Source organism: Zootoca vivipara, chromosome 8 (assembly GCF_963506605.1).
Source record: "Zootoca vivipara chromosome 8, rZooViv1.1, whole genome shotgun sequence".
Classification (NCBI taxonomy): domain Eukaryota; kingdom Metazoa; phylum Chordata; class Lepidosauria; order Squamata; family Lacertidae; genus Zootoca; species Zootoca vivipara.
The window spans coordinates 85,073,156-85,123,671 of NC_083283.1; the positions used below are offsets into that span (position 1 = coordinate 85,073,156).

Genomic DNA, 50,516 nt, shown 5'->3' on the forward strand with positions numbered 1-50,516 from the left:
ACAGGCGAAGTTTCACGCTGCCATCGCGAGAAGAGATTTGTCGGAAGAGGTTGCCGGAAGTGGACGGCCGGAAGGACGTGGAGGAGGAGGGGGAAGAGCTTCCGGTGCCGCCGCCTGGAACGTCCTTCCTCTCTCGGTTTGGTGACGCTTGTGGGACTCCGACCCTACCTAACTTAAATAAATCACTTAGTCTTAGGGAAAACCTTTGTTTAAAAATAAAAGGAGCGGGGCGGACAGTGAACCGGATTAACTACACACAATTGTAGAATGAGCTATGTGCATGCACGAAATATCTGAAGAAGTGTGCATGCACACGAAATAACAAACTTTGTTGGTCTCTAAGGTGCTACTGGAAGGAAGTTTTCTATTTTATTTTGTTTCGGCGGCAGACCAACACGGCAACCTACCTGTAACTAGAATGATCAGAGGTGATATGCCTCTGAAGTTGAACAGCAGTTGTTTTTGTCATATGAACACAATAGCCCCACTGTTGGCCACTGTAGAAAATAGGATGCTGAGCTGTTGTTGTTTAGTCGTTTAGTCGTGTCCGACTCTTCGTGACCCCATGGACCATAGCACGCCAGGCACTCCTGTCTTGCACTGCCTCCCGCAGTTTGGTCAAACTCATGTTCGTAGCTTTGAGAACACTGTCCAACCATCTCTTCCTCTGTCGTCCCCTTCTCCTAGTGCCCTCAATCTTTCCCAACATCAGGGTCTTTTCCAAGGATTCTTCTCTTCTCATGAGGTGGCCAAAATATTGGAGCCTCAGCTTCACGATCTGTCCTTCCAGTGAGCACTCAGGGCTGATTTCCTTAAGAATGGATAGGTTTGATCTTGCAGTCCATGGGACTCTCAAGAGTCTCCACCAGCACCATAATTCAAAAGCATCAATTCTTCGGCGATCAGCCTTCTTTATGGTCCATACAATGAAAACATAAAATGAGTCATGCAGGATTAGTCCAAAAGCTTATCTAGCTCAGCATCCATAAAGACCATAAGGATGCTGAGCTAGATAAGCTTTTGGACTAATCCTGCATGACTCATTTTATGTTTTCATTGTATGTTCAGTTAGAAGCAACACAGGTAGATCTGGTAGATGGTGGACACAAGCAACAGATGCTCAATCTTGGAATGTCAGAATCTTTCAGAGGTGCTCTAAGAGTACTTTATTAGTATACTATAACATATAGATCATCCTTGATGCAAAGCTGGCATCTAAAGCAGATACAAATTGGCTCTCAACCAGGCTTAGTAATCATTGACCTATACACAAAGGACTTGAGACTGGTACACAGATGGAAAAATTATCTGGCACATCTTGATGGGAGGGTTGGGTCTTCTAATATCCCAGGTCATTTCAAGTTCTTGAGTAGTTGAAGATGTACCTGTTGCTGAGAGAATCAACGTTGATTCAACTGCTGCTTACATAGCAATGTGGATCCTACCATGTCAATATTTTACCTCCTACAAAAATTTATCTTTTTATGGTGAGCATTTTGGGCTAATGGTAGGGGGACTGTTATGATTATTTTTATTATTTTGCTGTCTATTACTATGCTTTGTTTTATGTTCTTATTATTATGCTCCATAAAATGTTTTTAATGTTGTACACCTCCCTAAGATCTTTTGATAAAGGGTTGTACAGTGGTAACTCGGTTTAAGAACAGTCCGATTTAAGAACGATTTGGTTTACAAACTCCGCAAAACCAGAAATAGTGTCCTGGTTTGAAAACTTTACCTCGGTCTAAGAATGGAATCTGAACGGTGGAAGGGCGGCGGGAGGCCTCATTAGGGAAAGCGTGCCTCAGTTTAAGTTTAAGAACCGACTTCTGGAATGGATTAGGTTCATAAACCGAGGTACCACTGTATATAAATAATAATAGAATTAATAATAGAATATTTCATGATGAAAGAATATATGTAGAGGTGCTTTCATCACTGTATGAAGCCAACCAGTGGTATGGCAGCATAAAATGTCACATCCAAGAATACCTTATTATGACATCCTACTTTAGTGACTGGCTGCAAGGCTGGGTATTCCTAGAATCCCTAATACAGGTTTACAATCATTAATTCCCTCCTTTGCAAGTTTGTGAAGCTAGAGTTCTTCTGGTTCTAGCCTGGGTAAGTTGGGCAGCCGCTCCAGACAGTCTGGGCTAAACCCAGCTGTCCCATCCTCCACTGTACAGCACTGAACGCTTGACAGTGATAATATTAGAAGGAGTGGTTTGCAGTGGCCAGAATTCAGGATTCCTAAAGGATTAACATTTCTGTAAGCCGTCATGGATCTAATTCCATGGTAGAAATTAATAATAAATAATACTCTCGTAAGGTGGACATTTGTGGAGGGAAGGCAAAATGTCCCTGTGGTCGGCAGGTACTGCATAGGTTGGCAGGTCAGAGCTCCAGGTGTCACGGGCTGTCTAATGTGTTGATAGACTACACATATCTTTACTAGATGTGTCCTGGGTGGTTGTACTGTTCTTCTCTCATCTGCCCATCATGGCCTTTCAGGGTCAAGGCACCTGACTGCCTACATGGAAAAATGAGTGGACGTTGGGGCACTGCTATCTGCCCTAGGAAGCAAAGTGTTGTGTCCACAGTGGCAGATGCAGCCAGCTGCTGCCATTTTAATTTAATTTACTTTGGAATTATATACACATTTTCTCAAAATCCATGAGATGGCAGTATAAACTAATAAAAGGTTGTTCTGCTTTTTTCATTTTCAGCTATATATCACCAGCAAGAAAGGCAGCAATAGCTGAAAGGGGGCTAAGTGTTACCCTTCAGTATCTTTAAAATTTTAACAGTTGGCTAGATTTGCCTCGGCAAGGTGATGTCGGCAAGGTGACATCACCTTGCCGACAAAGGTCCATATAGTTAAAGCTATGGTTTTCCCAGTAGTGATGTATGGAAGTGAGAGCTGGACCATAAAGAAGGCTGATCGCCGAAGAATTGATGCTTTTGAATTATGGTGCTGGAGGAGCCTCTTGAGAGTCCCATGGACTGCAAGAAGATGAAACCTATCCATTCTGAAGGAAATCAGCCCTGAGTGCTCACTGGAAGGACAGGTCCTGAAGCTGAGGCTCCAGTACTTTGGCCACCTCATGAGAAGAGAAGACTCCCTGGAAAAGACCCTGATGTTGGGAAAGATTGAGGGCACTAGGAGAAGGGGACGACAGAGGACGAGATGGTTGGACAGTGTTCTCGAAGCTCATAGCTGCCAAGTTATCCCTTATTTTAAGGGATTTTCCCTTATGCTGAATAGGCTTCCTCGCGAGAAAAGGGAAAACTTGGCAGCTATGGAAGCTACGAACATGAGTTTGACCAAACTGCGGGAGGCAGTGCAAGACAGGAGCGCCTGGCGTGCTCTGGTCCATGGGGTCACGAAGAGTCGGACACGACTAAACAACAACAACAACAAAAGATTTGCCTCAGCTGTTGAAAGAAAGCACACACCAAAGGAGTAGGCAATGAAAGTGTAGGAGGACAAGATAGTCAAACAGGCCAAAGGGCCATAAGGAAAAAGAACTCATCAGAGACCTTTGGAGAGACAATCTTCTTCTTTTTATGTGTTAATCCCAAAAGACTGTGCCAAGCTGGGTGAGCAGGTGTGCTTGTTTTTTAAGAAAAAGAGAGTACTGTAATATTGTGGACTTAACCAACACCTGGTGGGGAGCACCATTTTTGGATATAAGCTCTATATAAACCTGGGGCTCCACTGATTCCAATTCCCATCTTCCCTGATCATTGGCTATTCTTCCTGAAGCTGGTGGAAGTTGGAGTCAAACAACTGGAGGACCACCGGTTCTCATCCCTGCTCTATAGGAAGGGCATTGTCAGGGACTGGCCAGATGATGAGGTGTCGTGGAGACCTCCATCCTAGGAGGCTTCTGGGTAGGAGGCAAATGGAGATAGCATGGATCCAGGATTGTGGTGGTTTGAGACGGAACACACCCTAGAGGAGGAAGAGAAGAGCTGGGAAATAATGGAGGGTGAGGAACAGGAAGAAGCCAGCAGATGCCCTAGTCCGGAAAAGAGAGAAGAGTCAAATGTTAGAAACAGCACAGCAGACAGGTGACACTATGTCACCTGAAAGCCTGGTAGACTGAAAAGTAGCTCTCTCTGTGTGTCTGGCTTTACTCAGCAGTTAACTCCGTTAGCTGTGTACCGGCTCCCTCATGACAGGAAGGAGCAGTCGCTCTGTATGGCAAGAGGATAATGAGCTAGAATCAAATAAGCTAGTGGGAGCCAGTGCCACAAGTCCAGCTAGCATAATCTGACTCTCCCCCCTCTGCATCCCCCACCTCCAAAATTGGCTCTGGGGTTGGGAGAACCACAGTGTCCAAGATGCTATAAATGCCCGAAGGGTCAGACTCCTCCCCAGAATCACTGTGGGTAGTGACAGTAATATTAGCATTGCAGTTGTCCTACTGTCCCCCTGACCAAAATGTCCATGTTGACCCTGAGTTGGAGAATGGAATCAAGGAAGGATTGTACTAATGCACACTTTTCATTACCTTCACATGGATTGGGTTTTGCTTTCATTTATTTATTTCAAAAAATTTACACACCACTCCATTGTATAAAGCCTCAAAGTGGCTTACAAAAACAAGAAAATCAAGAAAAATTTAAAATCGTACTTTAAAAAATTTGAAAGGCTTAGGGTGCATAAAAGAATGTGTCTGTTATGACAGAGGAAACATTTATAGATACCCTAAATGACTGTGCCCTCGTGGAAATGAAGAAAGGATGGTGACACCTCTCACACAAATAAATAAAAATATTCCTACTGCTCAGGCATGCCACCTTGGCTTGCCTGTGGTGTGCTGACATCACACATGCACGTTGTGGGGGCGTGCCAACATGAAACACGCATGACCCAGGGCGTGTGCACGCTGCAGAGTGGAACCTTGGGGGAGCCCGGCCCCTTCCTTTAAAATTTGTGGGTGCTTGGCAGGGCCGGATTTAGATGAAGAGAGGCCCTAGACTACGCCACTAGTGAGGCCCCTCCCAAGTCCCCACCCTCACGACTAGAAGAAAATGGAAGAGAGTTACAAACAAAATTGAGTGAAGCCAAGGATGATGATGGGTATTTTAAATTTTGCAATTCACAATTTCTCCTCTAAAGGACATCAGAAAACTTCATCAAAATTTGTCATTTTCAATGTACAGAATGCTAAGTGAGGACAACCTCTCTTGAGAGATTGTGGCCCTTAATTCATTTTTAATTCTTTTGAGTCTTGAAAAACTCCTCTCTCCCGAGCAGTTAGTGACCATAAAGCTAAGAAATAGCCGCAAGATTGCTTCCACATTAGGAAAGGCCACCTGAATTTTTTCCTTGTATATAATTTGATAAAGGTCTGTATGAGACAGAGAGTGCTCTGCTGTAAGCCTATGGCTTTGTATCATGTACAGGTGAAAGTGCAAAGTTCTTCTGGGTATGCTTCCATCAACAGTTGAACACCTTGCTGAATTTCTTGCTTAGATGCTATCAGAATAGCAAGAATGGAAAACAATTGTGAAACATCACTGTACACAGTCCAGTACTTCTTTTTAAATTGACTTCAAGTGCATCTAATAAAGGATTTTATCCTAAACTTATCTCTTGAAGAAAGTGCATCTAAGGCCCTAGGCTTCAGCCTACTTAGCCTATACATAAATTCGGCACTGGTGCTCGGGGGGCCCTGGGCCCCCCATAGTTGGCGTCTATGCTACTGCTACAAGGCTGGCTGGCTTGCCCCTTCTACAGAGTGTTCTGTGGGAGAAATTTCTCTCTGCAGGCTCTGAAAGATGAACACCCACAGGGAGAATACATAGTTCTGATTGGCTTAGTGTGGGATGATTGGTTTACATTAGGTGGCTGGGATCCCACCCCTCCCCCACCTCCTTATAGAATCAGAACTGTAGAGTTGGGACCCTGAGTATCATCCAGTCCCACCCCCTGCAATGCAGGAATCTCAGCTAAAGCATCCATGACCGATGGTCATCCAACCTCCAAGGCAGGAGAGACCACCATCTCCTGAGGGAGTCCATTCCACAGTTGAACAGTTCTTACTGTCAGAAAGTTCTAAACTTTATCTTGGCTTGGAGGGAAGCCAGACTTTAAATTCAAGGCATTGCATAAATATATATAATATCCTTACAGGAAAGAGAACATTCCGAAATGCCTTATGCAGATAGAAACTCATTTTATTTTTCAATTTAAAACTTTGGAGCCTACAGGTCTCAACACGGAATTTGATCTAGCACAATTTCTGTAAAGAATCAATGTTTAGAATGTGAGGGGTTAATCACCCTGAGCTTGTGAAGTATTTAAGTGTAAGAGACCACCCATGGCTGTTTTCATCTAGAAGCTTGCCTGAATGCAGGAAACCCCCCACAAAGAGCATAATTCTCTGTCAGTAAGTAATTTATATGTGCAATCATTTGATGGAAATATATGATTATACTTTTGGAAAGCCTCGTGGTAGTTTAAACAGTATGCGATTTCATTTGTAGAATTACAAAAGCCATTATTGAAGCTGCGAGCCGGAAAGGGACAGGATAAAGAGATAGAACAAATGAACACTTTAAGGTATTTTGAACTTTATTTAAAGCATTTAAATACATGCAACTCATAACAAGACAAGATAGGGGTGTGTGGGTGTAATTGTTATAGACAACTGTCTGTGAAGAAGGATCGAAACAAGATATAAGTCTGGGGAACTTGTGACATCAAGGGGAACTGCATTTAACCCTTTTTGTATACAGTGGTACCTCTGGTTACGAACATTTCAGGTTACGAGATCCGCTAACCCGGATGTAGGTGCTCCTGGTTGCAAACTTTGCCCCAGGATGCGAATGGAAATTGCACGCCAGAGGCCCCAGTAGCAAAAGCGCATCTCAGGATAAGAACAGTTTCAGCTTCAGAACGGACCTCCGGAACGAATTAAGTTCGTAACCAGAGGTACCACTGCAACTGCGTTCTTACAGAGAGAACACAAAGGGAATAAGCAGAATAGTCCACCGCCCCAACAAAGCCATTTCTATGGAAGAGAGATGCTGGAGGCAGAAGTGGGATCTACTGCTAATGATTATTTTGATTGGCTAATCAGATGAGATGGGCAGAAGCATCGAGGAGCCACTCAGTTAAAAGAAAGGTAAAGGGACCCCTGACCATTAGGTCCAGTCGTGACCGACTCTGGGGTTGCACGCTCATCTCGCATTATTGGGCGAGGGAGCCGGCGTACAGCTTCGGGGTCATGTGGCCAGCATGACAAAGCCGCTTCTGGCGAACCAGAGCAGCACACGGAAACGCCGTTTACCTTCCCGCTGTAGCGGTTCCTATTTATCTACTTGCATTTTTGACGTGCTTTCGAACTGCTAGGTTGGCAGGAGCTGGGACCAAGCAACGGGAGCTCACCCCGTCACAGGGATTTGAACCGCTGACCTTCTGATCAGCAAGCCCTAGGCTCAGTGGTTTAGCCCACAGCGCCACCTGGGTTCCTAAAAGAAAGGTAGTGTTCGTTTTTGGGTAGTGTGGTTCGTCTGAATGCCTGTGCCCCCTTCTAATTCTTGGAATTGGCAAACTAGCTCCTAGGTGAGATGATGGGCTATTAAGGGGAACGAAGGAAGTGGATTTGAGTGGGATGGCAAAGGGATGGGACCCCTTCCTCAGCCCACTGGTAGTTAAAAAGACAAAAGGCCAGAGTTGAGGGGTGGGTGGGTGGGTAAGCTAGAAACTGGAAGAAGCAAGCAGAAGCCGGGGGGGGGCTTTATTTTTGTTTGAATCCAAGGGTGTGACCATGGGCCTGGCCAGGGGACAGCGGGACAACTGCCCCCTCTAAATCAAGTAAATAAATAAAAAATACTTAACTAACTGACCAATTGCATCACAGTATGCCCTCCCAAAAATTGCCCCCCCCCACCGATAAATCCTGGCTACACCCATGACTGTGGCTATGGGAAGAGGAGCCCCTCTTGGGGTCTTAATGTAGTGGATGCCTCCATCATAGCGTTAGGATGTATATATTGTAAATAAACCATATATCATAAAGACACGAGAGTCTCAATTGTGCCTCATTCCAAAAGGAAACACGAACCGTGGGTAAGTGCCGGGAACCTTCAGCATTTCACACTGCTCAGAGATTGGGGTGGCAGGCAACAATACTGATAATGACAATTGGTGACAGGAGAAAGACTTTGGAGGTTTGTGGGGGCTCAGAATCTTGGGAGTGCTACCCTTGACATTGCCCAAGAATGGAACCTGCACTAATTCAGCAGCAGCCCTAATGCAACTTTACATGAATGAACAGATTAAGTTTGATCTAAACCATTTTAAGGAACCGAATCTTTCCTCGTCAGCATGTGCCTTGGTCAGCATGTTGCTTCTGTGCAAAAAGTGAGATTATGTTCTAAAGCCCTGTTTTGGTTCTCTACGTTTTGTTAGTTGCTCAATCCATACAGCATCTACAGAAATTAGTAATGGGTTTTATCATGGAAAGAAGAAAAGCAAGGGTAAACTTGCAAAATGTGTTCAAAACACACTATGTACATTCTCTTCTTGTAAGCTTTGCAAAAACTCTGTAAGGTGAGACTTATTACTGCAGAAGAATGAGGCTGAGCAGTACCAAATACTTTATTCAATTACTGTATATTGTCACACCAGTCAAGAATACCACACACAGGGAACAATCCTATGTCCAAGAGGTTGGCCATAAACCAAGCCCAAGCCCATGTAAATTAAGCTGGTGTAAAGTTACACCCAATCCAAACCCTGATCAGCAGTGGGGCAGCTGCTCTGTCTAAGCCCAGCAGAGGGGAAGCAACCCTTTAAAATAAGGTAGTGTTCTATGCCAGGCTGCCGGGCTACATTCCTGAGCTGAACAAGCTTACTTAGGATCCAGCCAAAGTCCCTCCTCTCTGGTCCCACGGCCAGAACACCAGGGAGGGAGGCAAGGAGCAGGGTGAGCGGGAGGGCGGCCAGGTTGTCTGGAGGGGCTGCAGCGTGGCGCCCCCTGGTGGCCTGGCAGCCTGGCGCATTGCGCCACCCAGCCTTGCCTTAGGGCCGGCATTGTGCCTTTATAGGTTCTTGTATTATTGTGCTGACAGATGTTATTTTTAAATTATTGTACCGATGGACATTATTTTCAAATTGAGGTATTGTAACGCACCCTGGGATCCCTTGCCATGAAGGTTGGGTTAACTTCTCCAGAAGCTGGGAAGGAGAGGAGACTAGACTTGAGTACACACTGTACAATGAAAGCACGATATTCGCCTCAAATCCTATGAACTATAGTTTGCCCTCACAAAGCTACAATTTTCAGCACCTTTAACAAACCTCTTCCCAGGATTCTTTGGTGAAATACTCTGCTTTCAATGTGCTTTACATGCATAGTGTACATGTAACCTAGGCAACATATACCTGCCTCAGAATTTCTTTTTTACTACTTTAAAGTTGGCCTATCAATTGAATAAACATTTAAAAAAATAGCTATGAACTAGTCATAGAATCATAGAATCATAGAGTTGGAAGAGACCACAAGGGCCATCCAGTCCAACCCCCTGCCGAGCAGGAAACACCATCAAAGCATTCTTGACATATGCCTGTCAAGCCTCTGCTTAAAGACCTCCAAAGAAGGAGACTCCACCACACTCCTTGGTAGCAAATTCCACTGCCGAACAGCTCTTACTGTCAGGAAGTTCTTCCTAATGTTTAGGTGGAATCTTCTTTCTTGTAGTTTGAATCCATTGTTCCATGTCCGCTTCTCTGGAGCAGCAGAAAACAACCTTTCTCCCTCCTCTATATGACATCCTTTTATATATTTGAACATGGCTATCATATCACCCCTTAACCTTCTCTTCTCCAGGCTAAACATACTCAGCTCCCTAAGCCGTTCCTCATAAGGCATCGTTTCCAGGCCTTTGACCATTTTGGTTGCCCTCTTCTGGACACGTTCCAGCTTGTCAGTATCCTTCTTGAACTGCGGTGCCCAGAACTGGACACAGTATTCCAGGTGAGGTCTGACCAGAGCAGAATACAGTGGTACTATTACTTCCCTTGATCTAGATGCTATACTCCTATTGATGCAGCCCAGAATTGCATTGGCTTTTTTAGCTGCTGCATCACACTGTTGACTCATGTCAAGTTTGTGGTCTACCAAGACTCCTAGATCCTTTTAACATGTACTGCTCTCGAGCCAGGTGTCACCCATCCTGTATTTGTGCCTTTCATTTTTGTTGCCCAAGTGTAGTACTTTACATTTCTCCCTGTTAAAATTCATCTTGTTTGCTTTGGCCCAGTTGTCTAATCTGTTAAGGTCATTTTGAAGTGTGATCCTGTCCTCTGGGGTATTAGCCACCCCTCCCAATTTGGTGTCATTTGCAAACTTACTCGGGGTGTCCTCAAGCCCATCATCCAAGTCTTCATAGGCTTGGTCAGGATTCTTCCATGTGCTGTCCCTTCCAAGGTTACCTGCATATTCCCGGAGGACTGACTTTGCTGCTCAATAGCCAATAGTGGTTGGTTTCTGCACTAAGTATACTGGAGAACTCATGGTACAGTAGAATGTAACTTATGACTCCATTGACAACAAAGTATTTTCCCAAGGGAACCCTGCTTTACAATTCTAGGCACTCCAAGATGGCAGACTGGCCTTCCAGGTGGTTGGGCTCCAGCTGCACTTCCCCACACTCCTGCAGGTCTAAAAGAGCACAGGGTGTTGGGATCTTGCTCTGTTTCCATTTTGGGGCTAACAAAACACGGGCCGCAGTTGTTGCATACATAAATACAGTATGCAATCCTCCCAGCAAAAGAGGATTGACAACTGAAGTTAACAGAATATGCAGAACTTGCGGGTTTAATACATAGAATATGGGAGCAAGAAGAACATATATTTAAAGAAGAGTAGAAAACATTTCTTATGGTCTGAAGCTCAACATCAAAAAAAACCAAGATCATGGCCACTGGTCCCATCACCTCCTGGCAAATAGAAGGGGAAGAAATGGAGGCAGTGAGAGATTTTACTTTCTTGGGCTCCTTGATCACTGCAGATCGTGACAGCAGTCACGAAATTAAAAGACGCCTGCTTCTTGGGAGAAAAGCAATGACAAACCTAGACAGCATCTTAAAAAGCAGAGACATCACCTTGCCGACAAAGGTCCGTATAGTTAAAGCTATGGTTTTCCCAGTAGTGATGTATGGAAGTGAGAGCTGGACCATGAAGAAGGCTGATCGCCAAAGAATTGATGCTTTTGAATTATGGTGCTGGAGGAGACTCTTGAGAGTCCCATGGACTGCAAGAAGATCAAACCTATCCATTCTGAAGGAAATCAGCCCTGAGTGCTCCCTGGAAGGACAGATCGTGAAGCTGAGGCTCCAATACTTTGGCCACCTCATGAGAAGAGAAGAATCCTTGGAAAAGACCCAGATGTTGGGAAAGATTGAGGGCACTAGGAGAAGGGGACGACAGAGGACGAGATGGTTGGACAGTGTTCTCGAAGCTATGAACATGAGTTTGACCAAACTGCGGGAAGCAGTGCAAGACAGGAGTGCCTGGTGTGCTATGGTCCATGGGGTCACGAAGAGTCGGACACGACTAAACGACTAAACAACAACATACAGCTGAAAACGCTAGCAGCACTAAGATAAATTCAGAGTAAATGTTTGATTAATGTAAAAGTGGAAAACTGATTTGAATGGTTATATTGAAAAATTAAATAAATAAGCAAGCAAGCAAGCACAGTGTAGGGCAGGGGTGCAAACTAAGGCCCGCAGATGGTCTGGGAATCAGCGTGTTTTTGCATGAGTAGAATGTGTCCTTTTATTTAAAATGCATCTCTGGGTTATTTGTGGGGCCTGCCTGGTGTTTTTATAAGAGCAGAATGTGTGCTTTTATTTAAAATGCACCTCTGGGTTATTTGTGGGGCATAGGAATTTGGTCATATTCCCCCCCCCAAAAAAAAATATAGTCCGGCCCACCACATGTTCTGAGGGACAGTGGACCGGCCCACAGCTGAAAAAGGTTGCTGTCCCCTGGTGTATTGAACAGGCCTTGCTGTGTTGTACAGCTCCCTATGGGGAAATCTTTGTTCCCTAGCTAGTGCATCTACAGTGGTACTTCGTGTTACAGACGCTTCAGGTTACAGACTCCGCTAACGCAAAAATAGTCCCTTGGGTTAAGAACTTTGCTTCAGGATGAGAACAGAAATCGTGCAGCAGGAGCGGGAGGCCCTATTAGCTAAAGTGGTATCTCAGGTTAAGAACAGTTTCAGGTTAAGAACAGACCTCCAGAATGAATTAAGTTCTTAACCCGAGGTACCACTGTAGTCTTTTTAAAGAGTGGTGAGGGAGCACAACGGAGTTAGCTAATCCTCTTGATTCATGGAGTTCTTATGATGAGGCGCTGGAATTGGACAGGTTCCATTTCCTAGTTTTACTTTCATTATTGTCGAAACCATCCTTTTCAGTTACAAATTATTCATTACAAAAAAAACCACCACCCTTCCTCATTTTTGTGTCTTACTGATTCGTACGTTTCTCAGCTGACGAATCAGAGATCTTTTCTACTTCAAATTGCCTAAGCTGCAATTTTGTAATAAAAAAAACCCGCTGCCCAGGAACCACCCACAGCCACAGAACAGAAGCAGGCTGAAAACATCAGGAAGCGAGACCTTCCTCGCAACACTGCTTCAACAGACAGGTGAGTGTTGCTGAATGGAGTTCCCCCATCCACCTCTTCTGGGCAGGGTAGAATGGCTACTGATTATTTGCCAGTGTTGGTTCTGGGCTGCAAAATGAGCTGAACATTTCTCCTGCTTCCAGGCATCTGGTTGTTTGGAAGGGTTCCAGCCTAGAAGCATGGGCTGATGGAGCCCAGCCTTTCAAGGAGATCTGCTTGCAGGGAGGCTGCCGATTAACTTGCTGCTGAAATGGCAATCTGGACGAGTTATTTGTGAGGGGATCGATTTAGGAGTAGCTGGGTTTGGAGAAAGGCCAATGCCACCAATATTATTCAGTTGTACTAGATGCTGCAGGGATGGATTTCTGCTTGTGCTGCAAGACTTCCGCTTCTTTTCCTCATCATCTGTGTTCCCAAAATCTGCTCTGGAGGGTCCCCCAACCACCTAGAGCAGATTTTGAGGTTGGGGCTGTGGAGGAGAGGAAGGTTCCAGTGTGAAAGTGAAAGTGAAAGTCTGTTGTGTGAATGAAATAGCAGTGAAGGAGGCAAGCCATTATTATTATTATTATTATTATTATTATTATTATTATTATTATTATTATTGTTATTATGCTAAAAACATTCCTGTTTAGACCAACCTATCCAGATGCTTAGGGACGCGGGTGCCGCTGTGGGTTAAACCACTGAGCCTAGGGCTTGCCGATCATAAGGTTGGCGGTTCAAATCCCTGTGACGGGGTGAGCTCCCGTTGTTCGGTCCCTGCTCCTGCCAACCTAGCAGTTCGAAAGCACCTCGAAGTGCAAGTAGATAAATAGGTACCGCTACAGCGGGAAGGTAAACGGTGTTTCCGTGCGCTGCTCTGGTTCGCCAGAAGCGGCTTTGTCATGCTGGCCACATGACCTGGAAGCTGTACGCCGGTTCCCTCGGCCAATAACGCGAGATGAGCACCGCAACCTCAGAGTCCCAAAGAGAGGTGCCTCCTCACACTGCCCCACAGGGCCTGGGAAGCAACCCCTGGCCAGCCCCGGAGGCACCATTCAGCTGCTGAGCTTTAAGCCAGGGCAGCTGCTGCAACAAACTGTCGTGCAAGTCTTTGGGAGGAGGAGAAGTGAGAGGGCACCAGAGAAGGGAGGGAAGGAAAGAGGGACAAGGCCAGTGTTGCCTATGGCACCCCTGACCATCATTCAAGGACCACAGGGTGCCCTGGCACACTGGTTGAGAACCTCTGCTCTAAGCTATTGTCTGAGGATTTACATTTACTTGGTTATCTCACTTTGAGGAGCTAGAGATGGGAGCTGTCTGCTGAGCACCCACTTGATAAGAAGGCTAATTTGTGATTTTGTATGTGTTGCAGGTGTGATGCCTTATAAGGAGGAACAACCTAGCAACGTATCTCCCTCTCTTATCCCCAGACCTCGGGGAAATCGAGCTCGGCATGTGAGCTACCTCTTCCTTGCCCTGTGTGTATGTTTCCTGTGCCTCACGGAGCAAAGCCTAGACCTTGTCTTCCATCACATTGTCATCCATTTCACAGCCCTGCAGGTTGGAGCACTGTGTCAGGGGGCCTGCAACTTCGCAGAAGAGCTGCGTCATGTGACATCCAGGTGATAAAGCTGCTGAAATAATGGGACATACTGAGGGATGTTTGCAGGATGGCGTGGTGATGACAGTGGTCGTTCAAGCACACCAAAAGCCAGCTGATTGGCAGTAGTAGGACCAGACAAGAGAAATGGAGGGATGATAAGCCTTGAGGTGAACACTCACCCAACGAGGCTTGGTCCTTGCTTGGTAGCAGCAAAGATCTGAGAAGGAAGAAAGGCAGGGGGAAGCTGAATATAAAAAGAGGATGGGTAGTGAGATATATATTGTTATTAGTTTTAGGATGCTGAATTTGGCCTCGCTCCCCATGTTAATGTCCGGGAAGTTTAGTGCTAAAAGCTCTGGATGGAATTCAGCGCCACGCTGTAGTGAAAATCTCTTCAGCACAAGCGTTGCAGCTTACCAGATTCCTCCTCCCCTCCCCTTGTGTGCTTGTTTGGGGGTCCACCTGATTTTAGAGGCACCAGGCGGCCCAGGGGAGGAGGGGAGAGCCCAGTTGTGCAAGTGGAAGTTCTCATTGCACTGATGGTACTCCTAAGGTGAATCCTTCTAAAATATTTTCTCTCTGGTAGTTTGAACCACATCAGACCCAGGAGAACTTGGATACCTAGTAGACTAAGGTGTGGGATTACCAGCCTCATATAACCAACATGCTTAATGAAGGGGTTAAGGCCATTGAAATATACTCGGAGTCGAGAGTGAATTTCATGCTCTTTATTCAGCTCGTAGTCATCAAGGAGAAGAAGAGAAGAATGCCCTTTTCCCAAAACCATCTGCTTATATACATTATTTACACAATGGGCTTTGTGTGATTGGCTACTTCAGGGCTACACCTGTGGGCCAATCAGTTTGTGGATTGACTTCTGCCAGCAGCCTGATTGGCTGCTCCTACAGGCCAATCAGGTTGCGGATTCATTTCTGCCAGCCGCCTGATTGGCTGCTCCTGCAGGCCAATCAGGTTGCAGATTCACTTCCACCTGGAGTTGGATTGGGTGGCTCCTGCGGACCAATCAGACTGCTGATTCTGGATCCTATTGTTCTATGATTCAGCTCAGTACATAACAGCCATAGAGTAAGCTTTCTTGCCAGGCTTAGCTATGTCCACTTCCCATAACTTGGGAGGATATAGGTTACTAAGCCTATTGTTCACCTCCCAGTCTACATGAGAAGCTCAGCCCCAAACCAGCATGGCCCAGGGCTCAACTCCCAGCGCACTGGGCAGCTGCATTTCTCAGCCTCCAGCTGCCAGAGGGTGGCTGGAAGGGATGCAACTACCCCGCCGGCAGCACACCCAAGCCTCGGATCTCTCCTGGGAGTGATGCGGTGGCTCGGGCACCTGAGAAGGCAGCATGGGGCTGACATCTGCCCGCCGCCGCCTTCTCAGCCGCCAACTGCAAGGCGCCCTGCAGGAACATGGCGGTTCAGGCCCTGGCCCCTGCGCTGCTTTTGTGAACAGCGCTGAGCCAGCCAAGCACACTGCGTCCTGCTCAGCAGCCCTCCAGGTGGAGGGTGCTGGGAGGGACAGTTCCAGCAGTGCGCCCTGCCCCATGCCTTCCCCAGGTGCCTGAGCTGCTTGCTACGGCTGCTGCATCCCTCCCTCCCTCGCTCTGGCTCTGTCCAACTGCAGCAGATGCAGGAGAGGAGGAAGCCTTGCAAGAGTAAATCGGGCAGGGCAGGCACAGGGCAGAGATGAAGTGTTGGAAGGCAGCGAGGAGACATTTCCCCTGCTGCACCCACAGTGCCAGGCAGCTGACCCGTGCAGCGATGCCAGCTGCAGCAGTTCACTCAGGCACCAGGCAGCCATTTCAATCTCGGGCAAAAGGAGCACTGGGCAGGAAGGAAGAGTGGGTGGGATTTCCTTCATAGAACCACAGGAAAGGGACTCCAATGGTGATTCGGTGGATCAATCAGTCAGGGGACTTCCTTTACTGGGTAAGCAGAAGGGGGAAAATAATTAATTTTAAAAGGTGCTGGAACGACGTCCCCCCCATTTTCCAGTTGAAACCTCCCCCCCCCGACTTTCACCACTTTGCAACTAAGCCAAGTTTTCTTTGAAGCCCATGAACCTGGCCTTTGAAGAGTTTGTAAGTAAGCCATTTTTTTAACTTACCAAATGTGTGGTCTTTTCCTATGCTGGGGAAAGAGGGAAACTTTTTAAGGAACTTTAAAGGGGACATTTTGGAACTCACTTGGAAGGGCACATATTTTAAAAAGTCTAATAGCCTATATTTCCACACTTTACTTTTTGCATCTTTTGTGACTTTAAATCTCTGCTGGGGTTCTCTCACCAGATAATACTTATCCCAAACTTGGCATCCAATAATTCTGCTCTCTCTCTCACTCTCTTCTATATATGCACCAATACCTGGAGTGATAAAACTGGGTTGGAACAGAGTTCCAAGGAAGAGACCATTTTCATCACTCAAGCACAGCTCTGACAGATCATCGCTTTCACCCCTGAAGCCACATTTTTTTCACTTCAGTGCTGCCCTCTAGGTCTACATCTCCATGGATGAGCACTGGTTTTCTGGTCCATGACATTAGGTTCCCCACACTCTGACACTAGAGTGTCAGTGACACTCACCAGTGACAACATGCCTGCCTGCTGTTTGCAAGGATTTGTAGACCTTTTCAGATGTGTGGAGAGTAAGCACACAGAATACTGAGATACTTGGGGTCAAAGGAGGTTGTAATAGGATGTTTGGCTCATCCCCGCAAAACACAGTGGTCTCAGAGAGGAGGGTACTTTGTGTTGTTCTGTCACATTATATCATCTCATCCATTTCTTTCCTGTAGGTATCATGGGAGCTACTTAAGGGCCCTAAATGCTTGCCTAGAGCTACGCAAACGCTCTTTCCTATTTCTCCTGCTGTGTGGAGTAGCCTACCTGCATCTCCTCAAAGAAACTGGCCTTCCAGTGTGTCGGAACCTGATCATTGTGTGCTTCTGCCAACTTTTAAACTTTGTCTTTGACCTCCAGGTAGCAATCATGGGTCATTAAGCAATCTTTTAATTCATTTGCCACCAATAGCAATTTAATAGTTGATTCCTTGCTGTTTCATGTAAATTGCTTTGAGCTTTGTGGAAGAGCTGTATTAAATGTATCTAAATACTGTAAATGAATCAAGTTACACTTTTCAGGAACCCTATAATATGTGGGCCCTGTCCTAGGTGCAAGTCTTAACCCAGGCATCCCCAAACTGCGGCCCTCCAGATGTTTTGGCCTACAACTCCCATGATCCCTAACTAACAGGACCAGTGGTAAGGGACGGTGGGAATTGAAGTCCAAAACATCTGGAGGGCCGAAGTTTGGGGGTGCCTGTTTAACCTATCAATCTTTGCAAGGCCCTCCGAACCTTAAAGGTGGTCCATCTAAATATGAGTCCATTCTACAACTGAGTAGTCATGTGACTAGAGTGGCAGAGTGTTGGGAAGTGGCTTTTTAACATGTATTTGTATGATTCTTGTGCAGTAAGTTGCTGTCCCAGATCTAGGTTCTGCTTTCCCCTGAGCTTTATAACAAAGTTAATTGAGGTGGGATGAGAGCTGTGCTTTGCACATGGTAACATATGATCACAGCTTTTTCCTTTCCATCTGCAGCATCCATCAGCTGCCGAGGTTTCTGAAATGTATGAAAGAAACAACTGCAATGTAGCACAAGGACTTGCCTGGTCATATTACGTTGGGTATTTAAAACTCATTTTGCCTGGTAAGTATCCATTGTGAGTGGTCTTATCCATTAGCCAGGGATATAAAATGAATTATAATATCCAGAATTCTGTACCAAAGAAATTCAGATTCAACATGTATACACTAGTAAGTTATAGCATGAATTTTTTATTTTGGTATTGTGGTGGATTCCCACCACAGAAGCAGTCAGAGGTGTTTGCGGCTACTCTTGAGTAAAGACGCTCCACTCCGTCTTGTCTTTCAGAGTTTTATTGTGCATATTATTTACAGTGCAAAGATCTCAGCAAACATGACTGCCTAGTCCGTGTCAGAATCCCGCAATGGCTTCTTCCGGGGTCTCGCCCAGCATAAAAGCCTGGGCACCCCAAAGCACCGCCCCTTGGCCTTACGGGTGGGCGTGTGCCTCAATTTGGGCATCGGAGGGAACGGTCAGGGCTGGCTCTAGGTATAGTCCTGGTGACGCGGGGTGCTAGGGTGCCGGGCCGGCAGGTGGGCGAGGGTGGGGGCGCCAGAGCGATCTCTGCGCCTCAGCGCCAGGGCGCCTGACCTGCTCGAGACTGCCCTGGGAACGATCTCCTTTCTGGCGGCCCTGTGTCTGACATCTCTCCAGACTCCTCCTCCCCTGGCCCTCTCTGCTCCGATACCTGACAGAGCCCTCTCTCCTCCCCGCTCACTTCCTCATTCCTTTCTCCTGACTTGCTGCTTGTGCTGACGCTGGGTGAGGAGCTTGTCCGGATGACAGGGAGCGGCTCTCTGTAGGGCGTCCCCCTGACAGTTACATTAGATACTAAGTCTAAGGCAGCAGTCATTATATTTCCAAATCTCCATACAATGTCCTGTTCTGATCCGATGGAAGAGCAAAAAATAGAAAAAATGCCAAAAAGGTTCAGTAGAATAAAATCCACTCAGCAGTTACTGTGGTGCTTTGTCACTGGGATCAAATTACTTCATCAGCTGGGGCTCCCCTCTTGTACACAAAGAAGAGTGGAATATGAGGACAGATATGGGTAAATGGTGTGCATCATTGTCTTTTGGGAAAGTGATATATGTTTCGGAAGAAAGGGCATGTAGTCATACGGAGCGCAGAAGCTTCATGCCATTGGCACTAAAGCCTTTTGCAGATAATCAGTGTAAAGGTAAAGGTAAAGGTAAAGAGACCCCTGACCATTAGGTCCAGTCGTGACCGACTCTGGGGTTGCGGCGCTCATCTCACGTTATTGGCCAACGGCGTACAGCTTCCAGGTCATGTGACCAGCATGATAAAGCCACTTCTGGCGAACCAGAGCAGCGCATGGAAATGCCGTTTACCTTCCCACCGGAGCGGTACCTATTTATCTACTTGCACTTTAACGTGCTTTCGAACTGCTAGGTTGGCAGGAGCTGGGACCGGGCAAACGGGAGCTCACCCCGTCGCGGGGATTCGAACTGCCGACCTTCTGATCAGCAAGCCCTAGACTCTGTGGTTTAACCCACAGCGCCACTGTAATCAGTGCAATACACATGATTTATTTATTTATTTATTTATTTATTTATTTATTTATTTATTTATTTATGCATTTATAAACAGAAATTCGGAGGACTCCAAACACATAAAACATGGTGCAATCTTATGGGTGAAGGGAAGCTTTCCCAAGACAAACAACTGGTGGTGGTTGCTTCGCATAGGGCAGAGGGTAGAGGCCTCCACAGCACAGGGGCAACAGCAGAAAATGCCTGTTTTCTGTAGACTGCAGTGTCTTGAGCAGTGCTTTTTTTCTGGGGGTACACATACCCCTAAACATTTTGTGAATCTAAGTTAGGCCACATTGAGGGGCAGTATTTCAATATGAGTAGGGAAATCAGAGTACCCGTAAACATTTTTTTTAAAAGAAAAAAAGCACTTGTCATGAGTATAGTTGTACCTCTGGTTAAGAACTTAATTCATTCTGGAGGTCCGTTCTTAACCTGAAACTGTTCTTAACCTGAAGCACCACTTTAGCTAATGGGGCCTCCCACTGCCACTGCGCCACAATTTCTGTTCTCATCCTGAAGCAAAGTTCTTAACCCGAGGTACTATTTCTGGGTTAGCGGAGTCTGTAACCTGAAGCGTCTGTAACCTGAGGTACCACTGTATATGCTTAGGCAGATAGAACTCGTGCAAGGAACTTCTGCATACAGTATTTGTGTTTTCCCATTTACATCAGTGTAGGAATTCTGTACCATTTGTCAGATTCTCCTATTTTGGGGTTTGTAGCCATGAGTGGGAGAATGTGACAAACGGTACAGAATTCCATTCCATATGTACAGGTGCTCTGCAGATTCCCATCCCTGGCTATAGAGAAAGTGAGGAGCTTCTTAAAGAACTAATGTAATGTTACTGTCTCCACCCCAACTGTCTTTCCTTAATGCGGTTTTGTTTTGAAGGCCTCAAAGATCGGATTAGAGAGTTCAACCAAAGCAATACCCATTTGCTGAATTGCAAGAAGACTTGGAAATTGCACATCTTGATTCCCCTGAGCTGTGATGTGTGCGATGACCTGCAGAAGGTTGACAGTCATATTCATTTCATAAAGAATCTCCCAGAAATGAACGTGGATATTGCTGGCATTAAAAAAAGAAGCTACAAAAATAGTGTCTATGGGATATTGGGTGAAAACAAAGAGGTATGCTTCTGTAATAAAAAATGTCTTAGAGTGACAACAGCTGTTGAATTTATTACAATTTCTCAGTTCCAGACATCATATTTTAAAAAGGAAGTTTGCCTGAAACTCAACAACTTCTGCCATTAGTTATATGCGGATTATGAATATCATGGGAGACAAGATGAAACTTTTCAGGAACCCGTCAGAATAATTCTCTCCAGACATCACTGTCGACCTCCAGCACCACCTTCTGGAGACATCAAGTCAGATAGGAGTAGGATTCCCCAAACAGAATCTTCACTCTCAAGCCCACTAATCAGTTCAGAAGCAAAGCATAGTTGCTAAGTATCAAAAACTACAAAGAAGTCTAGGAGAACTGACATGATCACACTCCCTATAGTTATCTTCCAGGGAAGGTTGACTAGGGCATCTTCACCTCCTATGCAGGTTTTTAGGTTCTGGTACAGATTAGGGACCCAGGTGGCGCTGTGGGTTAAACCACAGAGCCTAGGGCTTGCTGATCAGAAGGTCGGCGGTTCGAATCCCTGCAACGGGGTGAGCTCCCGTTGTTCGGTCCCAGCTCCTGCCCACCTAGCAGTTCGAAAGCACATCAAAGTGCAAGTAGATAAATAGGGACCGCTCTGGTGGGAAGGTAAACGGCGTTTTCGTGTGCTGCTCTGGTTCGCCAGAAGCAGCTTTGTCATGCTGGCCACATGACCCGGAAGCTGTCTGCGGACAAATGCCGGCTCCCTCGGCCTATAGAGCGAGATGAGCGCCGCAACCCCAGAGTCGGACACGACTGGACCTGATGGTCAGGGGCCCCTTTACCCTCACCTTTTACAGATTATGAAGTAACACTTCTGAAAATTGTTACAGGTAGGTAGCCGTGTTGGTCTGACGTAGTCGAAACAAAAAACAAACAAAAAATTCCTTCCAGTAGCACCTTAGAGACCAACTAAGCTTGTCATAGGCTCAGATGAAGAAGTGTGCATGCACACGAAAGCTCATATCTATGACAAACTTAGTTGGTCTCTAAGGTGCTACTGGAAGGATTTTTTTATTTATTTTTTGTTTCGACTTCTGAAAATGTTAGTGCTGATGTGAAAGCAACCAGCCATTCCTCAAGCAATAGTCTAAATGCCACCCTGATAACACTGGGATTGTCTTTCTCCCCATTCCTCTAGGAACATTTTTGTGTTCTGGAGTATGCCACCCCTCTGCGGTCCCTCTTTGCCATGTCCCAAGATGAAAGTGCTGCCTTTAGCCGTCAAGACCGTTTGGAACAAGTCAAGCTTTTCTGCAGAGCACTGGAAGAAATCTTACAGAGATCTAAATATTCTGACTGCTGCCGGCTCATTGTATATGATGGTAAGAAATGGGATGACAGTCTGGCTATTTGTTTTGGAGTGGTGGGGGCAAGGAGGAGGCTACAAACTTAGTTCTATGATGGGATCCTGCGGCAGGTAGAGCCTTTCTTTCTACAGCAGAAAAGACCTGTCAGTGTGCTTTGGGAACTCAGAAAGAGCTTCCTCTCTGTTCTTCTGTTTTCTGTCTGTGGTTTTAGAAAGTCATAGATTTATTATTCTCTTCTCATCTCAGGCTGGATTTCTGCAGCAGCAAGGCTATAGGAATACAAATGCACATAAAGATCTAGGAAAGCATCTTAATCTAATTACAGTATATTCCTGCGTATAAGACTACCTTTTAACCCAGGAAAATCTTCTCAAAAGTCAGGGGTCGTCTTATACGCCGGGTCGTATTTCTTATACAGTGAGTATATCCCAAACTCTATATTTTAACTGGAAAAGTTGGGGGTCGTCTTATACGCCCAGTCGTCTTATACACCGGAATATACGGCAATGTTTTTAGTGAAGTATGGCCATAAGGATCTTTGTCCTGGGTACCTGTAGTCACTTGACCTCCCTCTATCTTGCCTCACCTAATAAGGAAGATATGCGGGGGTGGCTTGCACTCAGAATGGATTCACCTTTGTTTTCTCAGCTGAATTCTGCAAAACATTTTTGTAATCAAACATTTGATTATTGAGTGAGAAAGCCCACTTTCTGAAAAGAGAATGTATAGTTTTTACCTTTGGAATTGGAGTGGCATTTGTTATGTGGTTTTGGTTTTAAATTAAGATTTTGTGTGCCACATAGATACATTTTCATACAAGCTTGTGCTTTACTGAGATACATGAATACTTTTTGCAAATAAATGTACATTCGCTTTGAGCAGTTAATGAGTCATAAACAGTGCTGAAATCACTACTCAATGCTACTGCTTTCCATGAATCTAGGGAGCGGGTGGCATTGTGGTCTAAACCACTGAGCCTCATGGGCTTGCTGGTTGGAAGGTTGGCAGTTCGAATCCCCGCAACAGGGTGAGCTCCCATTGCTCTGTCCCAGCTCCTACCAACCTAGCAGTTCGAAAGCACACCAAAAAGTCCAAGTAGATACATAGGTACTGCTATAGCAGGGAGGTAAACGGTGTTTCCATGCGCTCTGGCTTCCGTCACGGTGTTCCGTTGTGCCAGAAGTGGTTTGGTCATGTTGGCCACATGACCCGGAAAGCTGACTGTGGACAAACGCCGGCTCCCTTGTCCTCAAAAGCGAGATGAGTGCCGCAACCCCATCGTCACCTTTGACTGGACTTAACCGCCCAGGGGTCTTTTACCTTTACCTTCCCCCCCCCTTGACTGTATCTACTGTATTTGATGAAAATTCAACTGTATATTCTGGCATGGGACCCAGGTGGCGCTGTGGGTTACACCACTGAGCCTAGGGCTTGCTGATCAGAAGGTTGGCGGTTCGAATCCCTGTGACGGGGTGAGCTCCCGTTGCTCGGTCCCAGCTCCTGCCAACCTAGCAGTTCAAAAGCACGTCAAAGTGCAAGTAGATAAATAGGAACCGCTACAGCGGAAAGGTAAACAGCATTTCCGTGTGCTGCTCTGGTTTGCCAGAAGCGGCTTTGTCATGCTGGCCACATGACCTGGAAGCTGTACGCCGGCTCCCTCGGCCAATAATGCAAGATGAGCGCCGCAATTCCAGAGTTGGTCACGACTGGACCTAATGGTCAGGGGTCTCTTTACCTTTACCTTAACCCTGATTATCTGCAAAAGGCTTCAGTGCCCTTTACCTTTTTATATTCTGGCATATTTCATTTTTGCCTTTGGAATTTCCCTTGATAAGAACAAGGCAACTTTTTTAATGAGATAACATACTGTATATGAAAAACTCAGGCTTCCGGCCGACCACACAAAGTGATCCCAGCTCATTGCGCTTGCTCTGAGTGAGATCGGGCTACTGCAGAGGGAGAGGGGAGTAAAGTGTGGCCTCCACATCTCCCCAAAAGCTCTGGAGATAAACTGGAGCCTCTAAAAGCCCCCCCCCCCAGGGCTGATCGGTCTCCCTACCAAACCACTGACAGAGCCAAAGACTTTGGAAAGGGTGTGGAGAGGGTAGAGACAGAGCACAAGGGGCCCAAACTCCTCCTGAGACAGAAAGCCGGGTCATGACTCGAGTAGCGACAGCACCCCTGGAAACAGATCAAGACTGGAGGGGGGGGGGCTAGAGAAACCTGAGAAAAAGACTTGACAATTAAAGAAAAGAATTTGATAAGAAAGGAAAGGTAATCTGAAGTGGCACAAAGCTGCATGGGGAGAATCTGCGAGTGATTTCCAAAGAAAACTAAGTGGAAGGATGGCAGACATACCTATATTATGACAAAACAAAAGTGCACAAGGGATTTCTCAACCATGTGATAAGATATAGGTTATTACCTATACAGTGGAACCTCGGTTTATGAACACCTCGGTTTACGAACTTTCGGTTTACGAACGCTGCGGACCCATCTGGAACGGATTAATTCACTTTCCATTACTTTCAATGGGAAAGTTTGCTTCAGTTTATGAACGCTTCAGTTTAAGTACTCCGCGGACCGTCTGGAACAGATTAATCCACTTTCCATTACTTTCAATGGGAAAGTTCACTTCAGTTTATGAACGCTTCAGTTTATGAACAGACTTCCGGAACCAATTGTGTTCATAAACCGAGGTACCACTGTACAGTGTTTGGGTAAGACAGAAAAACCTTCTAGAAAGGAAGACCCCTTGCTGGATATCCTCCATTGAGGCAGTGGCAGTAAAAAAAAATTAGCATGAATATAATGTACGATTAAAGCATTTTGGTTTTTAACTTTGTAAATGAGTGGAAAAGATTGCCCTTGAAACACATAGACGGAAGTCAACATCATTGTTTTTTTAGTTTAGGGATTGCTTGCTGTGACAAAATTTTGAGACCACCTGCTGCAGAGTGAATGAGGCTTTTCTGACATGCGAGTTCTATACTCGGGCTTCCTGCAAGCATATTGTGAGATCTTCATCATGCTATAGATCCACCTTAGAGATCTAGGCAGCTTCTGGGAATGATTGTTGGTGCGGTTGGCAATTCAAGGGCTGCAGCTCCACCAGGATGGTGGTGTTGATATATAGATCTTTACCGCATACGCTACCTAAAGTTTCTGAGGCAAAAGCAAATCAAATCAGGGGAGTGATAGATAGACTTGAAAAGATAACACTGTCTTGATGCAACTGAGAGTGCTCTTCTAGCAGTTAGCTGCAAGGCTTCACATTCTCCTATGGTTTTGTTTTTCCAGATTCAGAAGAAAATGACAAGCACTTTCTGTCCAAGACTATCCTAAGACACATGGAGCAGGAGCTCCAAGAGGAGTATACCATGGATGAAAAGCATGAAGGCAGCACACAGAATGCTGAATCAAATGGGATTCAGCTCCTGATTAGTGGCTCTGATCATCCCATGTCTTTGCATAGTTATGGCTACTGAAATATATTGGCCCTCATCTCAAAGCTCCATGTCCTTTCTTGTAGAAATCATCAGGATTGCTTCCAGATGAAACCTAATAGTACCAAATTTTAACACATGCACACTGACCCCAACAAGACCTAAAAACCCTTCTAGAGAGCATGAAGATGTTGGCAAAAATTGAGGCAGGGCCACCTCTGAGACTTTGTGGGCATGGAGATGTGTTGGAATAAGACAAACATTTATGGATTTTTCCTTCAAATGAATCTGTGGCTTCCTTTGATGCCTTTCTCTCTTCTGCCTCTTCTTCTGTTTCTTCAAAGTTGTTCCAAACATTATGGACAAAGGTGATGAGAGAAGAAAACAGCTTTCCCCCTGACTTAAGATCAAGGCCTATTTTTCTAAGATACTATGAAATCTGTGAGGACTTCATACCTAAAAGCGCTAAAAAGATGATATAATTATTATTATTATTATTATTATTTATCGCCCATCTGTCCGGGATCCAACAAAACATTAAAATACAGAAATCCATCAAACATTAAAAGCTTCCCTAAACAGGGCTGCCTTAAGATGCCTTCTAAAGGTCTGTTAATTGTTGTTCTCTTTGACCTCTGGTGGGAGGGCATTCCACAGGGCGGGTGCCACTACCGAGAAGGCCCTCTGCCTGGTTACCTGTAACTTGGCTTCTCGTAGCGAGGGAACCGCCAGAAGGCCCTCGGCGCTGGACCTCTGTGTCCGGGCAGAACGATGGGGGTGGAGACGCTCCTTCAAGTATACTCAGATTTTGTTTGTTTGTTTGTTTAACCGAAGAGTTTGTTTCTCTCCTAGCAACCAATTTTTGTTTTGAATCATTAAGGTTGCCAAAATAGTAATCCAGAGGATGAGAGTCTGTGTGGCTTTGCCTCTACGTGGACCATGCTCTTTGTGAAAGTACCATTGATCAATGCTGTCTTCTCTTCTCTCTACTGGTAGAACACAGTGAGAGCCTTTCTAGCTGAACACTACCAGCATAGAGAAGAGAAGGGAACGCTCTCTTCTTCTGTTGGTAGTATCCATTAGAACAGTTCCCTCTCTCCTCTCTGTTTGCTAGCTAATCAGAAGCTAGTAGCTGGGGGGGGGACGACAAATAAAAGCCTACCCTGGCTTCCTGCTATTTCCAGTTGAGGAATGAGTGATGAATAGCCTCTTAATTACCCCTTGAATATTTTCTCAGATTGCCCCAATGTCAGTTTCTCTTCCTGTTTTTGTTCCCCCACTTGACACGTTTAGAGCTTTCTTGTAAAATTTGCTAGAGAAAATTCTGTGAGGTCACTTCCTTTGTCTTCATTGGCAGGAAGCTGTAATACTACATACTTCCTTCCTGTCTGGGTAGCCCAGACACCATTTTTGAAACTTGTGTTTTGTACTTTTGTAACTTACTTAGTAGTTCTAAACCTGCCTTCATTTCGCTGCTGTAGCTGCTGCTTCAAGACTAGATTATGTAAGTAAATACTACTTTTATTTCTCCACAAAACAATGTCTGTGTGATTGTTGTTTTTAAGAGGAAAAAATGGAGTAATACCAAGAAAAATCCAGTCTGCCTTAAAGCACCCTGGATTATTGTTTCTAGAAGGTTAAACCCACCTTGTCTTAGCTTCCAAGTTAAGCTGCAAAGGATGGTGCCCTGCTGATCTCACTAACATGAGCAAGGAAGGATAAAAACTAGACTATATATCCTCTCTTAGTGTCTAAATCCATTCCTACAAGAAGATAATGTAAGCCTTGGGTTGAAAACACCCTGAACGAAAGCAGGGATGTACTTTGAGATGCTTCAGAGAATTGTATGTTAAAAGCCACTGCAGACAGTGAACTTGCAAAATTTTATCACAAATCCAGTCTGGAAAACATAGAACATAGAAACTCTGGCAATTTGACAGCAATATTTCTCTATGCTGCATGACAAGTGAGTGAAGAAAGGATGACAATTCCAGAGGTAACGTGGCTAGTGAGAAAACATCTGTACATAAAGGGGGAAAGGGGGGGGTGGAAAGGGGATGGTGTTTCCTGCTTGGCAGGGGGTTGGACTGGATGGCCCTTGTGGTCTCTTCCAACTCTATGATTCTATGAAAGAAAGTGTAAACCAGGGGAAGTCTCTTTCCCCACCTCCTCCCCTTTCTCAATGCTTAAGAAATAGACTATATATTTGTGAATAATTTACCAATAACTGCAAGGCTGTTTTTGGTTGGAAACTAGTGAAAAGAATGTCTCCAGGTACCTCTGGTAAGAATGTTAGGAGTCATTCTGCAAAGAAACGGAAAAGAGGATTGTAACTTTAAGAACCTTTTCTGTGAATTCTGGGTGTGGTTTTCTAGGCTGATTAGACACAGCTGGTGATGTGTTTAAAAGAAAAGAAGTCGCAGTTTGAATTTTGCCTGCCGGGAGAGAACACCCACATGGTTCGCGTTTGTTGTTTTTGTATAGCTGTAACAAAACCTTTGTTTGAGCGTTTTACACCGGTCTTGTGGTTATGTCTGCCACCAGAAGAAAAACCACCTCCATCAAAGAAATACTACGGACATAGTAAGTCAATACACTATCTATATCTATATCTATATCTACGACAACAATCACCAAGAGGACAATCAGTTTACTGGGTGTGAAAATCATGTGTCGATTGCAGATAGATATATGGGACTCAAAACTACAGCAACAGGTATTACAAATGGAACAAGCCATGTTTTACATGAACACGTATTTTCATTTTGACCCTGTCAGCTGTACAAAATAAAGTCTGCATGCAGTTGTCAACTCACATCATCTCAGGCATCTCTCCAAGATCCTTATTTTGATCTGTCTCTTCCTTCCCCAACCTGGTATATATAATGCATTGAGATACTATTACCGGTACTTGGACTGCAGGTGTGGAAGTACACTCCTGAGTCTTTCTTCCTTTGCAGCCACAGCATGAATTCAAATTTCAGCTGCAAAGGAAGTGCCCCCAAAGTGTGATCCTGATTTGTCTGTTCTAGCTTGAATTTGGCACTTTTAAAACTTGGTACTCCTCTTTGTCAGCATTCAGGCAACAGAAAAATGTACCAAAATAAGCAGTGGCTGGAAAGGAAGGATTGGGGCAAACGTGGAGTGCACTGGAGTCTGGTGCTATGGCTTCACCACTCCAACACCTGCTATCATATGATGTCAGGTGATGCACAGGTAAGCATTCTCCCCCCCAAAAAAATCTACCTTACAGGCCAGATGGGGTGACCTTGGAGGCCTAATTAGGTGCACATGCTGGAGGTTACCCACTGCTGACTTGAATTGTATCAAAACATGGCTAAAAGTGGCTTAGGGAGGGATGCAGGTGACATACAGAGGGGAACAGGTTGAGTGCCACCTCCCATGGAGAGTTAGGTATCAACATAAGAATGCCTAAGCCTAATTAATAGATCTCTCAAAGGTCAAGGTAGTACAGTATTGTCCAGATTCAAGTATAAGGAATTCAGCTAATCATTCTGAATCATGTCGATGTTATTAAACATAACGGGCAAAAATTGAATATACAGGGACTTTTCCCAGCATACTCTCATCTGTACTGCCCATAATGTTGTCATCCAAGTTAGTAGGGGTCTGAGTGGTATTATCTGTGAAATGTTTCCCAAACGAGTTATAGCAGGCCACCCCTAGCTCTGGAAATCCATTTTGGGGATGCAAATGGAAAAGGTCACTGGATGACACTGCATGGACACAATGATAGCAGATAAGTAAATTTTCTTCATTGCTATCACTGCCACAGAGAGGCCCTATGGCTCACCCTGAGCTTTTCTGCACCTTGGCCGTTGTCCCTAATGTTATCACCTAAATTCCCCAATAAAGAAGGGAGCCAATTGGGCTTAAACCAGTAGGCCAGGAGGGAACATGCCAAGTGCCTATCTCTGTACACCAGAACCCAACCAGGGCTTTGCCATGTCAGATGAAACTCCCTGGGGGCTGCCAGGAAACACCAGAGGCCTTTTCACAAGTAAGTAATCTCTATAACATTTGGCTCTCCACTTGCACACTGAGGGTTCAGACCAGAAGCATTGCTGTCCTCCAATGTCGTAGCAGATTGCACGCTGCTGCTTCTGTGGGAACCAAGTTTCTTCCAGTTTTTTAACTGGACTCCATTATCCATGTTGTGTGGCATGGGCTCATGGTACAGAGTGATCTGGATAGTACGTAGTTTTGGACCGTAATGTACAGTCACGATGATTATAATGGCCAAGAGGACAAAAACAGCAACAATGATGGAGATCATGGTAAGGCCATCTCCTTTTCTTGTTGCGACAGATCCCTGGGCGAAGTCAACAAAATCCTGGCCATCGTGTTGCCTCTGATGATTGTTTGCAACGGAAAAATTCATTGCTGAGCATTAGAAAGGAAGTGTGTTCACCTGGGATAAAGAAAAACAGTCTTAAAATGCATTATAGCAGGTTGCTTCAGTTAACTCTATCTGACAGACAAGTTGCATGTTGCGCTGCCTTATTCCCTGTCATGTTTTGATAAAACATTCAGCTGCTCATGCCTCAGAACAGCCTTTGTCAGCTTGACACCCTCCAGATGTTTTAGACTGTAACTCCAGCCAGCCCAGCCGGTTGGTAAAGGCTGCACCAGAAAGAGTTTATTATTATTATTATTATTATTATTATTATTATTATTATTATTATTATTATTATTTATACCCTGCACATCTGGCTGGCTTTCCCCAGCCACTCTGGGCGGCTTCCAACAGAATATTAAAATATAATAATCTATTAAACATTAAAAGCTTCCCTAAACAGGGCTGCCTTCAAATGTCTTCTAAAAGTCTGGTAGTTGTTGTTCTCTTTGACATCTGGTGGGAGGGCATTCCACAGGGTGGGTGCCACTACCGAGAAGGCCCTCTGCCTGGTTCCCTGTAACTTGGCTTCTCGTAGCGAGGGAACCGCCAGAAGGCCCTCAGCGCTGTACCTCAGTGTCCGGGCAGAACGATGGGGGTGGAGACACTCCTTCAGGTATACTGGACCGAGGCCGTTTAGGGTTTTAAAGGTCAGCACCAACACTTTGAATTGTGCTCGGAAACGTACTGGGAGCCAATGTAGATCTTTCAAGACTGGTGTTATGTAGTCTCGGCGGCCGCTTCCAGTCACCAGTCTAGCTGCCGCATTCTGGATTAGTTGTAGTTTCCGGGTCACCTTCAAAGGAAGCCCCACATAGAGCGCATTGCAGTACTCCAAGCGGGAGATAACTAGAGCATGCACCACTCTGGTGAGACAGTCCGCAGGCAGGTACGGTCTCAGCCTGCATACCAGATGGAGCTGGTACAGTAGACAGCCGCCCTGGATACAGAATTAACCTGTGCCTCCATGGACAACTGTGAGTCCAAAATGACTCCCAGGCTACACACCTGGTCCTTCAGGGGTACCGTTACCCCATTCAGGACCAGGGAGTCCTCCACACCTGCCCGCCTCCTGTCCCCCAAAAACAGTACTTCTGTCTTGTCAGGATTCAACCTCAATCTGTTAGCCGCCATCCAACCTCCAACTGCCTCCAAGCACTCACACAGGACCTTCACCGCCTTCACTGGTTCTGATTAGAAAGAGAGGTAGAGCTGGGTATCATCCGCATACTGATGAACACCCAGCCCAAACCCTCTGATGATCTCTCCCAGCGGCTGCATGTATACCTTGGTTTAAGTACGCTTCGGTTTGAGTACTTTCAGTTTAAGTACTCCGCGGACCCATCTGGAATGAATTAATCCGCTTTCCATTACTTTCAATGGGAAAGTTTGTTTCGGGTTAAGTACGCTTCAGGTTGAGTACTCCGTGGACCCGTCTGGTACGGATTAATCCACTTTCCATTACTTTCAATGGGAAAGTTCACTTCAGGTTAAGTACAGACTTCCGGAACCAATTGTGTACTTAAACCGAGGTACCACTGTAGATGTAAATACATTTCAGTATCAGATTGAGCTTCTTTACTTTTTCAACTGGCTGTTATGATTGCCATCTTGTTAAACTCTGCCTTCATCAAAGTCTTCGTAACTGATGGAAACAAGAATTGTATAATTCAGGGGACATTGTGACTAACAGTATGTGAGCTTCTAAGTTACATTTGGGCTACAGACCCAAGAAAACCCTTGACCATGACTTCTTTACAAAAGGAGATCAATTCTTGACAGCCATATTGCTCCAGCAAACATCATCATCATCATCATAGCAGCAATAATAAAGCCCAAGGCAAGAAAGCAGTTTAATATACAGGCACCAAGGATGGGATGACAGTCCAGAGCAACAAAATCAAACCCCCAAATTGACCACAAGCAAGTCCTCTTATCACAGCAACTATTCCCTTCACCCTTTTTTGTCTTGGCAAGTGGAGGTAGGGGGTGAATGTAGTCATCAAAGGGAGAGGTTTGGCTCCAAGACCTTCCATTGAAAACTTCTATAAAAGTGAGTCTCCCTTCTGTAAAATTTATCCATCCATTCTGTAGTCTCCTTTGATTTTTCAGTGTTTTACCATATCTATAGTAGAATGCTTACAAAATCCTCCCCATACGAAATTCTCCCTTGATCTTAGGTTCCAAATAACCAGCTCTGCCCCTGACATATAGCCCTTTCTTTTTCCATGCAAATCACAGGCCCTGCAAAGCTCCCATTCTTATGGTTGGGATCTTCATTAAGTAACTAGCCCTTCATGAAATACAGCCACCAGTTTGACAAGGAAAATCAACAGAGACACTTCCAAAATTTGTCCCCTCCCTCATCTGTTTCCCTCCACCCACACACCCCACCCCCGATTTTCCAGTTCTGAATAATCTGGTCATATTTCCAAAGTGGAACCAATGCATTAGGAATCCTCCATTGTTCTGTTTCTTATTTCCAAATTTATACAAAGACAGCACTTATGCTGTTTGCCTCAGGTATGAATACGTTCATCCACATCTCCCATCCTGTTACTTATGTGCACATCCACATTAATGTGCAAACAAACCACATGTTTTACCTATGAGTGCATGAAGGCTCTTTGTCTTTTTTTTGGTAGCATTTCATCTGCACATGTATACATACTCATAAGCTACTGCAAGCAATACTGTATGCACATCGCGTATGTGCAGCAATATGCACCATCAAATCAAAACTGGTTTGTGCATCATTTTATCAGTGCACATTCACTGAATCCATAGAAAATGGACTGCAGGAATAGAAAGCCATGGCAATCTATTAATAGTCTGATTCTGCAATAGAAGGCATTCTCTCCTAGTTAATCTGGAATTCAGCAAGAGTGCAGCGTGAGAGACGAAATCCACATTAAAGGAACAGACCCAAGAACATCTGCTCATCCAAATATGTAAAAGAGAATGGCTCAGTCAGCAAGTGGGCAGGGCTGGTTTCATTCAAGCGAGAAAGGTTCTGTTAAACAAGGGAATAACTGCAACTTCTGTTGGTGCAGCATGTTGTTAACAACAGCAAAGGCTGATCTCTACATCATGGGAGATCAACAGAGATCCTTCGGTGTGATGGGAAGCGGCAGAGTGCCTGCTGGACATCTGGTCCTCAATCACATCACAGCATGGTCCATCAAGCCCCATACTCACCAGCATTGAAAGGCCTTTACCTGGAGTCCTGTAGAAGTGCCAATTCAGCCTGGTGCAACTAGCCCATTCCCAGTGCAGGTGTAAAGGTGACAGTCAGGACCTACTTCTTCCTCGTGGCAGCAGAGAGGATAAGAGACTGATAGCCAGGCAGAGAGAGGAATAGGGGTCAATGGGAACCTGGGAAGGGAGTTCTCTCAATCCCCAGCAAGACAGGAGCGCTATCAGCAACAGATGAGAAAGAGAGTGTTGAGAGTTGAGCTGGACAGCAGTTAGCTAAACTCGGATGTCACTTTGGAGCTACTGTAAATGTTCTTCTCTCAGAATCTTGACACGCAGTGGTTATATTTGCTTAGAGGAGTGCCTGTTTGCCTCCAGTCATTCTGCTTACGTGTTTGTAAATGAAGCAAATAGTATAAAGTCTGTATTGTAAATTCCTCCCGTTTACAAGACCATGCTCACGCCAATCAACCTGTGGTTCCGGCTTTCCTGAAATATATAGGGAAGGTCTAACTGACAGCAAATATGGCGACTGTATATTGCAGTCCAGAATTCTTCACACTCTCCTGCTTTTAAAAGGGAACATACATGTAATTTTATGTATGTCTCAAATCATACCCCAATTACATTTCTATACAGGAAAATGTGAAGGTTGAAATCAGCTTTAATTTAAATCTAAAATAACCAGAATTTTATTCTGGAATGTAAATATCCTAAGGACGTAGCTTGTAAATGAACCTGGGGTAGCACAGTAGAGCATGAGAGTCTAAATTTCAGGGTTGGGGGTTTGAACCCCATGTTGAACAAAAGATCCCTTCCTACCCTAAAATTCTATGATTTTATGATTATCCAGTCATCGTTTTAGCCCCCTTCCATGCTACACCCCTGCCTCATTCCTTACCTTCAGCTTGGCTTCCAAGGAGATTGACAGTGAGACTGAGGGTTGATAAATATAATGAATATTTTTATACACATGAGAAAGCCGAAGCTGAAAGAATATCTGCTTCTTTTGGGCTAGCGGGCTTAACGATGAAGAGATTTGGCTGCAGTTGTGATTGGCGGTGACTGGGAATTTGTCCTTCAATCAGAGTAAAACCTTAATCCAGAAACCTAAAGATTAAGCTTCCATCTGTGAGTTTACCATCTGTAAATTCAATCATGCTCTGTTGCTCCCCAGTCCTGTGTTTGGACGCACCCGGGGGACAGGGCTGTGCGGGGGGTGCCCCACGGGAGGAACCCCTGCCCGATGGTGCCCTGGCGAGCCCTGTGCTGCTTTCGGGAGTGGGGCTGGGAGCTGTCGCGTCCTTCTCCCAGTGCCCTCCAGGCAAGCACCCTGCACTGGTTTTGTGGATTTTGCCAGCAAATGCAATGCAGTGGAGCTGATACTAAAGTCACGCCACTGCCAAATTAGCTGGCAACAAGCACTTTGAACAGCTGCTGTTTTTCTGAAGATCAAGAAGCTAAAAAATAATTCCTTCATGCAGTAATGCCCACTGGACTTGCATACCCTCCAAGCCTTCTATTTACTCCAAATGAAAATAGGTACCGGTACGTCCTATTCCATAATAATAATAATAATAATAATAATAATAATAATAATAATAAATAAATAAATAAATAACATTAAAAAGCATGGGGATGAATGTTTTATGGTGATATTTGCAGTGGAGTGCACTCGATGACCTTTGGAGTCCCCTTCATCCCCAGGCAGGTGTTGGGGACTCCCTGGTCCTGAAGGAACAGGTGCACAGCTTGGGAGACATTTTGGATTTACAGCTGTCCAAGGAAGCACAGCTTAATTCTGTGTCCAGGGCATGTAATGTCTCCGGGGAAACCCTGGACTTCGGCAATGAGGAAGCAACGCCGCTAAAACAGTCTTTACTAAACTGCAGTCATAGTTTATTAGAAAGTTACACACAGCAACGACATCCACCCGGAAAGGAGGAATTGCACAAGATGAATGAATGGGAGGGGAACAGTCTACAAACTCCATCTCGTACACCGGCTGAGATCCTCACTCCCTGCGCACTGTCTCGCCAGAGTGGTACATGCCCTGGTTATCTCCTGCTTGGACTTTTGCAATGCATCCCTATGTGAGGCTACCTTTGAAGGTGACTCCGACACTACTACTAAATCCAGAATGCGGCAGCTAGACTGGTGACTGAGAGCAGCCACCAGGACCACAGAACACCGGTCCTAAAGGATCTACATTGGCTCACAGTATGTTTCTGAGCACAATTCAAAGTGTTGGTGCAGCCCTGGCCAGAAAGTTTTTAATGTTTGATGTTTTATTATGTTTTTATACTGTACAGTATATTATGTTTTTATACTGTACGTTGCTGTGGCTCAGTCGGTTAAATGGAGCCTCAGAGTCCCCCTTCAGACTCCCCTCAACTTCAGTATCCCCTCCTCCCCTCACCCCAGCTCATCCCTGTGATTGGCCCCACTCTGTCCCAACCCATGGCCAACCTGCCCCCTCCTCCCCCCATTCCCCACCCAGGAGATCCCCAACCTCCATTCGGCCCAGTCTGGAAAGCCGAGCCAAGATGCTGTGGAGAGGGAAGTTTTCCTAGGTGCAGTACCAGTGTAGCCGTTGCTAGAGGGCGCTATTTTGCACCCTCTCCTGTGCCCAGCATGCACTTTCGTGTGATTTGTGAGTTCTGGAACACGTGGTTTGGGGGGTTTTACCTGGCCCAGGTGTGACATCTGTCTACGCAAACATGACAGATGGCTTGCTCTTGTAGTCATATTTGACTTTGTGTCCAGATTTGAACGCAATCGGTCAAGCCGTTTCATTGAACATTGGAGACAAACACACATCACCAGTTTACATTTATATATATAGATAGATATAAATATACTGGAAGCCGCCTAGAGTACAATTTTCCATGTATTGTTTACACAGTACATTTGTTACTGTGGCTTATATTTCTTGCACTCGATTATATATAACACTCAGACCCAGATGAGACAATTCATCTATATATTTTGTCTTGAGTGACAGTGTGAATCATGTGACCTATATACAGTGGGAGGGGTGTTTCTCTCTCTGAAACATGAAGTACACTGTGAGCATTTTCTTTTCTTTCATGTTTGATGCTGTTAGATTGAAATCAGGGGATGAAAGTTTTATGGTCACATTTGCGGTGGGGTGGACTGGATGACCTTTGGGTATGCCTTCCAAGTCTTAAATTCTATGATTCTATGGGGGAGGGTTGGGGGGGAGGTGTTAATCCTGATGTACATTTTGCTTTAGGAGGCTTAGTTTGGCGAGAATAGAGTGTACACTTCCAGAGTTAATGCTAAATACTGGTGAATGAGCCACCATAGCTGCTAGAGAGCTGTTAAAATTTGTATCCTGGGCTTCTTAAATTCATCTACCCATGTACTGAAACCAAAGTGGTGCATTGGTTACCAGATGTGAAATATGTTGGCATTATTTTCAGCTCTCCCACCTCAATACTTACCTCTGTAAAGATTACAATATTTCAGTATTGCTGCCTTTAAAATTTGACTTAACTCCTGAATGGATGCCATTAAGCTATTTATCTCTCAGACAATTTGACAAAGCATCACCAAGCCTTAGCTATCATTCAATAGGAGCATATTCTTACAACTCCAAATTTGCTGCAAAACTGTTGCCACATTTTGGCACTGGTTTAGAGTGAATCACGCAATGTGTGGGTTTTGTTTTTTTAAAAAAAAGTTATTAGCTTTTCAATATTCTCCCAATAATAGCCAAATTATAACACTATCAATTAATTCCCAATTAATACAATTATTCAAATACCAATCAACTTCCGATTAATACATTTTAATTAAAGTGGCTCCCCGCATGGTGGATTGGACGCATTTTTGATCTTATATCGCTGCATTCCATAATCTTATTAATTTCAGTTACATTTCTGTTATAATAATCCCTTAATGGCTGCATAATTAATGATTTCCATTCCTGTTGTTCTATACCTTTAAGTGAGGAACTCAAACTACTATCTTTGTTCTATCCTGCTATTCCCCTGGAGATTCCTTCCAACCATAAATGGTGTTGTTTCTTTCCCTTCCCAGCTGATGTGGTCTCCCATTGTGACTTGGGGTGGAACTGAACCTTGAAGTTTCTCAAAGGTCTTATCTCTCCATCCTGAGTCACACCATGTTGGGCTCTAGAATAATACCGTAGCTAGCCTATGACCCCTCGTTTGAATATAGTAATTGCTCCACTGGCGGGGTGCTGCAAAATGCAGGGGTTTTGCTGTGTAAGAACTGCAAAACTTTGGCACAGGTTTGGAGGAGATTCCAAATTATGGGGTTCCTGGTTCATTTGCCTCAAATGGAGAGTTTTGAGGACTGGACAGGGAGAGACAGCAAACACTTTGAACGGAATGATTGTATTTCAAAAGCACCAGACTGCTAAACTCTGCACACAGAGTGGATCCTCTGGTTAAGACCTGTTCGTTCCGGAGGTCCGAAACTCTTCCTAACCTGAAGTACCACTTTAGCTAATGGTAAAATTGTGCCGCCGGAGCACAATTTCTGTTCTCATCCTGAAGCAAAGTTCTTAACCTGAGGTACTATTTCTGGGCTGGCGGAGTTTGTAACCTGAAGCGTTTGTAACCCGAGGTACCACTGTCGTCCTTCTTTCAAAACAGAGACCAGCAGTAAGGTTAAATATTTCTGTGTACAGTACTTATTTTCATTCATTTTCATTCCCCACAAATTTCTCATAGACTCCGCACAACAACAATACTGAAATTTCTTTTGTTGCCGGTAAATTCTGTTTCATTTCCTTTGGAACTATAATGGGGAAGAGAAGTATTCCACAGCGTCAGTCCCCTTGTTGATTCAGTCTGCTTCCTTCTATTCTTTAACAGGAAGCCCTTGGACAATCAGCACATGCAGACAAACTTCTCTCCTGGTTGTTTTTTGTTCTCCCCGACTGCAGAATGGACAGAGCTGCAGGTTTCTGAGGAGTGACATGTGGAAGACATAATGATAACTTTACATTTTTTGATGTTTTTTTGGTTATGGGACTCTGTTCTTCTTCAAGGTAAGAAACTTTATTGCCCAATTCTATGCAGGTCTGAGGGGAAATTTCCAAGGGGGCTTACTCCCAAGTTGTCGTGTTTATGATTTCCACCTTAATCCTGTACAAATGGAGGGTAATGGTGAGTTTGTGTTTTGAATGGATGAATTTCAGTCCTTGGCATCTACAGTTAAAATCTCAGACTGCAGGGCTGCAAAAGATTTCTCTCTGCCTAAAACTCGGGGGAGGTGCTTTCCGTCAGCGTACACAATGCTGAGTAAGATGAATCTATATTCTAATTCAATATAACACAGATTTATCAGTTCATCAAGGAGCAAAGTATTCATGCAAATCTAGTTCCTTTGGCTGAAAGAGGTGCAGATCTTTTAACAAATCTGGCTCTAAAAAACTGCATTCCTGTTGTACAATATATATATTTCAGTGTTTAAGGATTACAGATTGACCAGGACCTTTAATACACAATTTCTGTAACAAAGGTGTGGCTGTTTCACCAAAAGGACAATGTTGCCTGTTTAATTATTTGATGAAGAAAATTTGATGGAACTGCTAATTAAAACAAAAGCTGAATGAATGTATGATGTGGAAAACAACACAATTCTTCATCTTTTTTTTGGTTAGATTATACTGAGTGTACGCAGGATACATTGATGGATAAAGTGAGGATGTGCTAATGCCTAAAATACAGAGGGAATTCCATGTCATTCTCTTCCAATTGTTCCAGCTATGCAAGGAGTGTGGTTTGCCAGAGAGAAAGATCCCTGCTCTCTCGCCCACATGCGCTGTTCTGGGGGTTCTCCCAAGCCCCCAGAGCCAGTTTGAGTGCAGGGCACAGAGGAGAGGAGGCAGGGAAAAGCCTCATTGCATACGCAGAAAGTCCTTGTGGAGGGCTTCTGCTGACGGGGCTGGTTGGTGAATCCTGCCTACACTGTACACTGTCCACTGTCAGAGAGCAGATGCAATGGGCAGGATTCAACAAATGAGACCCATCAGGAGAAGCCCTGCAGAAATACTTCCACTTGTGGCCCCCGTGGGTGCTGCAGGGACCAGAATCTAATCCCTAACCCTGGATTATTACAGTATTAACATGCTCTGATTAGTATAGAGGGAACTTTGAGGGCCTGTTTTGGCCATCTAATGTCAGTATGTAGACTTGAAGGAGATCAGTACATGTGAATTGAGATGTTGAGCTTTCTGTTGAGGAGCAAGACATAAGGATAGATTTTACTGAACTGAATCCAGATATTTAACATAGTTAGCTAACGTGTGTGTGTGTGGGGGGGGGGGGGGGATAGGCATTAGCAACGATGGGTCACTTGGAGGTTAAATTGGCCATACTGTATAGTCTTTGTTTTGGATGTCAGATAATGTAGGGAAACCAAAATGTCCCCCCAAACAATATATATCCTAACTGCTCTCCTATTTTTTGATTTGCCTGCAGAGTCTGTGCCCAAGAAAAATGGAAGCTTCATCCAGCCATCCTCAGCAGGTAGACCCTCTATGATTACCCTGCTATTAAAAGGCATTACCTTTTCCCATGAGTAAAGCGATGGGGGGACCCTTTGTGTGATCCTGATGGAGGGCAAGAGCAAAATATCCATGACGGCTCTTCATCCCTTACTCAGTATTACTTACAGTGGGCAGATCCTTTGGTAGGAAAATGCCAGACCATCACTTCTCATTTCAACTACTTCAAATACTATTATGCATTATGAACAACCAGCTCTCAGCATCCTGCGGTAATAAATGTGATCGTTGCTTGATTTAGGTGAGAAAGGGAATGTAAACCCTGTTTTTGCTAGGTCAGATGTACAGTAGTCCCTTTGTTCCCTACAGCTAAATTCATAGTGGCCAAAAAGGTATTTTTGATGGTCAGAGGATTTTATGCCTCGTCTTGTTCTTGTTCTGCATTGCCATTTCCTTTCTCGGAGAAGAGAGCAGGTGTTTTTTTTCTAACCCTGACTGGTTTTTGGATATTTTATTGTGCATATTTCTGCAGAACACATGCTGAACCAAGACAGGAAAGAAGTTGGCGTGAGCACACTGGCTGTGCCTTGGGTCTCCTTTATCCTCCATATACTAAGCAGAGGCTTGAAAGGCATATGTCAGGAATGCTTTGATGGTGTTTCCTGCTCGGGAGGGGGTTGGACTGGATGGCCCTTGTGGTCTCTTCCAGCTCTACGATTCTATGATTCTACTAGGGGTAGCCATACTTGTTTGGCAGCTGAGGCAAAGGATGCTGATGCTGGACAGCAAGGAAGCTGGCGAGGAGAAGCCATGCTGTGCTGAGGCCAGCTGAGTCCTCCCTGCAGCACCGGAGTCCATTCATCCCATTTCATTGTTTATAGCCAATGGCCATTACAGTATAAATCACAAAACCTGCTATCCAATCAAAAATGGAGTTAATCTATAATTTTTCAAGAAATGTATCATTGTCTAATCTTTTTATTTGGAAAAACAACAACAACTTGGGAATGCAATGCTGTTTTGAGTCAGGAAAAAAAATCAGTAACAAAGGTAGCAGAGTCTTACCCCAATCCTCTTCATTTGAATCCCCTATACGTTCCTATTGTCTCTATACCTTCCTATTTCTTAGTTTCCACAGGTATATATAACGGGACCACCTCTCCCACGAAAGGTCTCCTGTATGTAAATACAGATTTTCTCACTATCCCTTCCCCTACAGAAGAAAAATCAGCAGCACTAACAGTGGCAGCGTCTGGTGAGTAAAGCCATTATGATGGACAGAAAGTAATAAGTCAGATGTGTTTAAAGTGTGCCAGCATTAAATATTTTTCCAAGTATTTAAAAAATATTTAAATCTTATGGAAATCAGAATTCTGATTATACCTTCACACTGTTGCCCCAAATAACACCTTATCAGTAGTAGTTTGTATGTAGAGCTTAGCAAAAAGTCAGGATTCATGAAGCAGCGTTCAAGTAAAAAATTGCAATAGCACAACGGGACATCCTTCTTGCCTCACATATGCCCTGCACTGTCCCAAAAATGTCTCCAGAGGCAGGGGTGTAGTGTGGGGAGGGCCCCGGGGGGGGCGGTCCATAGCTCAGGGCACATGGTTTTCAGGAGGTGCGAGTCAGGCACCCCCCCACAGGGATTCCCGCCCTGCTTGCTGCCAGAGGTCTCTGGGTCCTGGAGCCCAGTGTTGCTGCTGTGCCCCCGGCCCCCTCACCAAGGCCTCTCCCCGCACGGATGGGCAAGCAGCGCAGTGCGTCCCCACACCTGCGTGGCGGTGGAGCGGCAGGTTTTGTTCACCCTCTGCACCCAGCCCCTGGTTCTGCCTGGTGCGCACACAGCCTGGGCGCCAATAAAGGACGCAATCCATCCAGAGGGATGGGGGAACCCCCTGAACAGATTTAGGGGGCACCGAGGAGAGTGCTCCTTTTTGCAAGGAGACAAAATGTTTTGCTTAGCACTGTTTTGCATAGTATTTGTTAATTTTAATTTTGTCAAATTCATTCTCAAATGTACTTAGAGTGCCTGTATTGCCTAATTTAACTTCCTGCAAAGTGCCCCAAGAACGTACGAGCTCCTATGAACACTTACCTGGGAGTAAAGAGCATAGGCATGCCTAGAATAAAATTATAAATTATCTGGAGGAACGACAGAACAGAAATAGAGGAGTTGAGCACAAATGGTTGACTGTCACTTTTTTGTTCTACCCATTCTGAAAGGACCTCAAAAGCAGTGTGGGTGAGGCGTGGTTGTAATGAAGTAATGGCCAGACTGAGATCTGCTTAGCTGCAGACATTATACATTAGGTCAGTGATGACCAAACTTGGCCCTCCAGCTGTTTTGGGACTACAATTCCCATCATCCCTGACCATTGGTCCTGTTAGCTAGGGATGATGGGAGTTGTAGTCCAAAAACAGCTGGGGGGCCGAGTTTGGCCATCACTGCATTAGGTGCCCCACAAACTATTCTCTGGGTGCCCTGTCTCAAAGGTACATCAAGTCTTTTCAGTTATTCCATTCCACATATACACTTAAAACATGGAGAGAGAGCCTGATGTGGAGAGAGACCCTGCTGGCCGCATCCCTGATGTGCACATTTTCGAGGGAGCCTATTTGCAAACGAATGTGCATATGCAGGCTGCCCACTCAGCTAGGAAAGTATTTGGTTTTCAGATTGCAGAGAGCATGTGTGAATAGGCTGTCCTTTATAAATGTCACATTGAATGCATGGAAATTGGTGGACAGGGCTGGCAGAGCAATCACTCGTCAACACACAAGGCCGCCCAAATCTTTGCCATGTCACCACTTTGCACAATGCTGCTGTGCTGTCCAGCACCAAGAGCTCTCCCTGAAAGAACATGCACCAGCCTATCGCCACAATGCTGGCAATTTGCAGTACAGTCATACCTCGGTTTAAGTATTTTCAGTTTAAGTACTCCGCGGACCTGTCTGGAACGGATTAATCCACTTTCCATTACATTCAATGGGAAAGTTCGCTTCAGGTTAAGTACGGACTTCCGGAACCGATGTGTGTTTGTAAACCGAGGTCCCACTGTACTAAAGAATTTGTCACCGCAGTGCACTGGTACATTCCAGCTGTTACAGGGCTGCCAGTGAAATTTCTTCTGGGGCATTTGTTAATAGGCTTAAGAGAATTTCTGGTTATTCAATACCTCCATTTGATGTTCAGATACAGTAAATTTAAAAATACGCACTCTACATTTTTGAAACATTATGGCTTGTTGCCCTTGTCTCTGCTCCCACCTGGATTTACAGAAATTTATACCCTCCTAGACGCTAGCTAGACAATCACACCAATTGTTGTATTGGGATGCTCTTGTTGGCTGCCCTTGATTGTGCTCCCGCCCATTTTTAACTACTTTGGCAAGTGTGGGTTTGAAGTAAGGATTGGCACCATTGTCAACCCTCTTTGTTGTCACTGATTCTAACAGATGTTGAATGGAAAACTACCAATGGCTGCCATTATGGGTCTTGTTTTCCTCGCTATCCAGGTGTTATCAGCTTCATTGCCATTCTGGTGGTGATTGTACTTATCCTGGTCTGTGTGGTCAGCCTAAGATTCAGGTGTCGTCACTGCAAAAATGTGGAAGGTATTAAACCGTGTGCGTCATTGTTTTAATAGCCCTGAAGTGGTTATATTGTATCTGAGTCTCCATTTATCCACTTAATGTCTGACCCTTGCCATTGTCTGCCGTGCACTTGGTTCACTATCCACATTTCTCTGCTTAGCTCTTGTTCTGCGTTCTTTCTTGGGTAAAATACTTATTGTCCAGTTTACCACCCTTCTTCTTGCAAACATTTTGCTCAAGATAATTCCGTATTTCCCCACTTTCCACTTTGCAGGCCGGTTGTAATTTATAGTCTCAAGCTTCCTGGGTTTCCCCCTCCCTTTCTTCACTTTTAACCTTAATTCACTTCTCAGGTTCTTGATGATGCCACTTGAACACTCTTCTTTATTCACTGCCTTCACTCAATTTCCTTCAGCTTACTTTATTTATGTCCCACCTTTCTGCCAAGGAGCTCAAGTTGACTTACATTGTTCCTCACAACAATCCTTTGAGGGTAGGTTAGGCTGAGAGATTGTGACTAGTCCAATGAGCTTCATGGCTGAATGGGAATTTGAACCCAAGTCACCCAGGCCCTGGCCCAACAGTCTAACAGCTTCAAGTTCAGGCTTGGTCCTACCTTATGATGTCCTCCCTCACTAAGCATTTTTGTTTTTTAATGTGCTCTCAGTATTAATCTCTTTCCCATAACCCAAATGCTTGAGAACAATTTTTCTTAATGAAATTGTATCTATCCACTTTCTTCGTATTCTTCTGACAGAACGTCTTCATATTTCCAGTTACAGGTAGGTAGCCGTGTTGGTCTGAGTCGAAGCAAAATAAAAAAATTCCTTCAGTAGCACCTTAAAGACCAACTAAGTTTATATTTTGGTATGAGCTTTCGTGTGCATGCACACTTCTTCAGATACACTAGAAACAGAAGTGTCATCAGAGATCTACAGCCTCTCCTGGACAATGACAGCTCCCTTTCTCAAGCTCTGGGAGGAAGACCTTTCATTGCCTACAGACAGCCACCCAATCTTAAACAACTCCTCACCCACAATAATACAACCACCAGACTTAACATGGACACTGGTACCAGAGCCTGCAATAAACCCAGATGCCAACTTTGCTGCCACATACACCCGGACAACATCATTACTGGCCCCAACAACATCCAACATACCATCTCAGGACTATTTAATTGCTCATCTTCTAACATTGTGTATGCCATCAAATGCCAACGGTGCCCTTCAGCTCTCTATATTGGACAAACAGGCCAAAGCCTACGCCAAAGGATAAATGGACATAAATCTGACATCAGGAACCATAAGACTGAAAAACCAGTAGGAGAACACTTCAATCTCCCAGGACATTCTATACAAGATCTCAAAGCAGCTGTTTTATTACAGAGAAATTTCAGGAACAGACTGGAAGAAGTTGCTGAATTGGAAATCATTACCAAGCTTAAAACCATGGAAGCACCTGGGATGAATAGAGATATCGGATTCTTATCTCATTATGCATGATCAAGCTTTCTTTAGCACCTCAGCCCAGGACTAATTGCAGCCATCAGCAGCCATTAACACCCATCTACAGGTTTACCACTCCCATCAGCCCATCTCCCATTCCCACCCACCCCCACCACCCTCTGTATATATATAGGGTCTGACACTTCTGTTTCTAGTGTATCTGAAGAAGTGTGCATGCACACGAAAGCTCATACCAAAATATAAACTTAGTTGGTCTTTAAGGTGCTACTGAAGGAATTTTTTTATTTTGCTTCATATTTCCAGTTTGAAACCCAGCTCAACTTCTACTCACTTCTAATCTATATGCTCCTCTTTCAGCGTGACCACCTACTTGTTTTACTGATATAATTCCTTCTCATCCATTATTCCAGCTGTCTTACATTTTTTACTTAATATTTTTAACTTATCCTTGTCCTCTGGAACTTTACAGTTCCGGCTAGCACCAACAGGAGCAAATAGCAGCTTTGGAGGAGCGCTTTTCATCATGACTGCTGCAGGGAAGGAAAAGCTTAAATCTCCCTCCTTTCCTGCCCACAGTGATCCTTATCACTGATGCACACACCAACGACTGCTATTTCCATATTTTTTTTTTAACATGCATGTTAATTGCAAAAATAAGCATGTTAACACCACATATAGCTGGGTCTTCTGGACATTGTTTCTGCCTCTTCCAAGATATGCTTTTATTCTAATCATAAATGAAGAATAAATTAAAAGCGGTATATTATTTGTACACATCTTTTAGTGTGTATTATTAATGGGTTTTTCTCTTTGTAGATAAACAAAAACATCAACATCCAATGGTATCTTACAGGTAAAAAAAATACGTTATAGAGTTTTTTCTTCTTACTGGCTGCTGTCAAGCTGCAGCTACATTTGTTTCTCAGCTACTAACTTTCAGACTGGCTGTGATCCTTGTTGACTAAATCAGGTTGGTCAAAACCTTTATGTTAGCTGTAATACAGCTTTGGGTTTTAATGCATGAAAAGGGACATGGTCAAAAGTAGCACAGCTACAATTTGTCATTGCTATGCACACGAAAGCTCATACCAATGACAAACTTAGTTGGTCTGTAAGGTTACCAACACGGCTACCTACCTGTAGCAAGAGTAATGTTACACATCAGATTAAACAACCCTATCATCACACATTTACACAAGTGTCACTAGGTTCAATCAGACTGACTCTTTAGTGAAGGTGTTTAGGACTGGAGCCTTATTATTTATGCAGTGATTTTCAAAGCATAGTATCAGCAATAATTACAACACTGTCGTAAGGGTATGCAGGTATCACTCCTTTGTGATCAAACAACTTTGATGTAACCACAGCAGCTTGCCTAGGACGACCGTATGGAGTTTATGGCTGAGCCAAATGTTTAGGTGCATTCATAGGATATGGAGGGATAAAGTGCTCTGGTCTGGGGTGATGGTAACTAGTGTAGTTGCCCAGGACATCCCCCCAACATGGCAATGCTTCTCAAATAGCCACTATAATTTCATTTAGAGATGACTTTATAGTCACGTGCTTTGAAGACAGAGAAAATGCCTGCTTCGTTGCTCCTTATTGCCCTCAGATGTTGATTATTATGACACTAAAGTAATGGAGCAATGTATTTATAGAATCATAGAATCATAGAGTTGGAAGAGACCACAAGGGCCATCCAGTCCAACCCCCTGCCAAGCAGGAAACACCATCAAAGCATTCTTGACATATGCCTGTCAAGCCCCCATTTTTTAAAAAGGCACCTACAGCAGCCATGACTGTTATTTGCCATAGAAATAAGAGCTTTCTATCTCTCCTCTGTTCGGAAGGGAAGGGAATTCCCTTTTGCATTAGCATTCCGTGAAGTGTGGGTATGTTCAATGTAGAATCATAGAATCATAAAATTGGAAGAGACCACAAGGGCCATCCAGTCCAACCCACCTGCCAAGCAGGAAACACCATCAAAGCATTCCTGACAGATGGCTGTCAAGCCTCCGCTTAAAGACCTCCAAAGAAGGAGACTCCACCACACTCCTTGGTAGCAAATTCCACTGCCGAACAGCTCTTACCGTCAGGAAGTTCTTCCTCATTTAATTATATGGTAGCACAGTTGTACTTCGGAAGTCGAATGCTTTGCAAGTCTAACGTTTTGGCTCCCAAACGCCACAAACCTGGAAGTGAGTGTTCCGGTTTGCTCATGTTCTTTGGAAACCGAAGGTCCGACACGACTTCCGATTGGCTGAAGGAGACGTGCTTTGGTTTCTGAACATTTTGGAAGTCGAATGGACTTCCAAATGGATTCCGTTCGACTTCTGAGGTACGACTGTACTGTAAAATCACATTTCCTATTAAGCGAGTGTGGGGATTGAGGAAGAAGGGACTTGTACAATCAAAGTTTGATGATCTACTCCTGCCTACCTTCCTAGCAGCAGAGAAACATCACACACAACATATGAGAGTCTGCCTGGCTGCTTGGTTAAGTAAAAGAGAGATAGTAAGAAATGATACTAACACCAATAAAAGCACATCCTGCATAAACATTACAATATGTCCCACTACATTAAAATATTTCTAAATCCAAAGCAATAGATTTCAGATTTGGATCAAGCTTCTTAAGTTGAAACTCCATAAATGGATAGAAGGATTTAGAACATTTACTGAGCAAAACATGCTGTGGCTTTTGTTCATAGCATTGGCAGAATGACAGTAAAGAACAAGCTACACATAGGGGCTTCCTAATCCACTGAGATGACTAGCCCTTCAGTGTTAGTCACAAAGGAAAAACACATTTTCTCATGAGGTCTCCAGATAAACACTTGATGCATCCTCTATTTTTTGGCAGCTGCTCTGATGCTGAAGCTGCAGTTGGCAAGAAAAATGTCATGCTGGTCTCCATGAAAGACTTAAACATAAGCAACAGCCAAGGTAAGGTATAAGGGTTGGGGAAACCCAAAGGTTTTCTAGTTGATAAGCAAGTCTTAGTAGGAGCAACTAATTAGAACCCCACTATTCATGAAAGCCAAAAAGTATTGTAAGTGACTATTCCCCAGGGATAAAACACAATTATTTGCTGTGACTCTTTTAGATTATTTTGGGGATTATACTTTATTATGATAACTGACGTTAAAGAATTATAGCAAGGCATTAGGTAAAGGTAAAGGGACCCCTGACCATTAGGTCCAGTCGTGACCGACTCTGGAGTTGCGGCGCTCATCTCGCGTTATTGGGCCAGCATGGGGCCAGCATGACAAAGCTGTTTCTGGCAAACCAGAGCAGCACATGGAAACACAGTTTACCTTCCCGCTGTAGCGGTTCCTATTTATCTACTTGCATTTTGACGTGCTTTCAAACTGCTAGGTTGGCAGGAGCTGGGACCGGGCAATGGGAGCTCACCCCGTCGCGGGGATTCGAACCACCAACCTCCTGATCAGCAAGCCCTAAGCTCTGTGGTACCTATTTATCTATTTGCACTTTGACGTGCTTTCGAACTGCTAGGTTGGCAGGAAGCAGGTCATTAGTTTCCTATTAAACCTGTCCTAAGACTTCTGCTCATATGGCCACACAAGTGTGTGCCTTGAACCTTGTAGCTTATGTTTAATTCTAGCAAGCTACTTATCATTTGTATAGTATCTAGAATTTACTAAGCATTGTACACATTAAACCTTTATAGAGATTTACAATGTAAAAGACAAGACATGATGCAAAAGACTTAACTCCCTATGAGTTCAGATTCAAGAAGATATTGCTGTGGACTATACATGATTCCCTATAGACAATTGTACCATACAGACAGCAGAAGGATTGTACTTTAGATAAAGTTGTGGGGGTTTTTTTGGGGGGGGGGTTACTTTGTTTAAATACTGATTTAGGCACAGAACCCAAAGAGTAAGGTTTATTTTACATTCTGTACCTAGAGCTCTAAGGCCTTCTAATTTTGCCATGTTGATTTTTCCAGGTGCTGCAAAATGTATTACACATGAAAATTGAAGAAACGTTTTAAAAATGTGTGACTTTATTTTTAATCAGTGTGGGGGAATGCTGTAAGGTATTTGTTATTCTGTTTGGGATATAAACGCATGAAGCCGCTTTGTAAATCAGACCAGTGATTAATCTAACCTAATATTGTATACTCTTCAACTTAAGGTAATTCTCCAACGTATCTGATCCTTTAAATGCAAATACTGGATATTTTACCTGGAACTGTTGTCTCCTAAATGCAAAACATGCACTGTACTATTGAGGTATGGTCCTTCTCAGCTTTCAACTGGCCAAGAAACCTCTATTTTTCCTTTGAAAAGTACTCATATTGATGAAAAAAATTGACCAGTCACTGCTCCCTTACTCTAAGTTCATTTCATTGTGGTAGTTGTTAATTTGGCATATTTTAATTTCAATGGAGCACACAAAATTTATTTCTCAGGAGAAGGAAGTTGGGTGCAGACAGCCACATTTTAATGTACAAGCAACTTCTCATTTGCTTACCTGTGCTCGAAGCCTTGCCCTTGCATCCCCCCTGCAGAAGTGAGCTTGAAGTTCCTGGCAGATGCTTGTGTTTGAAATCCTGGGCAGAGTATCTGAAAGGGGAATCTGAAAAGATAAATATCGCCTATCTGCCCTTTATTATTTGTGTTTATCTTGGCTGTTGAGTTGCCTTTTTATGCAGAGCTCTCCATCATCAAAGTCCCCTCCTGAGTATTCTTGAATTGATGCCAAAGTGATGCCTTAATGTCTGAGAGCAAAGTTCCCTGGCTGGGTTTTTTATACTCCTGGTCATGTATTTCTAACATTTGCAAAGAATCCTGTCTTCACATGCAGCTGGAGAAGGGTTTGGAGGGAGGGGGATCTTCATTAACTTTCTTTCCAAAGGTAACATCACACCATAGTTGTGGTTAGGACCAAGTCAACAGTGTGATGCAGCAGCTAAAAAAGCCAATGCAATTCTGGGCTGCATCAATAGGAGTATAGCATCTAGATCTAGGGAAGTAATAGTACCACTGTATTCTGCTCTGGTCAGACCTCACCTGGAGTACTGTGTCCAGTTCTGGGCACCACAGTTCAAGAAGGATACTGACAAGCTGGAACGTGTCCAGAGGAGGGCAACCAAAATGGTCAAAGGCCTGGAAACGATGCCTTATGGGGAACGGCTTAGGGAGCTGGGTATGTTTAGCCTGGAGAAGAGAAGGTTAAGGGGTGATATGATAGCCATGTTCAAATATATAAAAGGACTAGCTGACCCGGCCACGCGTTGCTGTGGTTCTTTCCTGTGATTCCCCCCACTCTGTCCGGACACATGACTTATCCTGCCCCCTCCTCCCCCCACCCCCTGGTTCATCCCTGTGACTGGCCCCACTCTGTCCTGACCAATGAGCTATCAAGTCCCCTTCTCCCCCCACTCCCGTGGCACATCCCTGTCACTGGCCCCACCCTGTCCTGACTCATGAGCTATCGACCCCCCACCCCCCACCCCGTCTGAGCCCTCTGTTGTCTCCAGGGAGTGTTGTCCCCTCCCCCTGTATCTCCATACATTGGCTACTGTGCACACATTGTGAACATTATATATATATATATATATATATATATATATATATATATATATATATATATAAAATTTTTGAAATAAGAACATGAGAAGCAGAAGTTACTATTGTTTAATTTTATTGTGTTTTGTGGTTTGTTTGTTTTGGTTATTTGGATTTTCTAATTTTGGGGTAGGTGTTTTGAATGTAGGATGTGGTGTTGGTTTGAGGACTTAAACTGAGGAGAGAAAGTGCATGGTTGTTGCTTTTTTTTAAAGACACAGAGGCTGGCAATCAGTCATAGTATAAAACCTAGGTTAAAAGGGGCACGACTGCCCTTACTTAAAATGGCTGCCGTAGCCTCGCATGTGACACAACACCCACTAAATTAAAAAGCAAAAACCCCTCGCCCATGCCCCCAAGTGC

General features: G+C 44.5%; 3 protein-coding genes across 4 annotated transcripts; 2 read left to right on the plus strand and 1 right to left on the minus strand.

The window, feature by feature from the left end:
* Nucleotides 1-11,351: 11,351 nt before the first annotated feature.
* On the plus strand, nucleotides 11,352-27,263 carry STING1 (stimulator of interferon response cGAMP interactor 1). The gene is made up of 7 exons (XM_035103543.2): nucleotides 11,352-12,683; nucleotides 14,017-14,266; nucleotides 17,058-17,241; nucleotides 17,862-17,970; nucleotides 20,355-20,593; nucleotides 21,757-21,940; nucleotides 25,226-27,263. The coding sequence occupies exons 2-7, from the start codon at nucleotides 14,022-14,024 to the stop codon at nucleotides 25,411-25,413; spliced, it is 1,149 nt and encodes a 382-aa protein (XP_034959434.2). The 5' UTR covers nucleotides 11,352-12,683; nucleotides 14,017-14,021; the 3' UTR covers nucleotides 25,414-27,263.
* A 337-nt stretch (nucleotides 27,264-27,600) lies between these two features.
* Nucleotides 27,601-50,035, plus strand: ECSCR (endothelial cell surface expressed chemotaxis and apoptosis regulator). Of its 2 annotated transcripts, none has more exons than XM_060278143.1 (8): nucleotides 27,601-27,954; nucleotides 37,852-38,027; nucleotides 39,463-39,510; nucleotides 40,708-40,743; nucleotides 43,007-43,105; nucleotides 45,370-45,406; nucleotides 47,417-47,499; nucleotides 48,530-50,035. In XM_060278143.1, exons 2-8 carry the CDS (start codon nucleotides 37,970-37,972, stop codon nucleotides 48,559-48,561), a joined length of 393 nt encoding a protein of 130 aa, XP_060134126.1. In that variant the 5' UTR covers nucleotides 27,601-27,954; nucleotides 37,852-37,969; the 3' UTR covers nucleotides 48,562-50,035. The 2 variants fall into 2 exon arrangements, with proteins under 2 accessions (XP_060134126.1, XP_034959234.1); XM_035103343.2 differs by having other exon boundaries at nucleotides 27,604-27,954; nucleotides 40,618-40,743.
* Nucleotides 29,387-29,773, minus strand: SMIM33 (small integral membrane protein 33). The gene has a single exon (XM_035103571.2). It carries the CDS (start codon nucleotides 29,771-29,773, stop codon nucleotides 29,387-29,389), a length of 387 nt encoding a protein of 128 aa, XP_034959462.2.
* Nucleotides 50,036-50,516: the final 481 nt, after the last annotated feature.

Excerpts from the sequence above, each read along its gene's own strand:
- STING1 (XM_035103543.2), top strand. The coding sequence starts at position 14,022 with ATGCCTTATAAGGAGGAACAACCTAGCAACGTATCTCCCTCTCTTATC. Across the intron at positions 14,267-17,057 it reads CTGCGTCATGTGACATCCAG|GTATCATGGGAGCTACTTAA; the intron begins GTGATAAAGCTG and ends TCTTTCCTGTAG. Across the intron at positions 17,971-20,354 it reads TTTAAAACTCATTTTGCCTG|GCCTCAAAGATCGGATTAGA; the intron begins GTAAGTATCCAT and ends TTTGTTTTGAAG.
- SMIM33 (XM_035103571.2), bottom strand. The coding sequence starts at position 29,773 with ATGAATTTTTCCGTTGCAAACAATCATCAGAGGCAACACGATGGCCAG.
- ECSCR (XM_035103343.2), top strand. The coding sequence starts at position 37,970 with ATGATAACTTTACATTTTTTGATGTTTTTTTGGTTATGGGACTCTGTT. Across the intron at positions 38,028-39,462 it reads GGACTCTGTTCTTCTTCAAG|AGTCTGTGCCCAAGAAAAAT; the intron begins GTAAGAAACTTT and ends ATTTGCCTGCAG. Across the intron at positions 47,500-48,529 it reads AAACATAAGCAACAGCCAAG|GTGCTGCAAAATGTATTACA; the intron begins GTAAGGTATAAG and ends TGATTTTTCCAG.